This window comes from Scleropages formosus, chromosome 17 (assembly GCF_900964775.1).
Source record: "Scleropages formosus chromosome 17, fSclFor1.1, whole genome shotgun sequence".
NCBI classification, from domain to species: Eukaryota; Metazoa; Chordata; class Actinopteri; order Osteoglossiformes; family Osteoglossidae; genus Scleropages; species Scleropages formosus.
The window spans coordinates 15,050,541-15,105,934 of NC_041822.1; the positions used below are offsets into that span (position 1 = coordinate 15,050,541).

The following is a 55,394-nucleotide window of genomic DNA, read 5'->3' on the forward strand; positions in this document are numbered from 1 at the left end:
ACAGAACACGAGTTCAGCACCAGTGGGCTGGACAGAGACCCGCGCCAGACAGGCCGGGGAGCGCGCAGACAGCCGGCCGCGCGCCTTCTAGCGCCACCTCATTTCACACCATGAAATTGGCTAACCTTGACAGTTAAGACTTAAGGCCAACTACTCAGAGAGCATCGAAACACTGTAAAATGAACCGAGTCTGATCTTTAAATCACTCGCCGAATGATGAATTCAGTCTGGCGCCTGAATAATTTGCCTCGAATCGAACGTACAGCGAGGGAGTGATTTTATTTCCTAGTCACAAGTTATTTGTGGGCTACGTCGTGTGCGCACGCACGGGACTGACCTCGTTTAAAACCTATACGCCGGCGTTGTACATGAAAATGGTGAGAAGACGTTCGCATGTGTGCGCGCCGTCCCGGGGGCGTGGCCCCGCTCTCGTGTTCGCAGTGTAGCGTACGAACCGTAAGCCTTTGGAGCGTGTGCGCGCCGCGGGGGCGTGGCCCCGTTCTCATCCTCGCCGTGCACGGGGAGCGAGCGCCGCACGGGGCACACGGCGCGGGCGAGTCCAGGGAGGCTCGGGAACGAACGGCTGAGTGGTGGCGCGATGGCTTCGTCTCAAGGCAAACACGACGTGCGCTTCGCCGACTGGATGGCAAATTTGCCGGAAAACCTGCACAACGTCCCGCTGACCAACCTGGCCATACCCGGTGAGTGAGAGTGTGTGTGCGTGTGTGTGCGTGTGCGTGTGCGTGTGTGAGAGGGATTCTCCCTCGTCGCCACTCCGGGCTGAAACACACTTGTCAGAAGTGAAGGGGCAGACGGCGCTGTGCCGGCGGTGCGCTGCCTGCGGAGGGCGGACTGGATGGACTGCGGTGACAGCTCAGCTGCGTCCTGCTGATCAGCGCTGTGACACCCTGTGATTATCTGTTACCGAGGACTTTCGGCGTCACCCAAGTCCCATCAGCAAACGCAATTATGAATGAGTATATCATACATTTTCTATTTGCACAAATAATTATATACAGGTTGCGTCGCGGCTACTTCATCATCATGTCCAAGAGCAGTTTTCCCACGCTGACAGTCAGTGTCCCGGTCTCTCCCATTCCGCTGATAGGAATGCTCGCGATGGGCACTTTGCGCAGCTTTTTTTTTCTTTTTTCTTCAGATGAAACCAAATGACATCCCCCCTGCCCCTGGATGGAACACTTGGAAAATTGTCCTTAATGGAAAGACGTGTCTCCCGCTTTCTGTCTCTCTTTCCGTCTTCCCTTCTCCCTGCTGGTTCCCTTTGTCTCTCTCTTTCTGTCTCTGTCTCTGTCTCTTTCTGCTTGTCTCCCCTTCTCTCTGCCCGTTCGTCTGCGTCCTCGCTGTCTTTCCCTCTGTACCTCAAAGACAGGGTCACCAGCTGCGTGGCATTAAGGGACAATCATGTGGCGAGAATGGCGAGGGGCCGGTCCTTGATTACAGTCTGATTAATGTCCGTGTCACTGTCCTGACAATTTCACACCCCCAATGCTATGACTAATTAAATACTGGCGGATTTCACCCCAACCTGCAATTTATCAACTTGTTGATTCTTTGATGAAGATGAGGTAAGGAGCTCAACAATACCCGGTCTGTGGCTGAGTAAGTCTCCCTTTCTCTATATTTCCAACCCCACCCCTTTTGGAACCCGATTAGAAAATAACCAGTTAATCTGTGTTGTTGACTCCCTTACCAATCACAGACCTCTCTTCTCTATTTGGACGATCATTCGAGAGACTGTCTCCTTTATTCCCCGTTAGTTTGGGGAAGCTGTTTCTTTTGATAAAACTAGTTACCCAGGCCTGGGCTCTAAAGAACAGCATCGCTGAAGGTTTGATTTGTAACCAGCTGACATATATGCAGAGATCAATGTCCTGTAGACCCAGTAATATAGCATTTCATAAGCTTTCGTGGAACTGGTTTCCACTGGAGCTTGTCATTCGGTGTGTCAGTGGTCTTTACCGGGTTCGTATCTTTGCATACACAGTAAAGTAAAACCACATGTCAACATGACAGATATAGTCACATTACCAAGGAATGAACAACAAACAGTAAGACCACTTGTTGTGAAAATTAGTATCTGGCGCTCTGCATTTCCAGCTTTTTCTGTTTCTTAGCAGAGGAACACAAACAAGTAGACATTCAACCCTAAATAGGCTTTTAGTTGAGAAAGACATAATGTGGAAAGCCAATAACTGTAGAACACGCTATTCCAAAAGCTTGGATGCCTTCTCTCGTTAGATGAGTTTATGATGGATTCCAAATGGAACATAAACCACACAGTAGGAAAGATGGAGAAAATGAGCTAATAGCAATTGCAGTATATGCACAAAGAGATATTGTTACATCCTTTAAAATGCACAGTATATGAACAGAGGGCCTGCCAGGTCCCTGTCCAGCAAAGGTCCTTCTTTGCTGAGTTCTGAGCGTAGCTTCCTCTTTGTGGAGCTCCACAGCAAGGACCATCACCCCCATTTTGAAAATTTATATTTTTACACCAACCGATGGTCTCCTTTCCTGTATATAGTTTAATTGTTAAAAAGTTTTCTTTCCACTCTGGCAGTTCTTAAAGTTTTTTTTGGCTTTGTGGTTTGCACGAAGAATCAAGATGTTTCTCTATGATCACTTTAAAATCCGTGAAGCAAAGTGCCGCTCCATGAGTCATTAAACATTAACCTAGTTAGATCACCATTGTTAAATGATTCAAGACATAGGTTTGTTTGTTTGTTTTGCGTGCATATTTTTTTCAAAAACGATTCCAGTGAGAATGCCAATCAAGCTTTTTATCTGAGGTTGGCTCTGTGGAACATCTTTGCAAAGTTGCTCTTTAGCTGTCTCATCATTATTAGGAATTGCATAACAGCTGTGTTTAACTGAAGAGCTTCTATGACATTGCATTGTACATCAGTCATCTAAATATGTGAATATTTTCCTGAAACGGTTCTGGTTCAGTACCCTGACTCAGGGTAGGCTTGCACATGTAGAGAGTTTTCAGCTAACACATTTGATTTTAATTTGTCAAAATTACAATCAAGGCTGAGTAATAAAGGGCTCAGCTGGGAAAAATAATCATAGCCTGAGGTTTGCGAGGACTAGGGTAAGCCACGAATGCTGTATATAGTTACTGTATAACTGGCATTTAGAGAATTAAAATTTATGTTCTGTTTAAATTATTATCTTTACTCTTTTTGGGCTAAACCAAACCAAACCAAACCAAACCAGAACCGAACCAGAACCAAAAGTACGCTGGGTACACCATCTCAAACGACTATTCAGATGCAGATGTTTTCCTTAAAACTGCTATGAATGAGATAAATATACAGAAAAATGAGATTATAGAGATGAAAACAAATAATCCACAGAATGAAAATGTGTCCTGCTATGACTAGGATAAACAGCCTTGATGTTTTTGAAGCGTACCATTGCTGTTAATTATAGTGCAATATTGGTGAGTGAGCAGCCAGGCACTATTGACAAGTGCAATTTGCATTAATCTTCATTACAGGTTAATATGGAGGAGGTAAAAAGGGCATTTGTCAATACCACCTTAATGTTGACCTTTGATGTTATGTTGAATTAGTCTGCCCTTGAAATATATGAATAAAATTGGAGGCCAACAGGAGAGGTTAACTTCTTAAGGAAGAAATTGCATTACATCACCGACTGTAAGACATTCTTCTCTTCAATGGGTTATTAATAAAACTGATATACAGGAAAGCTCAGTATATTAACTGAGTTAGCTTTATTCTTTTACGTTCCGAATTTTGCCCTCATACTATGCAGCGTAAAAAGAAATAAATTAATTTCCTCTTTTGCTTCTTGTCTCTATGTGCCGTATCATGTCATGTGATCGTGCTCGATCTGCGCTATAACTAATGATTAAACAGCCAGAGATCTCAGTGTTAAAAATGAACAGCTCCTGCTCACTGTGTTCTCTGTTTGGAACATATGCTGTTATTTCCTGAAGAGATTAGAAGCTAATTGCTGCAGCTGGAGAGAGAGTTGGGCTATCGGTGCTATTAGTCCCATCGAGGCCCTTGCCTACTGTTTCCCTTTCTCCGGCTGGTGACTTGCATGTGTTCCTGGAACATATCTGAGGCTGGTTGTGGACACGGTGACAACACATGTGATTTACAGCCAGCCTCTTGAGTCTCCGAAGCTGTCTCATTTACTGGGCATGGCAGCTCTTTTTCCAGGAGAGTGCATTGCAAGGATCCTAATTCGCATCACCGTAACTGCTTGGAAAATGGCATTCTGTGCACCAGCTCGTGGGTGGTGAAGCACGATCTGTCTTTGTGCAGGAACAGATGCCGCGTGTTGCACGCTTGGGTGCCTCGTGTCGATGCCGTGTGTCAGACGCTGTCCGTCGCCCACAGAAGAAAAAGGATACCACGAGAGGGACTGCTGTTTCTAGCTATGTTGTATGTCACAGGTGATTCTGGGGATAAAAACACAGAGAATGGTCCCCCCCCCACACTTATTCCCCTTATCTGGGAAGTGTTAGCTAATCACTCTCCTCCTGGCGGACAGCTGCGTGTCATCCGTGAGAGGAGGACGACGAGGGAGAATGGACATTAGTTGTTTGGGAGTATTAAAAAGCAAACAGTCTTTGGGGACAGTGCAGTGGCATCCTTACATTTTACCTATATTAGTCTTGAATATGTGGGGGTGCGGTGGTGCAGTGGATTGGACCAGGTCCTGCTCTCTGGTGGGTCTGGGGTTTGAATCCCGTTTGGGGTGCCTTGCGATGGACTGGTGTCCCGTCCTGGGTGTATCCTCTCCCCCTCCAGCCTTATGCCTTGAGTTGCTGGGTTAGGCTCTGGTTCCCTGTGACCCTGTATGGGACAAGCAGTTCAGAAAAGTGTGTGTGTGTGTGTGTGTAGTCTTGAATGTGCTGTTAACTACTGTCCATGTCAGAGTCACAGTGGTCCAGAGGCTTTAACAGAAGTACATGGCACCAGGCTAAGTAGGGTGTGCCTTGGACAGGACACCAGCCCATCAAAGAACAGCCAGAGACACAGTCAAACACTGCAGACAATTCAGTGTCACCAGTTCACCTGAAACACGTGTCACTGGACTGCGGGAGAAAACCTACGCAAATACAAGGAGAACATACAGATTCTTCATAGACTGAGCTGGATTTTAACCTATGACCAAACGGGCCGGCACTTTGAGAGCGCAATGCTACCCGCTGCGACCCTGCGCTGTCCCTATTGTTAATGAAATACATGCATTTATATGTAGTACACTTATCTGTGAAGCCGCCTGCGCGGCTGTCTGCTGCTCTCTTCCGGCTTCAGTACCTTTTGACATAAATTACAATTGCGGGTAGTCGCTCTGGAGGGCAGAGCGGTGGCAGATTTGATTCACCTGGAGAAGTCAGTAGCAAAAACAATATCCACAAAGCAGCTGCTGCTTGTGTGGACAAATGTTTCTTTTTGTTTTTATCCTTTTCACTTTTGCATCTGCCAGTTTGCTGTAGGCTTACGCGCGGAATCCTGAACACACCAAGCTCACGGCAGCCTGGGAATGCCAGGCTGAAAGCCGAGCCAACGGTTAAAAGGACGGTTTTAAATTTGCCGATATTTTATGATGGCTTCAATGTGTCAGGGACCGGGGGCCCCTCTGTTGGAGTTTGGATGTATGCTGTTCTCTCAGGATGTCACGGTATGTTGGTGTCCCTCCAGCCTAGAAGAGTGTCAGCTGTTAGCCGGTGGGGGGAAGGTCAGTTGCAAAGCACAGTCTCTGTCTGCGTCACTCTCGAGTTTGTTTTCCCAGATCTCTTTCCCCTACTTCATCACCAGAGGCCAAATCACAGATTACCCATATTCCCTTTCTCACCACAGGAACTATGACTACACAAATTTATTCCGCTGCTCTGGCTCTGTGGCATTCTGCCACGATGATATACATCCTAGCAACCCTTCATATTATGCAATTTCAAAAATGCATAAAAAACATAATTTTACCTCTGGTAAATATTTGCTGTGCAAAATTTCTATTAGCAGAGTGATGATTCATAGTGGCAAGCATGGGAATAATCACCTTTATTAGAAATGAAAAATTAGGCGCAAAAAATGTACTATTAAAGCTATTAGAATATGAATAAAAGACCCTCTCGTTTTTTATCACAAGAAATGCTGTTTGGATGTTACTCAGAAAATAGTCCCTTGCAATAGCTGTAGACAGGCATAGAGACTGATTAAATGTTCTTTTCAGTGCTGAAATATATAATTTTGTCTTTTTTATCACAGGCCACAGATTAGAGGCTGATTTATTATGCAACTAGGTCATTGTTACCATGGACTGTGATCGTATTGTTAAATTACATGATTGCAGCTTGGGGAATTAAGTGCTGCTAGGTATGCAAAGCATAAAAAGAAGGAAAAAAAATGCAGCAAAAAGTCATCAGGATGTTTTAAAAGGTTAATGGCTCCACATTTACCAAGCAAGGAGTCTTCTCTAAAACCTCAAAAAGTGCTAGTTAGGTCATCAGATTCCTGTCCCTGTGACAACAGCTTATAAATGTTTGATTTTGTTGAAAAAGATAATTGTTTAAAACCACTAATACATCTTCACGTCGAATGTGACAGACTTCATACTATAAACGTTCGTTTGAATTTGAGGTGGAATATCCAGTAACCATTGATTATGTCCTTGTGTACAAGGCTGTGGTGGTTAGTATCAGATTGAGCTGCTGTGCAAGATAAATGGTTCTCTGTAGACACAGCAGCCATCCTGTCTAGGTACTCCTTCTGTTGACTGGGCGTTAGATTTAGGGTTAGGGTTAGGATTAGGGTTAGGGTTAGGGTCGGGATTTGGGTTAGGATCAATAGCCCTGAACACATTGAGGCTCTAATTCCTTAGTGAACAGGTACACAGATACTGTAGACTCACTGTGGATGTATGTGTGTGTGTGTGTGTGTGTGTGTGTGTGTGTGTGTGTGTGTGTGGGTATTTAATTTTTACCAGAACATACAGCACTAGTCAAAAGTTCAAGTACGCTTAAACACTAGTTTTTCATGAGCCATTCCTGTTGACAATTCTTTAAATACTTTTGCTGTCGGGAGCTGATGATTGCAACACATGACTGTTAGGACCAGCAATCTTGGACCTGAACAATGAATTTTTAGCTCCCATTGTCTTTAGCTCAATCTTGACAGTTGAAATGGTCTTTTCTGTTTTAAACATATCCACACAGGTTCCCTGTCTCTTCCGTTTCTTTGTAGATTGGGGTTTTTTCTTTTCCTCTCCTCCATCTGGCCCACTCTGTTTTAACTGTATCTATTATACCTGCCATACTGTATCATTTACAGCAACCCTATTCAGCGCAATGTCATTCTGATGAGAAGAGCACTCTATAAATAAAGTAAGGTGAATTAAATTGACAGGTTTGGTCAGGAAATGAGCTGGACTGTCTTCCCAGCTCTTCTGCAGCAGTTCCCAAATGTGATGGATACTTTTGGGTTACTTGTGGGCTACTTTGCTCTCACTCTTCTGTCCAGTTCATCCCCTGCAAGTGTTGGTCAGGTTACCCAGGTGCACTCAAACTTTTGACTGGTACTGTGCTTTCCACAGCTGAAAATTTTTGTGGTGATGGTGTTCCTGAAGACATGTACTTGTGATATTGTAGTTGTGCCCTTGAGTAAACTACTTCATTCAGGAAACGTTCACCTGTGAAATTGTTTGTCTTTCGTATTTGTTTGTGGCGCTCCAGGGGTATCTGAGGAATTTTGGTGGCTATAATGTTCTAGAGCTGAAGTTGTCTCCTCGAAAGGAATTTTCAGGAAGAGAGAAGAAGGTGTACCGTGGGCTGCTGAGAAAAGGAGGCGATTACGTGCAATTGCCCAGTGTCGCAGTCAGAAAAAAGAAACAAAGAAAAAAGTCATAGGCGCCATATAAATCATACCTATGTTCATCCATGGACCTCCTGGGCTGCGAAAGCCAACTAGCTCAGGCATCTTCCATAGACAAAGAGAGGAGATTAGCGTAGCTGAATGTGGCACAGCTAAGGTACTGCGTGAGTGCCTTTCCTGCAATCGTTGTTTTTCCCTGCGGACAACCTGTTCTTCTGGTGCCACTCGTCTGATTTATTATTAAATTGTTTTTTTGTGAGTCGTGTGCATATACCACTGGCCTGGGGTCTCTCGAGAGACAGCTGGACCAACCAATATTACACCAGAGCATGAATGTCAACAGTTTTGATACAAACATCTCATCCCAGCATACACTTTAAGCAGTGATCACATAGTATCAAAGGTCCTAGTGATGGCTTTGAGGTATGTGCATATATTAACAAAGTTATATGTTCCATGTTATAATGTTTCATGTAACATGTATTATTGCTTCCCCTCTGCAGTAATTGCAACTTCTTAGCTCAATATTTGTTTTTCTTTGTGACATTTGTTTTCACGAAGAATGAAGCAACGATGTTTATTGCATATGGCTTATGTTTTAATAACATTAAATGGTTAAATGCATTATTTCAATAATAAATGCTTAACCATTTCAATAACACAATGTTTTTAGAATCCAGTCGGTGACATTTGCATGGAAAGTAATCTCAGTTTTTTTTATACATCTTAGACCAATCAGAAATGACACCTCCATTAACTTCAATGAGATCTACTCAGTGGGAAATGTTATTTACAGTTAAAGAAGCTTTTCCATCCATCCATCCATCTTCCTCCGCTTTATCCGGGGCCGGGTCGCGGGGGCAGCAGTCCGAGCAGAGTACTCCAGACTTCCCTCTCCCCGCACACCTCCTCCAGTTCCTCTGGGGGAACCCCAAGGCGTTCCCAGGCCAGCCGGGAGACATAGTCTCTCCAACGTGTCCTGGGTCTGCCCCGAGGCCTCCTCCCAGTGGGACAAGCCCGGAACACCTCCCCAGGGAGGCGTCCAGGAGGCATCCGGAACAGATGCCCGAGCCACCTCAACTGGCTCCTCTCGATGCAGAGGAGCAGTGGCTCTACTCCGAGCTCCTCCCGGGTGACTGAGCTCCTCACCCTATCCCTAAGGGTGCGCCCAGCCACTCTGCGGAGGAAACTCATTTCTGCCGCTTGTATCCGCGATCTCATTCTTTCGGTCATGATCCAGAGTTCATGACCATAGGTGAGGGTAGGAACGTAGATCGACCGGTAAATTGAGAGCTTCGCCTTACAACTCAGCTCCCTCTTCACCACAACAGACCGGTACAATGACCGCATTACTGCAGACGCCGCACCGATCCGCCTGTCAACCTGCCGCTCCATTTTTCCCTCACTCGTGAACAAGACCCCGAGATACTTAAACTCCTCCACTTGAGGGAGCAACTCCCCCCTAACCCGGAGGGAGCAATCCACCTTTTTCCGACTGAGAACCATGGCCTCGGATTTGGAGGTGCTGATTCTCATCCCCGCCGCTTCGCACTCGGCTGCAAACCTCCCCAGTGCACGCTGCAAGTCTTGATTCGATGAAGCCAACAGGACCACATCGTCCGCAAAAAGCAGAGACGAGATCTCGCGGCCACCAAAGCAGACACCCTCCGTTCCCTGACTGCACCTAGAAATTCTGTCCATAAAGATAATGAACAGAATCGGTGACAAAGGGCAGCCCTGGCGGAGTCCAACATGCACCGGGAACAGGTCTGACTTACTGCCGGCAATGCGAACCAAGCTCCTGCTCCGGTCATACAGGGAACGAACAGCCCGTAGCAACGAGCCCCGAACCCCATAATCCCGAAGCACCCCCCACAGGATGCCACGAGGGACACGGTCGAATGCCTTCTCCAGGTCCACAAAACACATATGGACTGGTTGGGCAAACTCCCACGAACCCTCCAGCACCCTAGTGAGGGTATAGAGCTGGTCCAGTGTTCCACGGCCAGGGCGAAAACCGCATTGCTCCTCCTGGATCCGAGGTTCGACTATCGGTCGGATTCTCCTTTCCAGTACCCTGGCATAGACTTTCCCAGGGAGGCTAAGGAGTGTGATCCCCAGAAGCTTTTCTGTTATTTCTTTAAAATTGTGGCTGATTTGCATCTTTTTTTTTCCACTATGACGAAATTAATTTAACAAAAATATCCTTTAACTGTCGTTTCATTTGAACAAATAAAAACAGATTATCACTGATCAATCACAGCAGAATTGCAGTCCCAATCCTGGACATTTGCTGCCTTAACCCAACAAACACACAGATGTCAACCATCCAGGAGGTTGGATGGAGACTCAACACACTGCTACATTGCTTCATGATGTGACTGAAAATAGCTTTCACTTGTGTGTTTCAAGATTTTGTTCCAGCACAGGAGCAGAAATGTCATAACACATCTGCTGATTTGTGACATGCATTTTACTGGACAGAACATTACAGGCTGGGGTTGCAGGTTGAACTAGTATTGTGACCAAAAGGTTAAAAGTTTGATTTTCTGAAGAAATTTCTCTTGGCAAAGTTCTTAAACTAGCATTTTTTTGTGCTCACCCAGCTCTATAAATAGTGGAACACTGGAAAGTATCAAAAGTGTAAAAATGAAAAAGTTATACAAACACATATGCTAACCCAGTGAATTCATTTTTAGCATGTATCGTTTAAAATTATTCACATTCTGGATTTCCTTTAATTATTCCATAGAATTAGAAGATAAATATAATTTAAATTACTGCAAATATTTAAAATAGAAATATTGTATCATTTTTAAAGCTAATCATCCATTCAGATTGATTAACAAATCAAAGAACAGTTACTTAAATCTTTTTCATTATGAATATCATAGACTTTTTCATATACTGTGCTGTTCAGTGTTCATTAAACATTTTAGTAAGCAGAATACTGAAATATTAACATTTCTGGGCATTTGTGAATACAGCTTTTTGCCACCTGGGACCACAGGTAGTGTCCTTCAGGTTACCCCTCAAAGGAAAACTCGATGCCACTCTTTCAGTGGACTACTTCTCACCCAGCATTCATGTATAAGTAAGGTACTGGAACCTTCTGAAACTAGAGCATACAAGGTTGTCCCATCATACCGACCACTGCTGATATCGTTCCACTTAGGGAAGTGTGTCCAAGTGACTGAAAGATGCACCGGACACTGACCGATTTTCTTGCTGAATGAGATGACACACATTGGAATGATCAGTGTGGTCAATTTCAGAGCAAATGTTCAGTATTAGAATTTAGGATTGTAAGGTGATTTGTTATAAGTAGCTGAGGGGAAAGAACGCCTTTGTATTGGACAGAGACATGCTGTGAGCTGACGCCAACTGAAGAGAAGCACTGCTGATACGCTTTCGGAGGGGCAGGGAGGCCGAGTGCTAATGACCTGTGAAGGAGCAGCTTGTTAGACTTCACATTGCTCCACACGCCTCTCGGCTGCTGAGTTTTACGTCCTTCTGTTGGGGACTTAGGCTTTAATTTCACTTGCAGGCACTATGCAAGCAGTATCAATTTATTTGTCTCCTGACATCAAGTTTGAACCTGTGCAGCTCGTGATTAGCTGACCCACTACGGACCACAACCAACTGCATCAATCTGCCTTGTCAAAATGCGTTCCCCCAATAGTCAAGTGAATTCACATACAGGGCTTGTTCATTGATTCAGTACCCATTTGTTAAAATACTGTACAAATTCATATAGACATCAATGTATCTGTTCACTATTTAGTCTGACAGCTTTATTTAAAATGCAAAGACTACTATCATAAAGCAGTTTTTCATTTAAAAGTCTTGGCCAATTAAATTAAATGCCACCAGAAAGGATTTAGGATTTATTACACTTATTTGGCATTCTGCAGTGCATGCTAATGATAAGATGTGCATCATACTTAATGGACAAGCTATTATAGTGAAGTGGTTAAGGTATTGGATTTGTAACTGGTGTTTGTATCCGCCTTTGTAAATGAGAAGGAAAAGCTGCAAGCTCTGAATAAAAACTTGCTTTGTAAAATGTGTACACCTTATTGAAAGTGTGGGACATGTACTGATTGTCTCAAATTTCTTTCCTCTTACCCTGAATACTTTGCACTGACCACATACTCCAACTTATTTTTCAAACTCACACATTTTAAACATTCCTGACAGTTATCCTCCTTTGTGTGCATTTTACAAATATAACACACATCAGTGTTGAAAAGATAACTGTAAATTAGGTGCAATACAACCTAACACTGAGATCTGATGTGTTATGGATATAATTGATCTTATCCATTGCACTCATGTGTGCGATTGGTTTTTCATTGGATGCCTGTATTTAAGCACTATTTATTGTGAATAAAAACATAGGCGTAACAAGAGAGACTGGCAGAAGGTGAAGTCCCCTAGTTGTTGAACAAGGCAAACTCTTTGTAGAGATCTCCACTGAGTGATGTTGCTAATATTTCTGGCCCCCTCAATACCAAAAACTTTTGACACCACCGGAGCCATATGTATTTGCCCACCCATGTCAATGATTTATACAGAATGTACGGTTGCTTCTTCTGTGTTCCATAAAATGTATGTAACCAAGTGGCTGTATGGCGATTGTAAACTGGAAATGAATGTCTGTAGGTGTGTACTGCATCAGGATCAAATTTCTAGAAAGACACCCAGCTGAGAAAGCAGAAGTGTCCTAGACTCACTGATCTTTCATAGGCTGTCGATCGGTATTCACACCCATTTTCTTGGGGTATAGATCAAGTAATATAAAGAAAATGTTAGCAATTTTTTTTCCTCCCGTCTCGTTGTCTTTCAAGACGGCTGTATAAATTTTGTCTCAACTCAAGACACCCCCTTATAAGTGTTATAAACTTCTCTCCCTCTATAGTGATTTTATTTTGCCACAGTTGATAGGTTTCAACAGTTCTTGTTCTAAGGACAAGGATTATTCCGTTTTTCTCTTCAACACGTTCTCAGAAAGAGAAAATTAAAACAAAGACCAAGCGAGAAAAGAACGTTGCTATGGACGCATTGGAAGTTTTTGACGAAGAAGAGATTGGGGCTTTGGCCGCCCACTCCATTGCCAGTGGCAGCCGTTCACCTTCAGAGGTAGATCTGGTAGCATGGATGAAAGAGATATTATTTAGTCAAGTGATCCATCTGAGTGTTATGAATAAGCTGTCCGATCGACTGAAAGGTACGGAAGCTATGCTAAGCGCTATGGAAACTCGGCTGGATGCTGTCAGTGACAAATAAGAGAATCTCAGCACCACCGTGCTGGTATTGGAAACAAAACTCAGTAACTGAACCGACAGCTTTAAAACTTTCTTTGTCTGGTCTGAATACAGCATCTCTGAACCAGAGGAGATCAAAAGCTAAACCAGTAGCCACCCTGGAGCAGAAAGCTGAGCGGTACCAAGCGAAACCGGAGTAAGCTGATTATAAACCCACCAAAATAATTTGAAAATTGTGGGACTGCCGGGGAAGCCTGAAAGAAAGATTCCTCTTAAACGATTTCTGTAGGATGAATTATGTTCCTGGATGGGTCTGCTGGCAAATTTGTCTGCTCTTGAGACAGATTTCACTTTCCAACTCCCTGGGTGTGCTCCCGATCCGAATGCCTGTCCAAGGATCATTCTACTCTGATTTCTGCATCTATCCGACAAAGAAGACATTGAGAAGGCCACAGTGAAGAAACGCGACATCATCTTTAAAGATCCCCATGTGCGATTCTATCCCAAACTGTCAGCTGAAATAATCCGAAGGAGACACTACTTCCACGAAGTTGCGAGAACTTTAACACAACACAAAATCTATCGAGGTTTTACTTTTTCAGGCCGACTGAGATGTTGCACAAACGATCCACCTGTTTGATTGCCCGGTGTCCACTGCTGCTCTGCTGGTTCATCTGAAGGACTGAGACCAAGATTGGTTTGAACTTCTTCTCATTCTGTTCGTATAGCTCTAAGTTTCTTTCTCACTTCCTGTTTTCTCTGCACTTTACTGTCTTTTACCTTGCCTTTTTGGTTTCAGGAGAATTTATTCTCTTTGTTTTACAAGGGGAGTCTTTGGGGAGGGGCAACCAGGGGTGTCTGGTTGAGAGTTACTAGTTACGTGTCATTCCTGTCTGACTCTAATAAATAGAGTTAGTGGCTGACAGGTTCTCTAAGGGGGAATGTTGCTGTTGCTATATTTTTGTTTACAGTCTGGCTCTGGTTATTGTGTTTTGACATCTCCCTTGCTGACTTCCACTGTCTGTCTTTCTTTTCCTCTTTTCTTTCTTTATTCTTATTTAATTCTTATTTGAATTAAATAATTAATAAATAATCAATATGAAATATGAAAGATTAATATGAAATAAATAAATGTAAATGTAATTCTTATTTACTTAATTAAATTAATTAATTCAATTCTTATTAACTTAATATTGCAGTTGTGGTCTATACCCATTTCTCTTTATACATGGAGGATCTTTATAATTTGATCTGAATGACAACTTATAGGTTCGTAATCTTTTGGTCAATGGACTTTGGTGGTGGCAGTTGATCACATCTGAGAAACATTGCAATATGCTGTCCTTAATTTATACTTCGGCTTGTTTCTCAATATTAGTCCGTGTTGTTACCTTTGTCTTATGTATGCTAGTGTAACTCAATGTTGCTGTTGTAACAATTTTAAAAAATCCTGGTATATGAACACTGAATTATATTTTCTGAGATTTCTGACAACATTTCAATTTGTGCTATTTTATATACTTATAATTCTGACATTCTTTCTTAATATTTCAAACAATAAAGTCATATTTAATTTACATCATTCCACTGTTTTAATCATGCTGGTTCAGACTGAGGCTGTGAGTGTCATGTATTCACCTTTGAACATGTCAACATACTTCTCAAACTTGCAGGATATGGTTAGCAGCTTATTGTTACTCTGGTGTAGCCAGAGTCTTCTGTGTACTTTGAATTGTCCTTTTTGGAGGAAACCTTTTTTTCTACAAAACAGTTTAAATGAAAAAATAATTACCCAAAGGGATGAGCACCTTGTAGATAAATGGCAAACATCATAAGCTGCAGAAGCTGAGTATTATACATTTAAATTTCATTTTGATTTGACAAACACCAGCCTGGGCTTTGATTGTAAACCAGTTCCATGCAGATTGTAATTGAACCATCTGGATTTGATGAAGTGATCATCCATGTGTGACCTTTCAGCACTGACAGTCCTCTGAGAGGAGGACAGATGTGATGTCCTGTAATTCCATTGCAGAAAATCTTGAGCTGCTTGTTCTTTCCTGATTTTTTTTTTTTTTAAAGATGGTATCTGCAGAATTGAACAGTGGATCTCTGGGTTCAGAGAGAAAGCCTCTCAAGGGATCTGTTCTTGCTTCCCACCCAGAATGCTCTGGAATACAGGTCCATTGTTTTCAGCGTTTCCTTTGATCAGTAACATAAGCACTGCCCACCCTGAATTGATGTCCTCCTGTGTTGGAGTGGTTGTCTTTAAAAGCCTAGGCATGATTGTACTCCACTGGTTCTGTGTCTGTCCTGAGGCCCTGGACACATGCCAGGGACCACCCCCCCGGGGGGAGCAGCTGAGCAGGCTGCTCAGGGTTTGACATTGAAGCAGATCTTGAGGGTCATACTGCATACGATTACTCCCAAGGCTTACAGAGACTGACAGAGCCACAGGAAAGAGCTCTTAGCTACCGTCTGAATAAGGGAGAAACGCTGATCGCCAGTATGGTGATTTCAGCTCAAGATAAATGGAAATCTAATCAAATCTCCCCTTTGATTCACTACCCATGACCTGCCAAGGGCATATATAAGAATGTGATCATGAGTATAAGTATCTTATCAAAAGATCGATCACACTCGTGTATCACCTGCATTTAATTTTACTCAGTAACAAACAATATATTCACCACAGTCTGAGCACATACTAAGTCTACACATATCTTGTAGGATTACAAAAAAGAAATCTGTGACAAAATCCAGGTTGCAGTTTACCTGTGGTATGTATTACTTAAGTCTCAAATGATTACTTTTAATCTGCCACAGCATGAACAGTGCATAGTATATACAATATCTACCTTTTTATATATAATATACCTTTTCATATATAGCAGAATTATTATTATCAGACCTAATTTCATTCATGCACTATTCATTAATTTGTCTGTAATTAATAAACGTGCTGTGGATAAGTAAAGGCACAATTTCCAAATTTACAGATAAGTGTCATGACAATACAACTTTTCAGTTGACTGGTGATGGTAGACTGCTGTATAAGGATGTAATTATCAAATAATGTAGTTGCATATCAAACAAACATGTTATTCACTTTGAGTAGCAATATGTAAAAATGCATAATTCAGACAAAAAAAACATGTTTGTAGACAAAAAGGGTTATGCTGACATCATACATGTATATGAAGGTTAAGCCTGTGGTGAAAGCATTGCTCACAGCCTGCAGTGATCTTTTCCTTGTTCCAACTGTTTTAAACAATGATGACGAAAAATACTGACAGAAAAGAAAGCCCTTGACGATGGGCAAGGTCAGCAAGGCCATAAATGAGTAATTTGAGTCTACAAAATAGACATGAACGCCGTTTGAGAATGAAGACAGTTTGCTGGGAATGAAGACAGTGTTGACTTATTATCTGTGGCCGATGCGACAAGCGCAATGTCAAACATAAGGGTAGTGACAACAAGCAGCCATCTCCTGCTGGCCTGCATTGCCTCTGTATCACAGACAGGTGAACCTGCTTCTATTGACTGTGAAGGTCGTGACATTGACCGCTGAGTTCACGCAAACTCATTAGCGACAGGGGCACCAGTCTGTGGGCAATGTAGTGGCGAAAAATAAACTGTGATAACAGCTCATTTTTAGGTTAGAACATGAGCGAGAAGAGTCAGTTCTACTAAGGTCAAGGAGGAAATGTTGCCCCAAGTTTTGGGATTTCTTTAAATTGGATCTTATCTGTTTCCTACATATTTCATTTAATATGTGCCATACTTTAGCATATTTTTATACTGTGTATTTGTACATTGTGGTGTTGCTGGTGTTTTTTTGTACTTGCAATGTATTGGGATTCCCTCTCCTTGGATCTTGGCTAATGTACATATTTTTTCTCCAGGCTCTCATGATTCCTTCAGCTTCTATATCGATGAAGCCTCCCCTGTGGGTCCTGAGCAGCCAGAGACCGTGCAGAACTTTGTCTCCGTGTTTGGCACAGTGGCCAAGAAGCTGATGCGGAAGTGGCTGGCCACCCAGACCATGAACTTCAACAGCCAACTGGAAGCTGGTATCCGATTCTTCGACCTGCGGATCTCCACCAAGCCCCGTGACCCAGACAATGAGCTCTACTTCGCCCATGGGCTCTTCAGTGCTAAGGTCAGGGAGGGGCTGGAGCAGATCAACACCTTCCTGGCATCACATGCCAGAGAGGTGGTCTTTCTGGACTTCAACCACTTTTATGGTGTGCAAAATCTCCATCATGAGAAGCTGGTTCGTATGCTACGCGAAGTCTTTGGGGAGAAGCTCTGTCCTGCCATCTTTGCCCAGGAGGTGACGCTCCGGTACCTGTGGGAGAAGGAGCTGCAGGTCCTGGTGTTCTACCACAATCCTGTGGCCCTGGAGGTACCTTTCCTGTGGCCAGGGCAAATGATGCCCTCCCCTTGGGCCAATACCACCGACCCGGACAAGCTGATCCAGTTCCTGCAGGCCTCTGTTGCAGACCGGAGACGCAAGGGTACCTTCTTCGTCTCGCAGGTGGTTCTCACCCCCAAGGCCAGCACCGTCATGAAGGGCGTAGCCAGTGGTCTGAGGGAAACCATCACTGAGCGGTAAGGTGTCTCATGAGACTGCACCCACTCATCAACAGAAGAAAGCCAAGTAATTACTGTACTGCACATACTACCAAAGTCAATGGGATTAAACAAAACAATAGCACAGTCCAGTTGCTCGCAGGAGCCAGTTGCACATGAGTGTCTTTAAGTTGTTATGTGTTATTTCTGGTGATTGTTGTAAGAGAAGTTGGACTTTGTTCAGAGCAGAGCTCAGATTGTGAGTCATGGTGGTTTTTCGAGCAGCAGCTTGGAACTTGCCGTAGCTGTTATAGATTGCGGGGGTCTGTCGACTGCCTCCCTGCCAGAGAATTTGCTATCAGTTCATGCGTTGATTTAGCTTATTTTAGCTCATTTAAAAGTGCGGAGTACCACATGCCCCCATCGTTTCTCTCGTATTTGCAGTTTGTTACGTTCTTAAGGATAGTTTTGCCGTATTTCGGCAAATTCCAAGACTGATTTTAAACAGCACTGATTTCGTTTGTGTCAGGGGAAAAAACGGAGCAATAGCAACTCACAAATGAGTGATCCGGGGTCAGAGGAAGATGCGGTTGACAGGAGAAGACAGGGGAAAGTTGATGCCAGTGGTGAACCTGTGCTGAAGGGGTGCTCAGAGAGAAGACCTGGCTATTATTTCCTCCCCATTCAGCCTGTAAAATGCCATTTGCATCACCATCAGCCTTGCTGAGTGAGAGCGTGCACAGCCCATGACTCACCCACGCTCACCCCCCCCACCCCCAGTCGCCATGTAGACAGATGAGTGCTTGCTTGGAGGCTCGAGCTCCCCAGGGAGAAAAGAAAGGGGAGTGGGCGGTTAATTTGCTAGTTCCACATTCTTATTATCCTTAAAGGACATGCAGAGTTCTCAGAGCTAAACGTGAGCAACCGCTCGCCGAAAGTAACAAAAGAACACAGAAATAGTGCAAAAAACCTATTACAGCAAAGAGAGAGGCTTGTATTAACATTATTGTACAAATGCAGACGTTTATTCACCATAGTTTTTCAGAGAATGAACGTCAAGTGCCAGCCATCAGAGGAGAAAGTGATGCACCACCAGCTTTCAAACTGCTGCGGTTCTTTGACAACCTTTCCAGGGAGTGTCAGTGCACAGTATGCCTTGCTCAATACTCCTCCAAATGCCTTTTAGTAAAAGATGTACATATTTCAATGTACAAACACAAAATCAATACCAAGCAATCTGGCAGCATATGTAAGTGTCCAATATGATGTAGTCATAATGAATACACTTGCTCTCAGATTTTTTATTTAGCAAGTTATGTTATTTCCAGACAAAACGCTGTGGATGTTTCAGTGGCATTTGCATTTATTTTTTCCACACACACACAGTTTGAAACCACTTGTCCCGAGCAGGATCGTGGCGAACCGGAGCCTAACCCGGCAACACAGGGCACAAGGCTGGTGGGGGAGGGGACGCACCCCGGATGGGATGCCAGTTCGCTGCAAGTCACCCCCAAGCAGGACTCGAACCCCAGACCTGCCACATAGCAGGAGCCAGCCAAACCTGCTGCGCCACTGCATTTATTTTTTCATGCAGTAATATTTGGCAGCACTGGGAAAAAGGCGTGACGTGGTGAAAATTAAATAAAACTCTCGATATGGCTTGGCCCCTTTCAATAGCCTCCAGGTTAGCCATGAGGCCATTAACTAAGGGGTGAAGTCCCTCCCTGTGCAACCATAAGAACACTAGTAAGTGCAGCTGTACCTTGTACCGTCAACTGGCTCTCTCCCCGGCAGGGCTCTACCTGGGATGATGCAGTGGATCCACTCGCAGAGGCCTGGGGAGAGCGGAGTCAACATCATAACAGCCGACTTCGTAGAGCTTGGAGAATTCATCAGTACGGTCATTGCGCTCAACTACCTGCTGGATGAGGAGGCGGACAGCGCCACTTGATGGAGCCCAGGGAAGGGTGGCGGGGCCATCTGAAGACCTCGCTGTTACGTTCTAACGGGGTATGTTTTTGTGGAGGAGCTTCTGTTTCTCTGACCTTTTAGGGCTAACTGAGTTACAGTGGGTGGGAGAGGGGAACTTGTGGCTAAAGTGACTAATTCTTTTCATTGAGTTTGTAACAGAATTAAATAGAATTGTTTTATATTTTGGGGGAAAAAGGGCAAAAAGCCTTACCGTGCTGTGCTTCTCAGCTGCGTCAGTAATCGGTTTATCGTTGAGCACTTTTGCATCGTCTTTCCATTTCCGCTTTATGGCTCCGTGGCTGAAGCAAGGCAGATAAATAACCAACAGTGAACAATGTGCTTTTCAGACATGATTCTTTCCGTAAAAGTAGCATCATGCTGCAGTATAGTGTTGTAAGTCACATATGTCATAGCAGATAATGTGTACAGATACGAAAAAAAAAAAAAAAATACACAAAATAAATCCAGCAAATAACTTTCAAAATAAAACATTTTTCATTTGATTGTAATTTATACACAGAAAACTGGTTTCACTGTAAATGTGTATCTTACCACAGTGCTAACACGATTTCTTTTCTGTAACTTAATGGCTTAACAGAAGAATATTGATAGTGTTCAGAGCGCTTGAGAGCCATATTTAAAAAGTTAAATCAATTTTAAAAAGTTGTACAAATTACATACCGAAATCGAGTCTAGATTGCCCTACCATTAAAATCTATTTCCAGAGAAGAGAAGAAAGGAGGAATAGGACCTTCTCTTGTACACGAACTGCGTTATTGCCTCGTGTAGTCCGTTGCATTGCTCATTGGTGTGAAGACAACAGTTTTTTCCCCCAATAATTTTTTCAGCACTCTTCATTGATCACGTTGCCTGGAGATGCTACGGTGTACTTTTGATTGCACCCTCAAAAAAGTCACTGGGCCCAGATTCTCCCTCCTATGCTTCTCCTGTTGTCGTCTCCGATACTCCACAAATATGAGGAGAATTTTGTCCTGGGGGTTCAAAATTAGATTCTCCATTCAGCTATGTGTGCCCAGATCCTGCTGAAGCCATTAGTCTACAGACTGGAGTGTCTTTAATGCACACCTTAAATATTGCCTTGAGTTCCTCTGAATAGCTAGCAGAACATTTGAGGAACTACATTTTATAAAATTGAAAATGTGCTAAAATATCCTACACTTTTAAGCAAAGATGGAGAGCTTGAGTAATCATCCGTAAAATTAGCTCTGGCTCTCTCACACCTCTCACAATCTCCTGCAAAGTCATGGGCATTGTAGGAGCACTTCAGAATGACTGACTGCAGAGAGAACAGAAGCTGGGGAAGCTCATGATTCATGTTGCAAAATTAGTTATACAATAATTATTCCTTAAATGAATAAAAATTGTGCTAATCTACAGTGCATATTCCGTGTAATTGTATTTTTTTTTATGATTCAGTGTACTTGTTTTTTCTATTTGAAGTGTCAGTTTTTTAATGCAAGATTATTTTCTTGAAATGGGATTCGTGAGTTACATTATCTCTTCAAAAATGTGATATTTTATATCTATGATCTTTAAAATATCTAGGATGTAATCAGATGGACCCATACTCTGCAGATAAAATGCCTGGTCTATACATACACAATATATAATTATACAGCATCTCAGTGTTGAAGGGTCACAGTTAATTTTTCTGGAAACTGAACCTGTGTGTGTTTCAGTATTTATGTGAAGCAATATAATGTGCATTAACAAATGTGGAAGAGTGCACCACAGCAACTCATTAGCAGGATAGTGGGGTCATTGCCCTGGGGTGCAGGGTGGAGGCAACCCTTCCCTCTCTGCCTGTTTCTGTTTAATGCATTCAATTGCTTTGCAGTTGATCGCACTGAAAGATCTGAGATGCCGTGGATTCGTTCGCGCAAATATCTCCCCCATGTGCTCATGAATGGATGAAAAAAGCACGGCACAAGGTCTCCAAGTAGCAATCGAGAAAGAGCACACATGAGTCTGAAAATATAGTGCAGCGAAGTGTTTGAATGAAAAATCCTCTTAGTTAAACTACAATAAAATTGTACCATATATTAAAATCAAAAGGTTTACCTGTTGTAATCAAAACTCTCCACTAAGTGTTCAGTGTGTTGTAACTTGCAGTCACAGCGTCTTTGTAATTGTGAGCAAGTACCGTATATCTTCTAGAAATTATACATTGTAATAGAACTTTTGGTTTAAACAGTGTATCAGTGGGGTAGTTTTAACTAAGAGGTAGTGAAATTATCTGCAGTTCCACAAATCTCGCTTGGCATTGGCAGCTTTTGTCTTGCAGTCTTTACAGTCTTTACAATGATAATGTATCATGGATATAACTACTCGTTATGTAATGTTTGCATGCATTTTAATGTGCTCTTGCTCACAGTTACACTGAGTTACTGAGATTTTCTCAGGCCTTAAAGTATTCTTTGAATGGGATCGATCCAGTATTCATCAATTCAGCATTAACTGATTTCTCCTGACCTGTAACGCAAACATTATATCAAAGGTCAGTGAAAGCCTAAAGGAAACAATCTTTTCAAAATCAAATCAATGACCTTGTTGCCAATCACAGCCAACAAGGGCCATTCACACCTTCTGCAAGCTGGGTTATCTGGGCTAAAAAAAATACGCCGGAGATTGGAAAACACACAGAACACTTTCTTTGAATGTCTGAAGTTTTCCAGCTATTGCAGAATTCTTTATTATTTCATACATATGTAAATCAAATGTAGTGCATACTCAGATTTATTTTATAGCTTCATTACTTTAAAAGCAGTTTTTTAATAGTATTCCTCCATCATAAAGGCATAAAATCCTAAAATGTAACATATTCTGTAAGTTTATGCTGATTTATACAACAGCTGAAGCAGACACAACCCTTGAACCATGAGAAGGCATCGCTCAGTTTCACCATTATGTAGCTCCGTGTTTCAGAATGTATTCAGTATGGAATTTTGTGTTATGTAAAATGATTGATGTGGACCAAAAATGATATTGAAAATGTTTTTGTCTCTTCTGAAGCGTGATGTTCCAATAATGTTTGTAAGACTGTGTGTGTGTGTGTGTGTGTGTGTGTGTGTGTGTGTGTGTGGAGGATGTAATGAACAATAAAGATGAATCGATATCCAAAATATTTCTTAAACATCATATTATTTTATTTTTGCATTACATGAAAACCAAAGAGATAATACTCTATTCAGCTATTACATTTATTCCTGCTTTTATGTAATCAGTTTGTCAGTATTCATCTGATACAACAAACTTTGCGATGATATTACCGTAAATTATGTGAAACGCTTTAATGACTCAATTATAACAACATTCTGCTGTTTTATTCCAAGAGATTTTAGTCTTTGTTCGTTTCTGAATATGGACAAAATTCAGCTACCTTTGGTATGGTTCGGTTAACTTGTCATAAGAATTGTATAGCTAATGAATCTTTTGGAGACTATAATAAAACGGGCGCAAAGTCTGAGCAGAAAAGCTTTTAAGCAATCATTTTAAATCTTTCCATTTATCATTATAGGCAAATAGGAGAGTAGACTAGCATGAGCTGTAGGTCCTTGTTTTGCCTGTGAAATGAAGTAAGCAAATGTATCTGTAATTTCTGAGAAGACACCCTGTGCTGTAGTGGTTACGGTGTATCTGAGCTGCCTTCACTACTCTTGTAACACTTGTACCGAAAGAATTGCTTTTTTGGTTTTCAGTTCTTGAGTGCTGAATCCTGTAAATGGCTGTTAACGTAAAAACTGTAACTTGCGTGTGACAAAACTGACTTGCTGTAAGGAGGAGGTCAAATAAATAAAGACTCTGTGGCTGTATTTGAAACGTGGTAATTGTGGAGTCTTGCCGTACAAATGGGTAGACTCCTGGCTGCTTGACTGGCCCAGTGTGACGACTTCCACTCATGACATGATGGAGACCGTGTTTGTGTGCACCACCGCATGTGTCCTTGTACAGCTAAATGTCAGTGGTTCCTGGAGGGATCTTTCTATTGCAAGCACACAGTGGTCCATCAAGATGGGCTGGCCCATGCCTCGGTGAGGTCCTCTCACATCTCCCACACACGTCCCTTCGTCGGGCTCCGGGAGCAGCGATCGCGTACCTTCGCAACGTCTGCTTTTTTTTTCCGGGGCTATTGCCACAGCTGCACAGGGGGTACAAAACTCCAGGCCGAAGCCAGACTGTGTCACGATGCTGCCCTCCTTCCTCTGAAGCTCAGCAGGTGTGCTTCGTGAAACGCTGATGAATATTTACCGTATAGACGTTTGAACAGGGCTTTGATTTCGAAAAGCCTGGAGGTTGATACCCATGCTCTGTATTGATTTGTTCCCGAGCTCAGAACCTTATACAACCTCCTGCTGGCACCAAAAACATGGTAACAGCTGCCTGAAATACACAGAGCAGGGGTGGCCAGTCCTCAAGAGGCTCAGTATATGATGGTCTTTTCTGTACATCAGTTATTAATTCAATTTCGTTGCTTTAATTACTGTATATGCTTAGTAGGTACAGCACTGTGTTTCTGGCATAAATAAAATCCCATTAAAAATGTGCACTTTAAAATGTACGCAACCGAAAATCTGCAGAATCAGAACTGGCTGCCAGTGATACAATGCGAGTGACTTTTAACGGAAAAGAACACCAGACCAAGATGCAAGCTTGAGTTATTTTTTAATAGTTTTCCTACATTTCAATGTTATGATTTTAGATGGAGCTCGGTTTTGATGCTGAACCAACCGCGTTTAAAAATACAGCAGTAAAACAGCACGCAAATAGTGAATTTTGAAAATTAGATGACGTTTACCTGCAGGCAAGTTGAAGAGCGTGTAAAAGCCTCACAACAGATAAAATGGGTTTAACGAACATTAAAAGCTTCAAAGTGTCCTTATACAAAATATGCTTGTTCTTTTTCCAGATCAGCTGAACACGCAGTATTTGTTTGTGGCTGTTAATTTACCCACTTAATTACATTCTTCTGAAAATGACATTCACAGTATGCCTTATGGTTACACAGAAGAGGAAAAACAAAGAATTTTCTTACCCATACACAAAATCCCAAATCTAATACGATCACTTGGGGCCGCAGGCTCGTAACTTATCGCAGAATTTGCACTGTTCTTCCAATTTCCAAATACATTTTAGTTAGCATACATTTCACAGGTTAAAAAAAAAAAAAAGAACATTAGGACAATTGTTTCACTTCAAATGCTACCATACAGGGACAATTAACACACACTGCTACTCTTCAGGTCTGCACTTAACCAATGACTTCTGGAAAAACAGAGTAACCCTTTTTTGCACTTTAACATTAAAAACACAGCAGGGGAAAGACTTTATTTCTCATTTGCAAATATTTGCAGGTTTTTATTTATGCTTGCTTTATTTGTAGTGTTCATGCTCTTGCTCTCTTGCTCTGTCTGGGGTGTTTTTTCAAGCAGGAGGAGATGACTCAGGCCCACAGGGAGCGATGGATTACCTTTGCTGAGAAATGAGCTGCTGCTGGAAGCTCAGAAATTGAGGGTTTGCGCACAAACCCAATTAGCTTTTTAATCACGCTAATACACTTCTAATTAAAGCTGCCGACGGCCGCGAGTTTGTCGTGTGGAAATTGGGACGCGACCTGCACACGTCTCCTTGTCCTCAGACCACGGCGATGAAAGAAATGGTCGACGGGGTAATGGCATCACCCGGAGCCGAAATAAAGAGGTTCCTTCACGATTCTTTGTCTCCACCTTGTGTTTAACATTCTGAGACTCAAATTACAGGTTTGCATTTTATCAAATGAAAATGAAAATACAGCATCTGCAAACTGTCCACCCCAGTTTACAGATGCTGTATTTTCATTTTCAGGACAAATGCGCGCGCACACACACACACACACACACACACACACACACACACACACACAAAACATTTTCAAAGGCTGAAGAAAAGTTTGTGACTTTAAAGAACTTTGACAGGACTCTTTTCAGATGATCTGACTTAAATAAAGGGCATTTTCTGAGTCTCTGTCTTTTTCTGGACACACTTTACCTAAGTATTACACTGGAAACCTTCAAACTGTGCATAGGAAAATGCACAAAAATGTGATGTGCAGCTCATGTTATGAAAACAGTAAGAACTTTTTAGTTCAGTTTCCATTAATCAATATTCATACTTCTTTAATGATACATGAAGGATTCTACCTAAAAAACATTCTGCTATACGCTCTGTACTTTTTATGGCAATTCATTTGTTGAGAAAAGGGGGTGGAATTAAGCCACTGCTGACACTCTGCAGTGTTTAGGAGTTAAATAGAAAAACTCAGTATGAAAGTGTTTATTATCTTTTAATGCTGCAAACACTGACAGCGTATATGGGGCTGTCTAGGGAGGGCTGAGGGTTCTGGAAAGGCCCAGTCAACAAATTTCTGTGAACAAAGCAACTCCGCTAGAAATGCCTTGGAAAGAGAAGATAATAACAATCGTTTTCCTGCCAGGAAAAGGCGAGACCTATGTTCAGGAAAGAGAATCCCTTGAGAACTCCTGGCTGCCAAATCTCCAGTCTTATTCCAGCAATTCCCTTAAAGCTGTTTTACGGTTCACTGCACACTCCAGCACCAAAGTCATTCTCTGCCTCTCGTCACATAGTTCCCCATGAAGGTAAGTAAACAAGCAAAAAAAAAATGAACTATTTACATTAATTAAAGCTTCCAGGTCCTTTTGAAATCTAATTTCTCTGCACCGGGCAGTGTTTGTCTGCTGTCTTTGAAAACACCTTTAAAACAAGTTGAAAGGTGAATCCGGTCTGTGCAGGCAGTGCTTCCCAATAATAACATGCTTTTGCTTCTGAATTTCACTTTTCATCTATAGATCCTGTCCAAATTCACTGCATTTTAATGAATGCCTTTCGGAATTGCTGAAGATTTAGTAAAATTTCACAAATCTGTAGCGTCACTTGTTTTAATTTTTGGCTACATTTACTTGCCTCACAGTGTAAAGTATTATTGTAAACTTATCAGTTGCGGAATGTGAATCCTGGATGTTTTTGTACGGTAAATTAAAACCTGATAGCGATCTGAATTTTTGTGTTATTAAAATACTACCCCGGTGAGCAGTGTCACACCCAATGGTTGAATGATTAATCTCCGGGTCAAAATGTGGGATAAACACAAGCTCTTCAAGGGGGTTTTCATTTTCACTGATTTATGTAACTGATCCTTCAGACCCTGGTGATGCTTATCCTGGCATGGCCACTGGCTCTTCTTTACCTTGGGCTACATGCACAGTAAGTCCCCCCATGACAAACCGACAGAACCTTTCCATTATGGAATGTACACTGTTTGTTTGTTTGTAAATACTGGAGTCACCTAGATCCGCAGCAAATTCCATGTGTGGGCGTCATCACACCTGGCCAATAAAAGTCATTCTGATTCTGATTCTATCCGAGAGAACACAAGTCAAATTGTACTCTTGCCTGCGCCCGTTTAAATGGACTCCTTTATTTAAACATTATAGTCATCTTTAGCTTGACCTTCTTGGTGACAGAATGAATGTCAGATTAGTCCTGTATCCTCTTTTGTGGCTTTTCCATTTCAATATTAGAAATTACTTTGGTACTGAAGATGGTTGTGATACTGCCCTGCATTTCTGTTAAGGGTGTTTTTACTGGCCAGACATCATGCCTTTGAGTCTGGAAATTGGTAGACTGGTAATTGAACAACCAAACCAAGATTCTCCATCTGGCAGGTGCGAGCAGCCTGTCAATTGCCAGTGGGGATCTTACGGAGACTGGTCGGAGTGTGATGGCTGCACCGGGATGCAGGTGAGGTGGACTAGTGTAAAGCATCAAAGAGGCTGAGCTGGTGGACACGAAGGCATTGACATACAGCTGGCACAGTTCCATATTAAAACAAAGAATTCTGAGAAAAGTAAATGGAAATACGGAACCTCAAATTATTATTTCAGATCCCTGAAGCTATGAACTAGCTTTTAAATAGTTTTTAAACGAAATCTCTTAAAAAAACACCTTGTGCAAAATGCTGTTGCATCAAATACATTTGTTCAATTAGCTGATGCTTTTCTCCAAAGCAACTTACAGTTATATACCCATTTATACAGCTGGGTGATTTTACCCAAGTAATTTTTGCCTGAATACCATGCTCAAGGGTACTACAGCTGGGATTCAAACGAGGGACCTTTGGATCCAACGGAAGCAGCTCTAACCACTATGCTACCAGAATGGCCGCCGCTTCATTTTATTATCTTTCGCTAGCATGCAACGACATTAAAGCTGTTTACTTTAAAATGACTGAAAACAAAAAAACCCATAAGGTTCACCATCTCCCTGCTCAGGACAAAGCGGTTATTGAAATTGGATGGTAGATTCTCCTGTTCTCTGTACTGTGTTCTGTTTTACACATATGAGAAGGTGCTGTGTTACTTAATGTGTTACTTCTGTGCTTCAGGAAACACAGGAGAAAGAATAGTTGGTGAAAGTATTAAAAAGTGTCTCACCTTAAAATCCCAACTCTATCTTACTGGCCACAAGGAAGCAACCAGTTCATTAAAGCAACATGTTTGTCAGCATCAGGTCACTTTCTATTTTGTGACGAAAAAGCTTTATAAGAGACGTACCTCGGTTTATTCACTGGATAGTTTCTGCAAAAGGATGTAATTAATGAAATTGAAAATGCACTATATAAAATCCACAAGATGCTGAAAACCATCCTCACCTTACACTCGCCTTGCCCCCTTTTTCCTTCCTTTACTCCCCATTTTCCTCTCCTCTTTCCCTTTTCAGTCCTGCTGACTAAGGCAGAAAATGGAAATTCAGGTCATCTTTGTTGCGCAACAGAGACATTTCTAAAAATAGAACAGTGAAGATAATACATTTTAAAAAAAGTAAAAGTTCTAAAGGGGGTGCAGTGGCGCAGCAGGTTTAACTGGGGTTTGCTCTCTGGTCGGTCTGGGGTTCGAGTCCTGCTTGGGGTGCCTTGTGATGGACTGGCATCCCATCCTGGGTGTGTTCACTCCCCCTCCAGCCTTGTTCCCTGTGTTGCCAGGCTAGGCTATAACTCACCATGAACTGTGTGTGTCCTTTGTGCAGATGGTGTCTACATACTAATTTAACCCCACTGAAATAACCTTTGACTGGCTGTTTCTTGATCGGGGTGGTTCCAGACACGGACGCGACCCGTCCAGGTATATGCCCAGTTTGGAGGCATCCCCTGTTCAGGAGAGCCCACCCAGAAGCAAAGTTGCACCACCAAGAGAGGCTGCCCCTTGGAGGCAGGCTGTGGAGAGAGATTCCGCTGCTCCTCAGGTGTGTGCTGCTGTTCCTCCAATGGACTGACCATCCTGCAGATGTAGGACTTACACTCAGTTCTCTCTGGTGTTTTTATGTCCGAATTGAGATGTGATTTGTGCTTTTAACCACATATTGAGAGCACATTACACTTCTATACACGTAGCAAGAGATCATTGGTGTTTTTATACACACACCGACTGATGTACCTCGGAGACACTTGAGTGCAGGTTTGCATTTGCTTATATGTGAGTTTGTGTAAGAATGGCCGGGTGAAAGATTGTATCAATTGACTTGGCTGGGTGATGTTAACCAGGGCAGTGCATCAGTCAAAACCTTGTCTGCAACGGGGACCAGGACTGTGAGGAGGATGGTTCTGATGAGCAGCAGTGCGCAGAGTCCACCATCGCCAGTGTGTGTGACAAGCAGCAGATCCCTCCCAATACAGAACTCACTGGAAAAGGGTACTCAACTGTGAACTGCAGAAGGAAGCATGTCATAGCGAACAGTGTAACTAAATACTCCAAGAACAACTTCAACAACATCAATAATAATAATAATAATAATAATGGTGATGATGATGATGATGATGATCATCATCATCATCATCATCATAGGTGTCAGAGTCATGCAATGCATAGTGATTGTGTCTCACAGCTCCTAAAATGTGGATTACAGATGTAGGTTCAAATTCTGCTTGATCTGTGTTAATTTTGCATGTTCTCCCCAAATTCTAGTTTAACCCTGCATGCTTCAATTTTCATAGACAGTAAGAAGATTTCAGGTGATCTGCTGACTTAAAATTTCTTGTAATGTGCTTGTGTGTGATTTCCCTGCGATGGATTATCATCCCATTCAGGATATGCCTTGTCTTTTATCGTATGAATTTTGGATAGGCTTTGCACTACTGTCTTGGAAAAGTGGGTTATGAAAATGGAAAAAACTATTATAAATAAATTAATACTATTAGTATTGGCAATAATTGCTTGATGGTCAACCTACTTGACTTGCCAGGTTTGATGTTTTGAAAGGCCAGCTAAGGGGCAATGTGATTAACACAAAGAGCTTTGGCGGCCAGTGCAGGAAGGTGTTCAGCGGAGACCTGCGGTCTTTCTACAGGCTGCCCAGGAGCCTCCTTGGGTACACCTCCCAGGTGAGCTTTTACATGAACTGCTGTGGTTTCCTAAGGATCATTTTCTCTTTCTTTCCTCATTCCTTTTTTGAATATCTACTGATCCATAAATGGCTCTCTTTTTATCCAGGTGAGCACCCAGAATGATTTCAGTGATGAATTTTACAACAGCTCGTGGTCCTACGTTAAGGACATCGACAACAGACAGACCTCGGACCGTGGGCACCATTATTATACATTTCATGACGAACTGTTCAATACCAAGGTAATGTAAAAGTGCATTTTGGAAACTCATTTCACTCCTCAGCTGGTTGGCTGGTGGACTGACACAGACTGAGATGGACTGCTGTCTCAGACCTACAGGCTGTTGGTGATCAAGAATCAGGTGGAGGTGGCTCAGTTCCAGAACAGTCCCCCTGAGTATCTCGCTTTGTCTGAGGACTTCTGGAAGGCACTGGCCTCACTACCAACTGTGTACGACTATGCTGCATACCGGGGGCTTATTGAAGACTATGGGACCCATTTCCTGTCCGAAGGCTCGCTCGGGGGCAGCTACCAGGCACTGCTGTACATTGATGCAGAGACCATGGAAAAAATGAGTGAGTATGTAGTTTGACTGGTACCACCTCATGTACAGACCTCATTATTATAGTTAGTGGAGGGCTTCTATGTGTCAGCCATGTTAATTGTATTTCAAAGGCCTATTTCCCATCCCCGGCTCCTCCTTTGTAGTTTTCTGTTCCCCCTACATTGCTAAAAACCCCTCTGCATTGCTCCTTACTCTGGTTCCCAACTGCAGCCCAGTTTAAATTCAGAACTCTGATCGTTACATTACCGCGTGTCCACGTTTCAGGTCTTGCCTTTCCTCGGAAGTTATTTTCCCAGCTTACTGAACCCTTCTCTCCTCATTGTTTCTTATCTGACGGTGCTTCTTCTCTTTCTGGACCCCTTTTGCTTGCACAGTTTTTTCTGCCTTAACTCACAAGGCAGCACAACAGCAGCAGTCTAATGACTACACCGATAATCAATTGTGGACCAGTCTATGAAAATGGCAAAAATATTGTTTGTGGATTAATACAGATTGTGTTTGTGACCTTTGTAGAGAGATTTCATGTTGTTCAGGTTTGTAGAGAAGTTGGCAACAAACTTCACCTGCTGTGGGAGAAAACGTTTATCCTGGAACCTTAGGGTACGATGCAGGGTGCTCCCAGGATGGGATGCCAGCCCACTGCAGGACACTTTTCTATTACACTAATGCTGAAAGTCACTTTGCATCAACATGTCAGCTACATACAAATAATAATATTACTAGCCGAAAATAATAATATTTCAAAGAACTACAATGTACCACGCATTATTGTGGTCCTTGCTGCTTATTTCACCTTTTTTTTGTAAACAAAGCTTCCAGCAGCACCGATTTCCATGAGTGTGTGACCACGACCTTCCGGTTCCTGTTCATCAGATGGAGCACGACCAAATGCCGGTCTTTCATAAACTCCCTGTAACAAAGCCAAGGTAAAGCAGGAAACTGACCTAGCATGATTTCGTAAAAGTCAAAAATACAGCTATTTCTATGCATATTGCAATGTGGCTATTTTTATACATATTTCTGTGTGGCCCGACCAGATGAAAATTCATCTGATCTGACAGTTACAGAGAACTTTTAGCCGAAAAAGCTAGAGCACAAAAAATGTAGAAAAAAGGCAAACTATATAAATTACAACTACTGCATCAATACTCCGAGTTACACAGAGGGAGCTCCTCTCAAGGTTTCAGAAAAGACCAGAGAAATGCATACAGCCCCATCATTGGAGGAGACCCTGCTTACATTGCTGGCCTCAGTTACCTTGATGTGCAGAACCCCGATGCGAACTGGAACATGTATACCAAGTGGGCAGGCTCTGTGAAGGATTTCCCCACAGTCATCAAGCAGAAGGTGAGCTTCAGGTGCTCCTATAGGAGATTACACACTTTCACCTGCTAACTATTTGATGGCAAATTTGATTCTTTTCTGCTATGGGTAACCTGAGAGTCACAGGTTCACGTCATTTTGGGCTGTCTATGTTAGATGTGTGCTTGGACACAGTTCGGCGCAAGGCACCCCAAGCAGGGCTTGAACCCCAGACCCTCGAACCCTAGACCCTCCATACAGCAGGCACTAGCCAAACCCTCTGCACCACAATGCCCACATAATAACCCTTTATAATAAATTTAAAAAAATCTCTGAATCACATCTACTCATTTGTGTGGAGTTTACATGTTCTCCTCATGGTCAGTGTGTGTTTCCTCCCTGTGCTCTGGTTTCCTCCCATAGTCCAAAAACATGAAGTTCAGATGAAATTGGCATGTAGAGTGTAAATGTGTACATTTGTGTAGCTGCTCTGAGATGGACTGGTGTCCTTAGAGGTGTACTCCTCCTAGCTTTGTGCCCTCCGTGATTCTGGGATAGGCTCCAGGCCTCTGTGATACTGTCAAGGACAAGCAGTTATCAAAAATGCATGAGTATAGCCAGTTGTTCCCCTAGGTGTAGGTTTTACACATGAAGTATGTATGTTACATATGAAATTAAACCATTTAATTCTATTTCCACTAAATGCTTGCCCAGTGCAGGGTCAGAGTGATGAAATCATTGTATCATAAAGACAATTAAATCATCAAACGAGAGGCTAACAGCCTATGTTCCTGGGTACTGTAGCTGAGGCCGCTATACGAGCTGGTGAAAGAGGTCCCATGTGCAGCCTTGAAGAAGCTCCACCTGAAGAGGGCCATGGAGCAATACCTGGCCGAGGAGCACTCCTGTCGCTGCCAGCCCTGCCGCAACAACGGGCAGCCCTTGCTTCGGGGCTCCACCTGCACCTGCGTGTGCAGGCCGGGAACCTCGGGTTCTGCCTGTGAACATGGGACCCCAACGGATGATCAGCCAGGTACAGTATGAGTGGCCTCCGACATAGGAATGCAACACTCCGTATGCACAGATGTAGCAGCACATGTAGCAGCAGCAGTGAAGTGGGGATCAGCATGGACTTAAAATGTGTGTTTGCAAATTGAAGTCCCATCACAGGGGCAGGGCCCTTACTTTGTGTGAATTGTCCCACTACAATATTCACCTGTGTAACTCGGTGAAATTCTAACTCTAAACAGCTGCAAAACAATGAAATAATGATAATGTATCGTGTATAGGGGGGCGCGGTGGGTTGGACCGGGTCCTGCTCTCCAGTGGGTCTGGGGTTCGAGTCCCGCTTGGGGTGCCTTTCGACGGACTGGCGTCCCGTCCTGGGTGTGTCCCCTCCCCCTCCGGCCTTACGCACTGAGTTGCCGGGTAGGCTCCGGTTCCCCGTGTGTGTGTGTATCGTGTGTAGCAACGGAGCATAACAAATATGAGAGGTTAGATCTGAATTCAGCCATTACTTGGAAAATTGTGAAAAATGACTCTAAATTTGCTCACAGGTGTGATTCATGGAAGCTGGACCTGCTGGTCTCCCTGGAGCTCCTGCTCTCAGGGTCAGAGGTCAAGAACACGCATCTGCAGCAATCCTTACCCCACAGCAGGAGGCAAACACTGCGATGGGGCGGCTGTAGATCACATGGCCTGTGACGATGGGCTGGAACACTTGCGGTGAAAAGAACTAAAGCGCCATCCACACCCAACAATAGACTGTCATTACTTTACTAAATACCTAACTGACAACCACTGTTTTTGTGTGTATTTCAGAAAATACAAATGTCATTTTGCTTCTGAAAGATTTTCCATCACGACATTAATGGTTCCCATTGTACGTTTCTAGTGCAATGGAGCCTCATTGCTTTGATCCATCACTGTCACAGTCAAAGTCCTGTAAGACTCCACCACCCTTGCGAAATGGGTTTGTCATGGTAAGGACAGCATTTTTCATTCTCAAGAAATATAAAAATATAAAATATCCCATCCCATCCAGACCTTAATTTTTTCTCGAAATCATCAACATTATTGTTAGTCATGTTTGTCATCTGAATATGTGAATATATTTTATATATATATATATATACATTTAGGTTTATTTATTTAGCAGATGCTTTTCTCCAAAGTGACTTCCAATGAGCTCTATGTAGTGTGATCCTCCCACACACCTTATTCACCGGGGTGACTTACACTGCTAGATACACAACCTACTAGGGCCACTAGGGCATCCATACATCAACTCTCATATATATTTCTTTATTTCCAGATATAGATGGATATGTGGATATATTATATATATATTATATATCTATCCATATGTCTATAACATATGTATATATATATATATTGCTAGGAAGGAATCGTCAATATTGGGATAAAGTTTTATGCAGCTACTCGTGTGATGTACATTGATTCATATGGTGGAAAGAAACTAACTGTACTTAAGAATCACGTGTCTGCATCTAAGTCTCTCTTTCTGCTAATTTAATTTTCAAATTGTATTTTCTATGAGATGCACGCTGCTTTGGAGGAAAGTGTCTGCTAAATGAATAAATGTAAATGTAAATGCAAATGCACAAAGAGCAAATGAAATTTCTAGAATTAAACCGCTGGTTTAAGAGAAGAACTACTGCAAGCATCGCTTCACTTCTATGTGTTATGAGCAGGATCCAAAAGACGTCTACCCGGTTGGAAGTAAAATTGTGTATGCCTGCATAGAGGGATTCCACCTGGCTGGAGCTGAGATTTTAGAATGTGACGAAGATCTGACATGGACCCATCAGCTAATGGAATGCAAGAGTTAGTGCAATTGCTACTGTCACAAAATTATTATTATCATTATCATTATTATTATTATTGCTACTATTACTACAACAGCTATTACTGTTACATTGCTACTGCTCCTTGAGCTACATAGGGCTGTTACAAATTTTTTAAATAGAATATTTTCCACTTTATTTATTTTTAAATACTCTTTATGTCCACTGATTTCTTTTCTATGTTTTGTCTTTTGCTGATGGAAGGGCACGCTGTGTTCCCGCACCCAGCCATTAGTAGGCAGTAATGTACGCTCAATCTAAACAGAAGTGGGATGGGGCTAATTCACTTCCACAGAGTTTATAGCTCATTTCTGGTGCTCATGAGTATTGGCAATCAATAACAAGAGGAATAATGCTGCACGTGTTTACGGAGTGAATTGTCAGCAGTTTGGATTGCTGAATAGGAATTTGAAAAGATATAACTTTTTTTTTTAAAATTGCAGGAAATTTAAAGAAATTCTAATTCGTAATGTAAATTTTTAATCTCTTAATTCTCTAGGTACAGTGTGTGGCCCTCCGGCTCTTCCGCATGATGTCACGGGTAATCCCTGGAACCTGACCTATGAGATTGGAGAGACAATAGTGCTGTCCTGTGCTCCAGGAAAACAGCTGGAGGGCACCTCTGAGATCCAGTGTGATTCCAGCCTAAACTGGTCGCCACAGCTGGATGTGAAGTGTAGCACGTGTAAGAAACCTGCCTCACATTATCCTTCTTCACCATTAACACATGACCAGTTTGCATTAATGGAAATTCAAAGAGAATGAATGGAAGGATGAGTCCCAGGATGGGGCACCTTGTCTTTATCTGAAAAAGGATATGAATCGCAGTTATTTTAACAAATCAATACATTCATCAGTCAGTTAGTAAAGAGTGCTTATTATGTCTATGGCATAGTAAAGGCATAGGTGAGATATGGCTTCTATTCCCCATTACTGCATTGTTTGCAGAACAGACAAGCGATGTGTAGCATTTGAAAAGCTAAAAATTCACATAGTACTGCTGTACAATGCAAACTGCTCATCTCCTCACAAATTTCACCTAAGTTCCAGAAAAACTTGCAAAATCAAATGTGCAATGCAAACCATGGGAGAAGCTTGCAGATGAGAGATGTGTCTGCAGAATGCCCTACGAATGCAAGTGAGCTCTTTTCTTGCCATTTGAGTCATATGTAATCGGTACAGATAAGATGCTGCACACATTATTCGCTGCCAGGCATGAAGGTTGTGTCGTGATTAAAAGGCTAGACTTGCAACCAACCTGCTGCAGGATTAAATCTTACAAGGGGAAATGATGTTGTGATTCTGGTGTAGGTGCTTTACCTGAGTTGCCCTGGAAAATACGCAGACTGGCAAATGGATACTGGTTAAACAGTCTGAGCTGTTGAGTGACTCCTAAGTATAGTACATCACAGGACTAATCTCAAAGGGAGCTTTGCGAAAATAAAGTAATCAGTGTGGGAAATACAATGAACCAGGCTTTGGATCCATGTTACAGGTCATCTTTAGAAGTCTGTGCAACGAACCAGGATCGAGGCCAGACGAGTCTACTGACCGTTTGTCGAGTTCGCGCCCTGGAGTGCCTGGGCCGGCGCTATGCCCTGGCTGAGGACAGTGCCTGCATCTGGCCAGAGAAGAAAGCAGCGCTCTGTCCTGCGTGTCGGATCTGGGAGAGATGTGATGGTAACATATTTTCATCCTAATTCTTCCACCATCATACAAAAACACGGTGCCTGGCGGGAGGGCTACACACGAACATAGATTTGCCCTTAAAAGTAATTAACTTCCCACAAGGACCAGGACTCAGTAACCTCCTGACTTGGAATCTTAATGTCAGCCCGTGGTGAACCGGTGTCATCACTTTTCATTATAAAGATCAAAGAAACATATGCTACCGTTTTTCTTCCTCGAATTCGTCTTGCGACTCCAGCTCTAACTTGCTGTGCTTCAGGGCTAGACAGCAGTAACACTGCTGACCTTGACAGAGCTGTAGACCTGTAGGGACTGTTTCATCAGTGGAGTTTTAAGATGCTTATTATACCTCCCCACGCTCCCAGAGCAAACCGACGTATGTGTGTGTCGGAATCCTGAGGAATGCACGGAGCCGGGATCCCGCGTGTGTGCCAGAGTGGGAGAAGACAAATCTGCTGCTCCCGTGACAATGACGGAATGCGAGGCTGGACTCAGGAGATGCAGAGGGGAGCAGGTCACTGTTGTGGACCTTCAGCCCTGTGAGTCTTGAAGAAAAAAACTGATCATACTGTATACTGTACTGTTCTTTAGCTTCACATACCTGATTTATAAACTTGTATCTGGCCCTATTAAACATGCACAGCAATTTAAAATGAAGCGTTTGTACGTTGCTTCTTGCAAAGTTCAAGGTTTTGTGTTTTATTCCAATATGCATACTTAGTATACTCCAAATGACAATTAAACTTTATTGTGACTCATTGCAGTCATGTTCGCTTATTGTGGAACGTAATAACATATTTTGCACAATGCCAGCTTTCAATTTATTCACTTTGCGTGTTTTAAAAAACAAAAGATTGCTTTTTTGTGCAGATGTACTGAGACATGTTTGACATAAAGCTTCCGTCACTACAGCTGTCTAGAGGTCCCTGGTAAAGTTCAACCAACAAAGACTGCCGAATACTAGACCAGTTCAGGTCAATGGCTGCAGGTTAGAAGCTAATAAATAAACACGTACAAGACCTCAGCATCCCCTTCTCTCACAGCCCACTGCAGAAGCAGCTCAAATAACTCTTTGGCTGCGATAATGTTCCACAAGAGCGTCTGTGGCCTGGAGATTAGCAGAGCATTATGCGGTTTGCCTGGGACTCTCTTAAGATTGACGAATAGACGACAGATACTGACGGTGGTGTCCGGGGTACGGTAACGGAGAATTAAACCGAGAAACAAGCTCATCTCTGCAACCGCCTTGTACCAGAAAGCCTTCAGAGCCGGTACACTCAGTGGCAGCAGAGGGCTGTCAAACATAAGCTCACGCAATTTGGACGGGGGACGGATATCCACTGGAGAAACCAGCTGGGTGCAAACACAAACAATACAGAACTGCAGAAATTTCAGCTATGAATTAGAAACTGCAAAACAACCACAGATTGTTTCACACACACACACACACACACACACACACACACACACGCTAGCCAAAGCCACTTGTCCCGAGCGGGGTCGCGGCGAGCCGGAGCCTAACCCGACAACGCAGGACGTAGGGCCGGAGAGGGAGGGGACACACCCGGGACAGGACACCAGTCCATTGCAAGGCACCCCAAGCGGGACTCAAACCCCAGACCCACCAGCAGGACCCAGCCAAGCCCACTGCACCACAACGCCCCCTAGATTGTTCCAGAATCTCAGAAATAATCAAGAGCAGAACTAGGTGAGATCCGAAGACTTTGACTAAACGTAATTTGCTAATTTTGTCAATCTTCTTTGTAGCGCCGAATAATTAAACACAAAACAATATCATGCTTTCAACTTATTCTTCCTGGAAATAATACGGAATATATGCTGTAGACAGAAAGGTGTCTGTAGCTCACCGGTGGAGAAACAGTGACCTCGTGTGGCCAACTTCCGTAACTACACCGCCTGACTGACTGCTCTTCCACGGGCTTCGACCCGCCGCGCTACTGAAACAATAAAACTGACCCTATTGCACTTGACCCTCATCAAATAGTTTCACCATTCAGCTTCTTTCTAACACGGGTCATCACTTTCCCAATACTTGTTATCCCTTGTGGTTGACAGATGTGTCATCAGTAAAATGTGCTAGATTTCACTGGAATAAATTATCTTTAGAAAATTATATATTGTAGATACACTTATAGATTGGAAATACATCAAAAGGAAAAAATACAAAGAGTGTAAGAAAAACAGCTTGAGTGTGTAACTCGAAGGGTTGCAGATACACATTGTGTATTTGTGTATCGTAGTTTAACATGAATGTATTTAATTCACACTATAAATGCACGCACATACGCACACAAACACACACACATTGCTCGAAACCGCTTGTTGTTCCAAGCGGGGTCGCGGCGAACCGGAGCCTAGCCTGGCAACACAGGGCGCAAGGCTGGAGGGGGGAGGGGGCACACCCAGGACGGGACGCCAGTCTATCACAAGGCACCCCAAGCAGGACTCGAACCCCAGACCCACCACACAGCTATATTCAATAAAATCCAGTTTATTTTTGTGGAGTGCTCACACAGTGACACAGAGCGCTGAGAAAAGAGTAGAGGCATACTATTAATAAATTACTGCCTATACATTAAATCACTTCAATATCTATTAGGTTATTAAAGCTGTAAATAATCCTACTGCCCATGAAGGAAAGCAACAAAAAAACTCCTAACCAAAAGGCAAGGAAGAAAAAACCTTGGGGGGTCCATGTGTTACCCTTTAACTCATGGGAGTGCCCACAAGGACCCTGCCTGATGCCGCTTCAAGGGGGTTGAATGTGTGTGCTTCTACAAGGGTGGTGATCTGCTAATAAAGACGGCTAATAGCAAATAACTGTGAACATTTTAATTAGGAAGTATTAGAAAACCTCAAGTGACCCTGTGAGGAGGAAAGTTATTTAATGCACCAGCCAGCATGAGAGGATAAGATCTCAAGTGAACCAGGAAAAATGCTTCTGTCAGGTAAATTATACCGTTACATAATGGAGGCATTTGAATGCAAGGCTTTGACTTCAGACATCATTCAAAGTTTGAGAGATGAAGTGCGGTAAACTTTCACACCATCTTTCAAGTGCCTGTGGATGCACCAGTGCATAAACACTGTCTCAGCGAGCTTGTCACCACCTGCTGGAAAAGTCACTGGACCAGAAACGTGGTACTTCGATTGCTGTGGCAGTGGAGCTGTCCATTGCTTCATACTTCCATTGCTTTCACCGCCTTTTTCCCATGGTGTCCCCCGGGAGGAAGACATCCTGGGGTCACCGAAAGGCCCCTTCACCAGTCCTTGCCCAAACAGGGAGGAACCCCTCTTGAGCAAGCACTCCACACACCGGGTGTCCCAGGAATCCGGGCTGTGCTCCCACATGTCCTGATCCGGGCCTTCCTGGTGACAGATTATTTAAATCCTGAGACATTAAGATGTCTTTGGCGCTTGCTGCAACCTCTCTTCTTCCGCGATGCACCAGGACAATAACTTTCACTCTGCATGCTTCTCATTGTTTTCAAAAGGTAACTGGTGACAATGATGCGAGTTGACAAAATGTAGCAGAGAAGTCGCAGGTTGCTCATGCCAAATTATACCTGCAGCGTGTAGAAAGTGCTAAATTGCTTTGCTCTTGCCATTCACTTCCGACATGGCCTGCTTCCCCACCCCACATTCCAGTAAACCCTTAACCGCTTTTCCACCTTTCTCTGAGATAAATACATATTTATCTTTTAGGAGCTAACACTGCCGCTTCAGCATCTGGGCTGATTGGCCATAGGTTCAAATCCAGGCCATTCTGCGTGGGGTTTAGGTGCTCCGGTTTCCTCCCATAGACCATGCGCTTCAGTTCAACCGATGGTTGCAAACTGCCCTCAATGTGCGCATGTGTGGTTGACCTGTGATGGACCGGTGTCCTGTGCAGGTTGAACCCTCCTGGCCCAGCACCCGGCGATCCAGGGACTGACTCTGGTTTGCTGCAGCCCCGTTAAGGATAAGCGGTTAAAAAAAAAAAAAAAAAAAAAAAAAAAAAGTGTGTTGCATTTACCATTCGCAAAACCCCCCGAACAAAATACAAGACACGGGCTAGATTTTTCAGTAAAAAAAGGTTTATTATCAATGTAAAATGACCTAGAATTTTAGCTTGAACTACAACACCTCCTGCATGCCCTAAACATTTAGTACTAGACTTATAAGCAAAAAAAAAACCATGCTGTGCCCTTTCACTCTGGACATGAACAGCCAGGTGGGTGTGAACCCCACCGGTTTACATCAACGGAGACGTAAAAGAAATCCACCGTAAAAAATCTTTCAGTATGTTATGCTAAAGTGTGCGTTGCCGTGTGTATGGATATATACACAAGTATGCATATATACATACACACACAATCTGATGTTTTAATTTATAGACTACTGTATACTGCATGTGCAAAGGCTTCATTAATGTGTTGTATAGTATTACTGAAGTGGAAAAAGTGGGGTACAGGTTTTTCGGTACATGGAAGACTAAATTATAGAAGTACTCTTACAGGACTACAAGAGAAAACTAATGTCAAATGCAGCGCGTGGACTTCGTACAAGCTGTCAGAGTGATGGGAATGAAGTAACTGGTACTGCCAATTAAAACCTAGCCTCATGAGCAGTTTTCCTCCGTGTCCGAACGTACGCCTGGCCTCGGGAAAGGTACGGCTATGACTAGCAGGTCGGTGGGGCTTTGTAGAAGATATCTCTTTCAACAGAGGCACTCAAATAAATTACAGCTGGCACAAATAAGAGAGACTGTAAAACAACGTCACCTTCAACGGCTACTATGGAAGAAATTAAAAAATATATATATATATATATATATTTATATATATAATTTTTTTGTAATCTGATTGTTGTCTTCCATTGATGAGCAGTAGTTTAATTCCATTTACAAATATGGAAATAATTATTAAAAAGCATCTTAATCAAAATTAGAGTAAAATATATATTTTTGTGACTATTGATTCCGTTACTTAAAAAAAAAGGTTGTACTTTTTTTATCACAAAGTAAAATTAGAAAATGGGGCAGCCTTCTTCAACCAATGAGAGGACTGGTTTGGACATGGCAGTTTGAAGGGGAGACACAAGTGGACAAAGGGGTCATGTGGGTAATGTTCACACAACGTCCTCGAATCCGCTTCCCTACAGCGGACTCCTTAGCTGGACACCAGGCAGCAGAGCCCAAAGAAGCGCTTCTTCCTCTGTCGGACCAGGGGGTACGGAGTGAGATTGAGCAGACTGCTGTCATCTGAGCGACATGGGGACAGACACGTGTCGGCATTTTCACGTCCCTGCGCACCATCGAACATCAGGCCGGCGCAATGCTCTACACAGACTTGTGAGCTGAAGTCATAGCGCTGACCCTGCTGTTGTACCCTAGACCCAGGGAACTGATCTCAGCTGCGTCCGCTAAGCAATTAGACGAAAACCGCTGTCAGCTCCTACTTGTGTGTATATGTGCCGCGAAAGTACGGTATCAGACACAACGCGGTTCAGCGATTACGAGCTTGCGTGGAAGCTTTCCGTCTGTGAAATGTATTTTCCGTTCGTTTCGAGCTGTACGTCACTTTGGCGGAAAACGTCTGGCAAAAGCTTAAACGAAACGGTAAACGTGAAAGTCCGAAAGTGCAGATTCACGCGTAAGGTTCATTACGGCTCAGCTTGGCAATTTCGATCGTTACGCTAAGCTGCGGTTTTCTTTTAAAGGTCAGACGCAGAGGTCAGTAGCGAAACGCGTCCCGTTGCGAGCGGGATGGACTCACCTTGGTTCTTCAGCGGCAAAGGCATGGCTTCCCTGAGTTTGCTGAGGAGGTTCTTCATCTCCCGCATGTCCCTGCACAGGCATCAGAGCGCAACAGCTGTGACACTAACTAACACGCGTGTCTCACGTCTGTTACGTGAATGGGCGATGCATTGCCTGAGGTGGGTAGGTGGGTGGGTGGGTGAGTGCGCTCCTGAGCTACCCTGGGGCGCCCACAGGGGCCCCGCCCGATGCCGCTTCGAGGAGCGTGAATGGGTGTGGCTAGATACGAGGGTGGTGATCAGACTGCCAAATGCCGAAGATGGTGCCACTGATGTGTGCTTGTTGTGAACATTAGAAAACACACACACACACACACACACACACACACACACACACACACACACACTGAAGCTGTCTGTCCCAAGCAGGGTCGAGGCAAACTGGAGTTTAACCCAACAACACAGGGCACAAGGCTGGAGGGGGAGTGGACACACCCAGGACGGGATGCCAGAGTCCATCGCAAGGGACCCCAAGCGGGACTCGAACCCCAGGCCCACCAGAAAGTGGGACCCTGGCCAAACCCGCTGCGCCACCACACCCCCCGCCCCCAGTGTGGAAAACTTTAACAACAAAAAAGTCACTTTAGAAATCACACCGGGTACTTTTACAAGTGCAATGTGGTCTTCATAGGTGCCTGGGAACTGAGTATCAGCAGTTCATAAATGCAGATGTTACCTGGTGTTTGATATAACTCCAGACAAATTTAATGTTACTGTTGCTATGGGCGGCACGGTGCCACAGCGAGTAGCGCTGCTGTCTTGCAGTACCAGGGAGGTGCGAGAGGATGTGGGTTCAATCCCTGCTCAGTCTGTGTGGAGTTTGCATGTTCTCTCTGTGTCTGTGTGGGTTTCTCTGGTGGAGTGCTCTGGTTTCCTCCCACAGTCTGAAGACATACTGTTCAGGTTCACCTACAGTGTGCGAGTGACAGAGAGAGTGTGTTCCACTGATGTATGGATGAGTGACCCAGTGTAAGTAGTGTATCTAGCAGTGTAAGTCACTGTGGTGAATAAGGTGTGTGGGCTGATAACATTACACAGAGTTCCTTGGAAGTCATACATGCACACAATGTCTACAACTGCCTGCCCTGAGCAGGGTCATGGTGAACTGGAGCCTAATGCAGGGCACAAAGCCAAAGGGGGAGGGAATGCACAGGGGGCAGGCCACTTGAACCTCAGACCTGTCACACAGTGAGCCCCAGCCAAATCTGCCGTACCGCTGTGCTGCTTTGGAGAAAAGCATCTGCTAAATAAGTAAATGTAAATGTATTGCCCTCCAAGGATTTGCTCTGACTGAAAGCCCATGTGGCCCTTCTGTACAGTATCAATGAATACATCCAAAAAGCAGTAACTATGCAGTAAATATGGTTGTGATGGCTATACATTTAGAGAAACTGAAGGGAGGTGATGACTGTGTTGAGTGAACATACATATAGTCTTTTAAAACAAGGTATTGACACTTCTCCTCAAAAAAAGTCCCAACAAGATTAGCAAAACAAACACAGACACACATAGTGCAAGACAGCATACACACACAAACACACACACACACACACACACACACACACCTCTCTGTATTCTCAACATCAGTGGACACCAGCCAGCTGTACTGAGGACAGTCCACTGGGGAGGATGACGTGTCCTCCAGGATGGGGATGTCTGAGCTCTCGTCCGCCTTGGAGTCGACTTTGGGAGCCGCATGGATCTCTCTGCCTGAAAGAGTCACACGCTCCAACAGTGATTCCAATCATGATGAAGGCACAGGTTCATAATATGTAGGCATTCAAATGTGAGCTTGCAACATGTAGCATAACAGAAAAGGAAATATCCCCATAAACTGAAGGCTGCTGTTTCGAATCCCACTCCCATGACGGCTGCAGGACCCTTTGAGAAAAGTACTTACTGTAAATTGCTGAAGTGAGAGTACCCAGAACTAAACTAAATAATAATAATAATAATAATAATAAAACTAGCACATAATAAAGTTCAGACACAATCGATTCAGTGCAGTAATAAGAATGACTTACAGTAACTGTAATCATGCGAAACTGACGGAATTATAGCTAAAGACTACTGGGGCTCTCTGCCCGGTCATGCTGGCGAGTGTGGTACCGTACCTTTCCTGTGGATCTGCATGGAGCCCAGCAGGCACACGGATTTGAGCATCTCTGTGATGTACATCTCCAGGCAGCACTGCAGCTGGATGAAGAGCCTGCAGATCTCCGGGTGGATCTCTCCATCCTCGGGCCTGCGGAAACATGGGGTGGGGGTGGGGGTGGGGGGGGGGCATTTGCAAAGGCATTCATTTCGAGACCACTGAGCCTGTGTGGTGGGAACACTTCATCAGCGGATGGGCAAGGCTCCAGCTTGGGCTTGTCATTTCCCCGGAGGATGGCAATTCTCGAACCTGGTCCTGGGAGCACACTCTCCTCATTTCCAAACCAAACAGCACGGGATTACTGTTCTAAAGAGCTGGGATCTCTGTTGTTATATTTAGTGAAATAAATATTTCACTTATCATTAATTAGTCACAACACTGTGCATTTTAAGATGGGCAAATGCAAAAGGATTTAAGAAACATTTTTACAACTTTTGAAACATACGCCTCTGAACAATCGATCTTGCGCAATTAAAACGGTACAGCAGAAAGCAATCGACACTTCAGTTAAGCCAAATAATTTAGTCATTTAGGCAGAACATGAGGCAGCCTGCTCAGGTGGTCCAGGAAACAGGACTGGAGAAACTCCACATCTTCTCTCATGCCTGCAGATGTCAACATCTTTCAGCATCATTCCTCTGCAGATTCGACTGTAATATTTGTATTTTGTCCGTGAACTAACAACTAGTGATTTTAACTATCAATTACACACACACACATTTTCTGAACTGCTTGTCCCATACGGGTCGCGGGGAACCGGAGCCTACCCGGTAACACAGGGCGCAAGGCCGGAGGGGGAGGGAACACACCCAGGACGGGATGCCAGTCCGTCACAAGGCACCCCAAGCGGGACTCGAACCCCAGACCCACCGGAGAGCAGGACCCGGTCCAACCCACTGCGCCACCGCATCCCCCATAACTATTAATTAAGCTTAAAATAATTTTTGCTTTAAAATGTGATTGTGTTTAATTATGTAATTTTCCTAATAAAAATAGTTTTATCCTTACTGTGTTTTCCTTATTATCCTCCACTTTTGTGAGGATTTTCAAAAATATAATAAGTACAGTATGTTGTCTTTAGTAATATAATAATAAATGCAATTATAATCACTAGTACATTCAGTATTTATAAATGTGCATCTTCCACCAGCTCCCCATCCAACATACAGAGCGTTGCATAAAAAGACTTCACGCCTGGCCCGTCACCTGACCGAATCGCACATGGAGACGCTCTGCGGCCAAAAAGCTTTTAAAGACACAGCTGGTGATGAAATGTGAAGCGCTGCCACGCTCAGAGGAGCAGTCCAGACGGCTCCGAAGGACGTGCGAGAGCGAGCTTTTCCGTGCGATTAATGTCTGTGCACACGTTCCTTTAAGATGGAGGGCGCGCGGAACCGCCTGCCACCCCCGGCTCGTAACGCTCGATTCGCACCGCCGTTCTCGGCCCGCGTTGGAGCCAGGCTCCTTCGGCTCGAGGTCTCACCGCAAGGCTGCGGGGTCAAACCCCAGGAGCGGCGCTGGAAATTTTCATCGTGCTTCCCTTGAACTTGTGGTGCGAAGTATCTTGTTATATAAAAGAGGACCAAAGGTGAGGTGCAGCGACTTTGTTTAAAGAGCCACTTTGGATATGACAAGAGATCCTTCAAGGAATGCACTGCGGTCTTCGTTAAGAACCCGGAAACCTAGAACCTAATCATCACAAATACAGATGTCGCCTGTGGATTTGCACGCCTCTAAACAAACCGAATTTTGCTGCTGCTCTCAAACGATCTGGACTGACCAAAAGGCCAACTGACCTTCCCCACAGTATCACTATGCCTAGAAATGAGCCCTTAAAGAGGGAAACTGAAACAATGCTAGAAGATTCCAATGTGTTGCCATCACTGTATTACTGGTTAACTAATCCAGTGTTCGCTCCCACCAATTCAGCATTCTTATGTGTGAATATTAAAAAAATCTATTCAACTAAATGCACGTTTTAATAGATATTCAATGCCACATTTTTAAATCGGTGTTTCTTCATGCAGTATATTGCTCTGCATAGAAGTATTACTTCAATCTAATCACTTCCATGTCACACTAGGCAGCATTAAAAGTGATTCCGACCAGGTTAAAAGAATCGCAAAGGTTGTTCCATCTAAAATTGGATTCCGAACGTGCACGTTTCCTTTAACGAGACAAATTTGCGAAGTTCCACAGTGCCTTTGGCAGGATTCCCAGAGAGGCAGGAGGGAAAACACTGGATCAGACACCCGAGTCCTGGAAATCTGCCTCCACACAAGGTGATAAATGAGGGCACACCAGCAGTCTCCTCGGAGAGCGGAAGGGTTTAGACCGCAATGTTCTGTGGAAATGCAGGATACGCCGTCTTCGCCGGCTTTGAAAGCGTGGCAGCTTTTTGTGGGCCGAAAAAGGTCTCAATGTTTCGCTGAATACAGGACAGGTGAGACACTTTGTTAACAGGTAAGCCACATGACCGCAGATTGACCACACACAATAGTACTTGTAGGTTCGAACAAAAGCAGCTCGTGAGTCTCACCACATGACACGCATGACAGGGCAGTGCGACCTCAGCTGACGGAGCGACAGCCGTGCGGATGGCCACGCTCAGCAACCCGTGAGCAAAAATTCTGCATTCTAACACGTCAAACTTCACTGGAGGTAAATCACTGCACGTTCACATGGATGCCAGTTTAAATTCCAGAGAGAAACAAATACTAGGCTGATCATTTGACAGACAGCAGAACTACAGGACGGAGTTTGTACTCCTGTGATTATTCCCATTTGTTGGACATGAGAAAGCTTGTTATGCAGAGGCTCCCCATGAGAGAAGGGCTGTTAATCACACAGCTATTGTTTATTTATAACAACGCTGTTCCACGAGAAACGGTAGCGTTGACAATTCAGCCGGCACATCGAGACTAAAATCTGTGACCTCTGCACCTCTAGACAGAAACTCGAACCAAAAAAAAAACGACTCTGGGCAGTGTTGTCATACAGCCATAATAAAGGGGTGCAAAGGCCAGCAATGCAAAGGCCACATTTTTTGGAAGGCCTGTCTGCGTTTGGGACTGGAGCCATATGATATTCTGCAGTCCCAACAGAGCGTTAACCACGAGCTCTCGCATCAGCTAGAGACTTACAAAGTGCTACTGTTGTTTGCCTTGAGCAGGTCACTGAGTTCCTTTGACATGCTGCACGGATAGAGGGCAGTCTGCTCTTTCACATACGCTGCAGCGCTGCACAGCTCTTTCCTCTCTGCCCGCCTGCCACCACCCTCCGAAAAAGAGAAACAAAAACTAGAGCATCTTGAAAAGGACATACGTTGCCCTGAGTGAATACATCCAGTCTAGACAGATATCACGTTTAAAACAGACACACACCCTTGCGACCATCTCAATTTAAGAGTGAAGAGAACATCTTCTCCTGCTCGGTGGCTTTTATTTTTATCAATCCTTAATCGCGCGATAAAATTATCCTGAAATACTTATTTTTATTGAACTCGAGAGTTTGGCTTTTGAATGTTTGCTCTTTAAATTGGACTCCGAGCTTGCGTAATATTTGTACGGTTGGAACAGATGTCTCAGAAGTTCAGAGACCGGCTTGGGAAGATACAGTAAACATCGGAGGAAGAAGCTGGTGTCGGTGCACCACTGATGGGGAAGAAATCTCACTGCATTAGTCACTCCAAACAGGTGCGGAAAACAGCTATTAATATAATAGACAGCTGCGATACTAAAACAGCCGTAACAGAACAACATGGAATCAGCTGCATTGCCGGGGATTCTGCTCACCTATAATTTGTAATATGGTTATAACCCTGGGGGGGGCGGCGGCGCAGCGGGCTCGGCCGGGTCCTGCTCTCCGGTGGGTCTGGGGTTCGAGTCCCGCTTGGGGTGCTTTGTGATGGACTGGCATCCCGTCCTGGGTGTGTCCCCTCCCCCTCCAGCCTTATGCCCTGTGTTGCCGGGTTAAGCTCTGGCTCCGGTTCGCTGCGACCCCACTTGGGACAAGCAGTTTCAGACAGTGTGTGTGTGTGTGTGTGTGTGTGTGTGTGTGTGTGTGTGTGTGTGTGTGTGTGTGTGTGTGGGGTCTATAACCCCAGAACTTAAAAGAACACCAGGGAAGGTAATCTGTGCACTGTAGAAAAGACTGAAAAATCTACAAAGCATCATGACTGCTCTCACAGTCACCCCATGGGGGTACCCCTACTGGACTCCTCCTAAACCACCATCCAGCATCACAGAGCAGGGAGACAGAGAGTCACACATCACATTTGACATCCTCCTCCTTACAGAGTGTTTTTATAATTTAAACATGAAAACGCAACACAGACACTACACCGTTTCTGGACTTATGAGCAGTACAATGTTGGGTTTCAACTTGACAACATGCCCATTAGACCGATTCTATCAGCACAAAATAAATCTGCCATATGTCTAACTTGTAAAAAAGTATATATTTGTCACAATTTCGGTTTTGGATTCTGCATCTGTGGTAAAACGCTAGGTTTTATAGTACGGGAGGATTAGAGAAGACGCAGCATATTACAAAGTAAATCATGTCTCTCATATGCAAATATTCAGGCAACATAAACCCGTGTGTGATAGGCAGCATATTTCACAGGCGCTGGTGAGCTGCAAGGATGAGCAGGAACAGCAGTTTGAAACGGACTGAGTAAAAGGGGGGCCGGGGTAGTTTGGCGAGGGTGCTAATACACGAGGTGAGTCAGCAAGCGCTCCGTGCGAGGAGAGAGAAAACATGGAGAAGGAGAACGGGCTCGAGGGAGACCATGAGAAAATGGAGCACAGAGAGGAGAGCGAACGGCAACCGAGCGGCAGGATCCATCCGCTCCCCGAACCTGCCGCCGCTCCTTTGGAGGAGTGCCACCCAGCAGCCGCCCAGAAAGAAGGGCGGATAGGCCGCTCCCCACGGAGCCGCGACTGCCACCCACATGGATGCCTGCCACTTATAATGTAGCATCTGAAATTCTCCACTTCAGCTGCCTGGATTTTCCTGAAATATTTCAGCCGAGTATCCTCAGCAGACGAACTAAGGAGGTTAATGCCCCTCCCCAATGCACATTCAAAGGCTGTTGCGGAAATAATTAATTATAACGAATAATAACAAATTAAAATAGACAATTTAGACACATAAACAGACACAAAAATGCACGCTAGTTGTAGAAAATTTCTCCGACCTGCAGGAGCATGGGTGTAAATATGCTTTCATGAGCACAGGTTGCATACATTTCTAAAAAATAAATCCCAGTATGGTAGTAGCGTCAAAAAGCAACGAGACGACCTCGTGCCGCACCTACAGATGCGCTGGATACACGCGGTCCGGGAAAATGCAATAGTTCAGAAACACCGCACATCCCTCTTCTGCCTTTGACGCCGATTAGTTCTTCTGCTTTCAGTTAGTGTGCTCGAGTCAGCTCTCTGGGCGTCTCACAAGTGGCGAAGAGACTGCAGGTGGCACATTGAAACAGGCAGCTGAAATTAATTTTAGCTGTTGAGTGCGAAAAGCAAGTCGTTGTTTGATAAGTGATAAATGTCACATTCTAGAACAATCTCTCGGGGTTTATTCAACACTTCATTATAGGTGCCTTACACAATATTTCATACAGTACGGAGTATGGATACTTTATCATGCACCCTTTGAAGAAGAGGCTTTTAATCTTTGTGGGACCACCTGGTCAAATAGAGGGTGGAAAAAATATCAAACAGACAAAAATAGTGATTTCGGGTTAACCAAAGGAGAACATGGGAGGGGTGAGTTTGATGCGGTAAACGACCTTCTCAGAGGAAGTCAATGCGTTAATGCCCTTGATTTCACAGCCCATTTTCCAGGAGCTCTGGATGCTAACAAACGCAAAACGCTACAGTGACAAATGCACACATGAAGGACACAGCCCACATCCATTGAAAACAGATGTTTGAGTCATATTACAATGGAGGCTCACTGGTTTTACCTTTTTTTATTTTAACTTTTATGTGCGTTAATGAATTAATCCAGTTCCGGTTTTATAACTGTCCACCCATTACCTAATTTATGGACATTACAACATACTAGATTCACTGTAAGTTATTAATGCAAGCCAATACCAACACCGCTCACTCTCGGTCAGACCGGGAGACAGTGAGAGCAGTAAAAGTGAATACTTTCAGACTGATATTACACTGGGAGTAGAGGAAGCCATCCAGCTGACTTCCAAAAATGTTTTATTCTTGCTTTTCCTCTTACTTTGTGCCTGTCTCACTACTTTTTGTAAGTCATGTGTAATTCATTAAAGAACTTTTGTCTATTCATTGCATGTGTTTTTTTAAAGAAACACTTTAAGGGGAATACATTAAAGAAAGAAAACTTTAATGATCTAAGGGAAAACCGGTATTTATTATCTCAAGTTAGGTCAACATGACTAGTGTTTCCCACCGATAACATCATATATTCAATAAAAGCATACAGCTGAGAGGGAATGAAGGTGATGATCAGAAAGATGGACTGCAGGACAATAACGTGGACAAGGAAGTGGTCCTTGTCTGTTCTGTTTCACTTGCAGTCCTGAAGTCCACCATGTATCAGCACCAAGGACAGCTCCGAGGAATTCAGCTCACACTTTTTATGTAACAAGACAGACTCCCACTGATTGGTGTATTTTTTACACACCAAAGACACATGCAATATTCATCAGTGTTTAAATATAAAAATCTGTACTGAGTAAGAGATCACCTAACTTGTACTTTTTTCCATCACAGATTTTTTTGTGTTGTGTTGTAAAACACAAAACAACTATTGAAAAAAAAAAAAAAAGAAACCCTATAATGGCCTATTGCTTTTTTCAAGGGCATTTCCCTGGTTATCACCTGCAGTGTGAGCACTGCTGCGTTTTGGGTCTGCTGTTTGCCTTATTATGCCTATGTGTTTAATCTGCATACACTTAATGAGCAAGCAACGCGCGCGCGCACACACACACACACACACACACACACACACACAGTGACAGACACACAACCTTACCCTGGGATTGCCGACAGGTTCTGGTGTGCGGCTCGCGCCATCTCGCACCCTTTGGTCCGCGTGCTGTGCATCTCCGCGCGGAGGGACGGACAGTCCGCCGAAATCTCCCCGATGGAAATGACCAGCTCGCGATACAGGGCCACGAGCGTGTTAAACTCGTGCACGATCTGCAGAAGACGGACACTGCTTTTTTTCACTGAGCTATTTCACACGCACTTCTCAATGACAAAAACGCGCGGCACACTCTGGGATTTCTTAAATAAATGAGTGATCTCTTTTTCAAAGACACTTGACTTTTAATTCAATCGGTACGATCATGTGAAATAAAGGCATGAACACGCTGGCTCGGGCTACACGCCGAACGCACGGGTGCAGAATACAACACACGAAGGAGCACATGTTTAAACTCGGCGGATAAAGTCAATATTTAGTGCCTCGCCTGTGTACATAGATTGAAAGGGTCCATCAAGGCATAGATGGGCGGAAAGGAACACGAAAAAACCAGCAGTCATTTTAACAGCTACACGTACGTTTGCATTTACAGTGCAGATAATGGAATGGCAGCCGATTGCTATTTAAAACTTTAATTTTTGAAACCTGTTAAGCTTTCGCTGCACACTGTGACTGGTTCCGTTTTTGTTCGCTAATACCGACGCAGGATTTCAGCAGTGATTTTACTGTTATCTTTTTAAAAAAAAAAAAAAAAAAAAAAAAATCATCAAGGCTCACGGACACAAGAAGAAGGGAAATGGACGTGGACACTTGGGTCCGAATGAGCAGAGTCGCTCATCCCTGCGCCAGGCAGCGGACACACGCGGCGTAACCCGTGTCCTCTATGCGACTGACTGTGGCACGAGCCCGCGTTTCTTTCTCGCAAGCCAGGCCACCGCACCGCATGCCATGCAGCAGAGCCCACGCCACACACACGACACGCACACTCCGAGCCCTGCTGCAAACAAACGGTCACATTTATGTGAAATTCACCAAACGGAACAAAGAGTGCCGTTCGCTGCGGTTCATAATTACAGACAGAGCGAGCCGCACGTGACGCGGCGCAGCAGAACGGCCCCACGAGGGGGTCGCGCTGTACCCACCATCCTGCAGTGCTCCACGAGCCGCTGGGCTTTGCGCGCGCTCTCCGTGCTCTCCCTGCGCTCCGAGTCCCGCTGCGGGGCCCTGCCGATCTGGAAGATGTTCCCGGCGGATCTGGGGCGGTTTTTGCGCCCATTCGGTGCAGAACTCATGCATAAACAGCCACCGACGAACACCTGCGATGATTTGTCCTTATTTCTTCAGTGTTTTTTTTTTTTTTGAAAAAAAAAAAAAAGAAAAAAAAAGCGTTCCCCGCGTGTTGCAGTTAGTGTCGGACACGACAGGGTACAGGGTGTGTGAAGGGTACCCTAGTGCAGGAACAGGTCCGTGGGCACGCAGCGTCGAGCGCGCGGGAGTGCCGGCTGAGCGCTCGCGGGTGCACTCCGCATCGCTCCCACCGCACAACCCCGCACAACCCCGCACACCGTGTTAGAGCCCGCACAGCCCGCACAGCCCGCACAGCCAGTGTACAACGAGTCACCTTCACCGGAGCAGAAACCCGAGCGGGGCTGCAGCAGGGTCGCGCTCGCGCACCGCCGTCCCTCTCCTCCGAGAGGCGCGTTCACAGAGAGCGCAGCGCAGCCATTCCTCACGTCGAGCGGGTCTCCACGAAGCACTGCGGGTAGTAGATCGCAGCGTGTCGATCACAGAGGGGTTCCGCAGCGCTCCCTCGGCCGACGCTGTCCCTAGTAGTACCAGAGGATGTAGAGAGCGGGACGGAGGGGAGAAGGAGAGCCGAAGACGGGGGCCATTGGCGGTGCGGGGCGGGGGGTGCGGGTCCTCTTCTCAAGGTCTTCTTCTGAGAGTGTCTCTAACCTTGGAGAAGCACAGCAGACGTGCAATGGATGGCAGCCTGACGTGGCAGCAGTGGGGCTCTCTCATCAGACAGGAATACTAATAATGGTGCCCATCATCGGAGCAGAAGCTAGCGGATGAATGAATGAATGAATGAATGAATGAAAGCCTTTCCCAGGATACACAATCGCCTCACTTACAGTTCCCTCCAAGATGTACATGTCATAAACACATAGAGGATGAACATGTTGTACAGTGTCGCAAACTGCGGGGTGGGTTGTGGGGGGGTTATATCTAGGGGAGGGGGAGGATGGTATTTGTCAGATCACAACGTGTATAAATAATTATTGTTTTCAAAAAAGGCTCATGAGGACAGATGCCAACACTAAGACAAACAGAGGATGTTATAGGATGTATAGATTTTTATACATCTAGATTTCAGTTGCTTTTAGTTGATTGTTTTTAGCTGATAACTATTTCTCAAATGTGACTTACTTTGTCGGGATTGTTAAAACACATCGATGCATTTCAGAGTTAAGGGTATTAATCACATTTACATTCGCATTTACATTTACATATTTAGTAGACACTTTTCTCCAAAGCGACTTCCAATGAGCTCTATGTATTGTTATCAGCCCACAAACCTTATTCACCAAGGTGATTTACACTGCTAGATACACTACTGACAATGGGTCACTCATTCATAAATCAATGGAACACACTCTCTCTGTCACTCACACACTGTGGGTGAACCTGAACAGCATGCCTTTGGACTCACATAATCACATAATGACAGAATAAAATAGATTTCAGTACAGCAGTTAACATGAGATCAATGGCAATGACCTTGAACACATAAGAATAATATTAATAACAATAATAAAAAGCCTGTTATGATTCGAGTTAAGTACTGTGCGACAACATATATTTACTCGTATGACTTCAATTAACTAAGTTTTTTCCCAAGCTTTTTCGCATCACAGATCTATTAATCTATAAGGAAATTAATGCTTTTAAAAATGTTTGATTATTCTTGCACAAGTAAATTAAGCACATAGTGTGATCTGTAGTGTATCAGGGACACAAATACTAACCTTAATTTTAATGATATTTGTGAGATGCAGGAAGGTGGAACAAGGAGTTAGTGGAATAGTTGGCTCCGTTGGCAGTACTGTATCAGTAGACTTGTACTGGTGCTTCATTCCATCAGTTGGCACTTGGATATTTTGATCAGCTTCTTGCCACATACAGAGTACACTAGATGTATAATTTTACTACCAGAAAGAAACATACAGCATATACTCTTTTATAATGTACAGTTTTATAGGATGGAAATAAAGGGTGATTCATCTTGGCCAGCCTGATTCAATACTGTACTGTGCTCACTGGCAATAGTTAACGGGTTAATTGGAAAATATCTGGCGTTTCTTTAGAAGAGAACAAGTTGAGAATCAATTGTCAGTCTTTCCGGTCACTTCATAAATGCTTCTTCAGTAGATTACGAGGATCACTAACTGGGATTGCCTTGATTTGAAAAATAGTGAATTCAAGTCTTTGAAGTATTCATGTTATGATTTTGTATCTTCCATGTTTTCACATTTACTTCCTTTCATACAAAAGTAATAAAGCCCCCATGTTTGCCTCCTTGAGGAAATTATGTTGGAAGTGAACTTCCTCTGCCTTCTCAGCACCACCCATGACAGCTGACTTTTCAAATCCTTTGTCATGGTTTTGTCAGTAACATCATCCAGTTGGCAGATTTGGAGGCGGGGCCTAAGAGCTTGGTTGAGTAGGATTCACTCAAAACTGGAAAACACAGCAAAGGCTAGTATATAATACAGAGACTATGCTTGCCACCAACCAGCTGTTGGTCAAGCTGCAGGTTGTGGGGGCTGAGCTGTTTGTGACCTACCATCATATGAAATAGAGAAAAAATGCCTGTGTGGTATCAG

General features: G+C 43.8%; 3 protein-coding genes across 3 annotated transcripts; 2 read left to right on the forward strand and 1 right to left on the reverse strand.

Annotated features, from left to right (window-relative positions):
* The first annotated feature begins 276 nt into the window (after window positions 1-276).
* plcxd3 (phosphatidylinositol-specific phospholipase C, X domain containing 3) lies at window positions 277-23,512 on the forward strand. The gene is made up of 3 exons (XM_018758875.2): window positions 277-701; window positions 17,047-17,755; window positions 19,511-23,512. The coding sequence occupies exons 1-3, from the start codon at window positions 599-601 to the stop codon at window positions 19,665-19,667; spliced, it is 969 nt and encodes a 322-aa protein (XP_018614391.1). The 5' UTR covers window positions 277-598; the 3' UTR covers window positions 19,668-23,512.
* A 2,757-nt stretch (window positions 23,513-26,269) lies between these two features.
* Window positions 26,270-37,199, forward strand: c7a (complement component 7a). Its single transcript, XM_018758874.2, is given in 18 exon segments — window positions 26,270-26,340; window positions 26,904-26,965; window positions 27,427-27,502; window positions 28,861-29,002; window positions 29,301-29,448; window positions 29,999-30,137; window positions 30,247-30,381; window positions 30,472-30,715; window positions 31,518-31,631; window positions 31,886-32,052; window positions 32,812-33,040; window positions 33,564-33,732; window positions 33,902-33,989; window positions 34,722-34,854; window positions 35,374-35,559; window positions 35,919-36,012; window positions 36,370-36,554; window positions 36,929-37,199. Coding segments are annotated over 18 exon segments (2,502 nt in total). The 5' UTR covers window positions 26,270-26,334; the 3' UTR covers window positions 37,114-37,199.
* Window positions 37,200-41,536: 4,337 nt separating this feature from the next.
* Window positions 41,537-53,643, reverse strand: rgs7bpa (regulator of G protein signaling 7 binding protein a). Its single transcript, XM_029259574.1, has 6 exons — window positions 52,650-53,643; window positions 51,556-51,722; window positions 44,495-44,625; window positions 43,946-44,090; window positions 42,341-42,411; window positions 41,537-41,826 (listed from the first exon to the last, which is right to left on the reverse strand). Exons 1-6 carry the CDS (start codon window positions 52,797-52,799, stop codon window positions 41,735-41,737), a joined length of 756 nt encoding a protein of 251 aa, XP_029115407.1. The 5' UTR covers window positions 52,800-53,643; the 3' UTR covers window positions 41,537-41,734.
* Window positions 53,644-55,394: the final 1,751 nt, after the last annotated feature.

Bases quoted from the DNA above. Each gene is read 5' to 3' on its own strand.
- plcxd3 (XM_018758875.2), top strand. From the start codon at position 599: ATGGCTTCGTCTCAAGGCAAACACGACGTGCGCTTCGCCGACTGGATG. The intron at 702-17,046 runs GTGAGTGAGAGT...TTTTTTCTCCAG, and splicing joins GACCAACCTGGCCATACCCG to GCTCTCATGATTCCTTCAGC. The intron at 17,756-19,510 runs GTAAGGTGTCTC...TCTCCCCGGCAG, and splicing joins AGGGAAACCATCACTGAGCG to GGCTCTACCTGGGATGATGC.
- rgs7bpa (XM_029259574.1), bottom strand. From the start codon at position 52,799: ATGAGTTCTGCACCGAATGGGCGCAAAAACCGCCCCAGATCCGCCGGG. The intron at 51,723-52,649 runs GTGGGTACAGCG...CGTCTTCTGCAG, and splicing joins TCGTGGAGCACTGCAGGATG to ATCGTGCACGAGTTTAACAC. The intron at 41,827-42,340 runs GTGAGTCCATCC...CATGTCGCTCAG, and splicing joins TTTGCCGCTGAAGAACCAAG to ATGACAGCAGTCTGCTCAAT.